A 72,089-nucleotide genomic window follows, 5' to 3' on the forward strand; every position below is an offset into this window, starting at 1 on the left:
CCAGGAACTGCACAGATGGGTCAGTGTTGAAGAACCTGCATCATAAGACAGCCTCCAAGACACAACAGCATCTTGCCCTTTACCAAATTTGTATTTCACAGAGAAAGCCATATTGATAGAATAAACAAACAAACAACACCCATAATCTCAGGAGAATACCTTTAAATATTTTGACATGCTGTCTGACATATGAATTGACCAATGTACCGTGCAACTTCAAACCATTTAGCATGAAGTTGCCACAAAAAAAAAAGGAAGATGGTCCGTGCAGAAATCCTCAGCATAGTTGCACCACAGCACCCAGTCACCACCAACATCTAATCTAACTCTAACATTTCATGGCACCAAGATTAAGACCAAAAATATGACCCTGACTGTCATGTTGTGTATTTATGTCCTTGTACTTTCAAAGATGGCCTCTCAGAAAATAAGACACATGCAGTTTTACCTCTACAAAAACGACACAGAAACGACCAACTCTGTATAAGCTAGGATAGATCAAAGTTATGGAGAATTATACATCTGATGGGGTCAAACATGACAAGGTAACAGCTACTTCTGAGATACAAGACACACTTGAGAGATTTAGGTGCCAAGTGGGAGGGGAAAAAACTAAAGCGATGCTGCTCTATCAAATTGCTGAAAAAGACTACTGAACGAAGCATATAATCTCTGACTCCTTGCGCCACCACAGGCTGTAATTATGCCTATAAAACATATTCTATATATAAACAACAATAGGCAGTTAAAGTGGGAGTTGTGTCAGGGTGCTCTGGTGATTCACTGCACAGAGGAGCACACACCATGCACTTGTAATATTGTAAGTTTAACTCTAGCAATTGAGAGCTTCACACCATGCTTGACTGGAAAAAAAAAAGAGACTGGCAGCACATAGTTAAAAACTCTTCCTTACAAGCAGGCTGGGGAATTTTAACTGTGCTTGGTATGCTGACACGCAACTCACCTGCATGCAGTCAGGACAGATTTTCTTGATTCCTGGCAGAGGAGTTAGCTTTAATAACTGTAACAAGTTGATGCTGCCTGGGGCGAGAAAACATTTAGCTTGAAGCTCAATTTACTTTAACCCCATGAAGCAACATCACTTGTGCAATGTTAACATGATTACTGTGACTAACCAGATAAAGGAAAGAGTTCATTTCAAAGCATTTGCATGACCAGAAGACAAATCATTATGAGACCTGTTTGACAGTGTTTACTTTCAGGGGAGATGCAAGACAGCCTGATAGCTGAGGGGTCTTGTACACCACAGGGAAAATTAGCTGTCTGTAGCACCCTTTTGTATGTACCTCATCACTGTTATAATTCTATAATATAATTCTATAATACTCTGTTGGACACCCTGATTATGTCAGATTTATGTCAGATTTAACTTGTAGTATCACTGTGTGGTATCAAAGTCCTCACTCTGATTGTTTGGTTTTTTTTTGCATTTTAGTGAATGAATGTAGGAGAAGTAAAGCAGTTAAACTAGCAGCTAACCTAACATATCAAACATAAACTCCAATTTGTCATTCTCACTTTTCCAAAACAAGCAACACTTTCACCACGACATGGTGAACAAACTCAAGACAAACACACAATCCTGACTCAAGCGAGGACCCTCTTCTTCACTTCACGTACTGGGCGACAGCTGGAAGTCGTCTTTACGGTGTGTTCAAGTGTGATTTATGTATTCAGACACTAACACCTTGCAGGGAGCCACTCATCGACGCTGGTTCGTCTGGTTAGTTTGATTTATAATAGATTTAACAATTAAATACGTCTCACTGTACAATCAACTGTATATGAAGCCGATGAGGTTTATTTATTAGAAAGAAGAAACCAAAGATTTATAAACAATTAAAGCATTAAAAATAATAAAAAATTGATTAATGTTTTTACTGAGGAATAATAAAGATACACTCAAAATTAATATAAACAGCTACTTGTAAAATCACACAACTTTGCCTAAGATTCTTTCTTCTATGCTCTATTAAAGGACTGTGGTTGCAATAGGAAGTTTAAGGAGGCATATTTGTGTCTAATAACATGAATGTTAGGTGTGATGGTGCTAAAAAGAGAAGCTACATTTATGTTCACAAGTTTACAAAATGATTTTAAAGTCAAAGAAACCAGCTGACAACACAAGCGGAGACAGAATGGTGATCTTAAGATATCGTTTGAGAATTAAAAACTCACGGTGTAAGCATCTAAGAAAAATTTTTTGTATCTGACGATGATAATGATGCAGAATTTGGGAACTAAATGCTCATGAGGACGATTTAGAATAAACCATGAGTACAAGACTATAAAGGCAAAGTTATTTTTTACTACGTACTTAAAACATTGATCCAAAGTTTGCCAAAAAGTTGACAAAGTTCTACTTTTAAAGCCAGGACAAAATGTTATGAAATAACCCAAGAAAGAATGTTGCAAGCTCCAGCAAGCAGCTTCATGAAGTGGGGAAGTAAGGAGTGTGTGTAAGTGTTTGCAAGTGTAGGCTAAAGGAGAAAAAGTTAACTTAAGTTGATTTGCCTCTCTCCAATGCAACGACACTCCAATACATTACAATACACCTTAAAACAAGCTTAAAATATCATTTCGATAGAGGGGGAAACCTCATCAGACCAGCCTTACAACTGATTACTATAGAAGAGAGGCCTGTTTGAAATGAGTCATGAGTTTAATTGAAAATATTCTTTGATATTGTTTCATTGAAATGCGCCCTTTTCTTACCACAAAACCTCCAGACATGTCCCACTCATAACCACCCCACTAAAATGGTCACTTCACAACGCAAATGTTATTACAGGAGGTGCCATTCCTACTGTGGCTATTTCAGCTATTTCACAAGCCTGGCAGTGGGAGAGGTCCTATTTAAAATCAAAAATTGCAACATCCAAAGATGGACTAAACAGAATAATATAATGAAAGAATCAACAACTCTTTATCTGAAAAGATTCTTTACACATGTAAGACAGATTAATAATTAAACTATTAAATATTCTGTATGCATTCAACAAACTGAGATTGGATTATAATCACAAACAAGAGATGTGTTGCAGCTGATAACTACAGAAAGGCATCTAGAGGAGGAGGAATGCAGTTTTATCATGTAGATTTACACTCAGCTGCCAGGTCATGATGTACAAATACCTGTTTTGATTCAGCTTAATGGTATTTTAAACAGCGTAGTTTGTGGCTCTCTTCAATGTGACTGTTCCAGCATGTGGTTATAAAAACTGTACATGCAAATTGAAGTATTGCTTGTCTGTCAGTGACTTATCATCCACCACAGTTTCCAGTCATCTTATAAATATGACATAGAGCTTTCTAGTAAATACACACCTAAACTACAGGAATAAAAGGGAAAACCATGAGCAGTAATATATGCAATAAAGTTTGGTTTAGTGGATACTGACTATATAAGTAGAGGAGAGGATGATATAGCCCTGTTTTACCAACATGGTTAACAGACAGTAAGCAAAAGCCACAGTAGCACAGCTCCTGATCTAAGCTGCTTCAGCAACACCACCAGAAAATGAGCCCAGGGCTTTAAAGAGACTGGAATGTGTTCTGTTTAGCTGCTTCCCAGTTTAAGTGAAAGAAACACAAGTCGGTGGTGTTTCTGTGGTTTGGGAGACAATGCTAGGCCGCCATATAAAGCCTGGAAATGGGAGGAAAAGGAAGAGGGCAGTGTGCCGCCCTTGCCTCACCTCCTGGGGGATACAGGGAACCAGGAGACTGGAACGGGGGTAGGATATGGAGGGTCAGTGTGGAGAATGTGAAGGAGATAGAGGTCGGGGTGAGACAGATAGAAGATAAATGAGCTAGGCTGAAGCTACTGGTAATTTCGACCCACCATGAAGTCGCAGCCGAAGTTGTCCTCTCCCCTCTCCTCGTCCCCTTCGCTCATGGCCTTCACCCTCTGGATAAACTTTCTCAGGATGCCGGCTTGCTCCATCCTTCAGTCCTCCTGCAGCGTTGCCTTTCCTTTAAAAATCCCACAAACTAGCAAGTGGATGACAATGTTTAAAAGAATAAAACAAAAGCGGGCACACAGGGAAGGGATAAGGGGGAATAAATAAAAATAAATAGGCTTCACGGGTCCTCCCAGAGAGTCATCGTCGGTCCACAGCACAACACATTTTTTTATTATCGCCCCATGTTGTTTCTGCCTTTCCTTCTTTCTTCTGGACTGTTTTCACAACGACAGCGATTAGTCCCAGAGAAAAGCAGCTACGGCCCGCTTTCCTGTCCTCCAAATAAGTTTACAACCGTGGCAAAATATAAACTGGAAACACTTGGTTGTACAAAAAAGTAAAAATAAAGAAAAAGGACCCAAAAAAAGGAGAGACCCCAGTCCGGTCAGTCTATTTACCCCTCCCTGTCTACCTCGATTGCCACATTCACACACTACTGCTGGTTATTCGCTACTGGGGAACATCCGGACTGGGCAAGCCAACTGGAAGTAGGTCCGCCTCTTCCAGGATATGCCTGTCGCTAATTGGCCAGTACGGAAACAATGTTAGAATTCTATTGGTTGAATTGGATGTATCTCCAGTAAAAGACACTGCTCTGATTGGATATAAGACGTGCCAGTTGTTCTCACGCTCATCGTCAGTAGCATTGTAACATAATAATAATAACAATGATGATAATAATAATAATAATAATAATAATAATAATAATAATAATAATAATGATGATAAGGATGATAATAATAATAATGATAACAATAGTAATAAGATAGATAGATAGATAGATAGATAGATAGATAGATAGATAGATAGATAGATAGATAGATAGATAGATAGATAGATAGATAGATAGATAGATAGATAGATAGATAGATAGATAGATAGATTAGAATTAGAATTAGAAAACGCTGAAGTGCTGGTAGATAAAGTAGCTAACAGCACTGATATTAATGTGTTCCACACATAATCTGGCTTAAGATATAGCGTAAAATAAACAGATGAATCATGTAATTTCCCACAAAAAAAAAAAAAAAAAATATATATATATATATATATTTTGTGAGAAATTACATGATTCATATATACATGATTCATATATATATATATATATATATATATATATATATATATATATATATATATATATATATATATATATATATATATATGAATCATGTAATTTCTCACAATATATATATATATATATATATATATATATATATATATATATATATATATATATATATATATATATATATATATATATATATAGTGGTCAGAATTTAGAAATTAGAAATTATTATAAAGGTCGTAGTTTCATAGCTGTTGCATATCAAACCAGGAGCAGGAGCACATTCCAATATATTACATAACTATATTTTAGGACAGCTTATATAAACATTTAGCTTATAAAAATGAGAACAGAGGAAACATATTAGTATTCTTGTTGAGGCTGTGGAGGGATGGAACCTCTATAGACACTTAAGCCTGATGAACTGTCCTCCAATAAACACACTCACAGAAAAGAGAATCCAGTCACTTTGTTTTCCTTTAGTTCTACCAGCAGCAGCAAACAAAATCCATCTATTCAGAAAGAGTAAGAACAAAAAAGAGAAGGGACGCTGTCTCCAAGCCAAAAAGCTTTTTACTCACACAAGCTGGTTGTTGTAGCTTTTTCTTTTAACTTATTTGCTTGTTATTCTAGTGCATATTCCATGTTTTCTTTGCTTTGTTTTCTCTCTCTCCCTCTTCTGCATGCCCAGAGACAGAATCTGCAGTCAAGTTGTTGAGTTTAGTTTTTCATCTCCTTCTAAGCCAGCCTCAGATTTGCTCTGGGACCTACAGTTTTTTGTTTATATTAGTCCAATTAATTTTCTATGCTTGATGTTTTTGAAATATGGTGGCTATTGGGTACAAAATTTCACAAAACACACACACATACAACTGAAAACAGAAAAAAACCTAAAGTCAGCTAAATTTCAGAGAAACATATCTATAACTGAAGGCAATGGTGAATTCAGTCGTTTTATAATCCCATGTTAAGCTGTTACAACACAGAAACCCTACATGACACTTTGATCAAGGAAACTGGCTGGATATTCCAGCAGACTGTGGGAAAATAAGTCAGTGAATCTGAACATTTGCATGGCATAAGATGATCCACAAACATTACCTTGTACTCAAAACACTCTAGGAATTAAATTAATAAGAGAAAATTTATGATGTATGTATAAAAAAAAGATGGGGACATAACACCAGAGTATGAGAAGCCACATTAGTGGCATCATTTATGCTTCTAGCCATAAGTCGTGTCTTGTTTTGTTTTTCACTTTTAGGTTATTTTGCCTGTTTAACATTTAAAAAAGAAATAAGAAAACACAGGAATGAAACAGACGTTACAATATTGAATAAATTGATACATTTATGATTCCAGTAACAGCATGAACATTTGTTGTAATAGCTCTGCAAAACAAAATTATTATGCTGGTTGTGCAAAAGCTTTTGTGTAAAATGACATGAAGTTGTGTTTGGTGTGTCTGTACAGAAAAGAGTTTTATGTTATTATCATTATCTTTTTTTTGTATGGGAGAAAAGCAACACATTTTGTTCCTAGAATAGATCACATTTAAATCCTTAGAAACTTTCTAATATGATTTTTGGCTTCTTTCTATGAAATATGAAAGAGTCTGTATTGCTTACCCAACATTATATATATATATATATATATATATATATATATATATATATATATATATATATATATATATATATATATATATATATATATATATGTATATATATATATATATATATATATATATATTTTTTTTTTTTTTTTTTTTAGAATAATAGATTTATAAGTTAAAGAGCTGAACTGGGGAACCAACATCCTATTGGTGCGGAAACTTCTTATTAAAGCGAGAAGACAAAACAACAAAATAAAACCCCAGAGGAAACAAGAGGTAAATAATCACAAATCGAACGGATCCAGGTTCAATCAGATCTTATAGGTTTGAGATACTTGGTCCATTTTGGCCAGATCTGGTTAAACTTTTCTTTTTCCTATTTGAGGGTAAAAGATATTAAAGTGAAATGATCAATTCTAATTGAGTTATTTGTGGTGAAAGCAGCTCATACACACACACAAACACTCAGCCATGAGCACTGCAGTCTTGTACTGCGCATCGGTGTGTAAATAATCTTGGAGGAAGGTATTTTAAGAAAGACCTCGTGGCTGTCACTCTGTCACATCCTCTTCTCAGGACTGGCTCTGGTTACTCTGTACTGTATCTGACCCTGACCTCTGACCTCCATGTGGAGAAAGGAGGGCCTTGGGTTCAAGATTTCACTACAGGGATCAATTACATATCATATTATTATTCTTCCTTCCCCCCATAACCAATTTCCTCTGCCTGTCCCTCTCTGTTCTAACCCTTCCACTTTCACCAGTTTGTACGTCCTGCTCTTTGCTCCTGCTCCTCATGCTTTGATTGTGTGTCTCTCTTTCCACTCCTAGCTCTTCTTTTTTAAAATTCTTTTTCCTTTTCGCTGACTGGAATGTGTACAGAAGCAGCTGAGTCCAGGAATGTTGCTGTAACAAGCCCATGCATAACCTGTAGGTAGGGAGGCTCCCTGCACACACTCCCTCTCTCTCTCTTTTTCTCTCTCATACACACACACACACACACACACACACACACGAGCTGTCTCTTTATGCTGTTTTACTCTCCTCCCTGCTGCTAAACCTGAAACACTCCTTCATGTTCTATCTTTCTCTCTTGTCGTAGAGGAAGAGCTTGAAGATGCATTTTTAAGATGTTTAAAAGCAGAGTAGAGTGAGACGATCTGGCCTACACACACACACACACACACACACACACACACACACACACACACACACACACACACACACACACACACACACACTACACACAACATGAGCCTGCCTGTTGCAGTAATGTAATGGGGTGAAAAACCCTGCCCTCAGGGGTAGAGGGATGACTCAGTAACATGTTACACAATCGCATCGCAGCTCACTGTGGTGGGTGCCTCAAAAATCAGACATACACTGCCAGTTACTGATGAAAAGAAAAACCCTGCATCAATGATATGCTGTCGTTAGTCTCATGGTATGTGATGGGAGCTCTCAAAGGATGACATAGTCACAGCCACAGGCATTTAGGTCTCAAAAGGGGGTATTATGTTGCTTTTTATGTTGGTTTTTCAGGGTGTTTTAAATAAAAACAATGTCTTTTTTTCCCCCCAAACTTAATGAAGCACCAATTGAGCAAAATGTGTCTGACACAACACAAAAATACCAAATAAGGGAATATTTAAACATTTAAATAAGGAAATATACATACCTAAGCTCACAAACTTAGTTTCCAAGTCTGTTTCATGTGAAATCAGTAAGGATGTCTGCAGATCCTTCTGAGAAAAGTTGAACAGTCAGTCTTCTTCAGGATGTTCTTTGGTGATTTGGTGCCATTCTCATAGGTAGACAGAGATAGTAGGACTCACTACAGATATTGCTGAAATATTGCTGACGTTTCCCAAGTAAAAGCAGTGTTTTGTAGTGACCTTCAGGAATCAAAGAGGAGCTGATTAGGCGTCTCAGAAAATTACATTTGGGCTAGAAATGCTCTGTAAGAAATGTTTTCTGTCTGGTAGCAGGACTGCTGCACTGATTGTTTTCCTCCAATAAGGTTTATTACTATCATTAATTTCTGGGCTGCTGGACTGAACTGCATTTTTAAATGCCACAGGTACTTTCATGTATTAGTTTTTTAAGCCATGGCTTTTACACAGTGCAAGTCAGAGGCAATCCTTTAGATGTCACAATTTGTTTTTTACTTTGAGGTATACGTTGAACTGAATGAGCTTATACAGTCAGGTGCATTCCTTTGAAACCTTGTCATCAGGTCATATAAGACAGGCTGTAGAAGCAACTCAGGTATGACCGACAGAAGAAACATAGAATAATAGAGCGGCGCTTCTCAGTTTGGTCCTATGATGGCTGCAGTCCTGCAGGTTTTCATTGTTTCCCAGTTCCAAAACTCAATAGAAATAGCAGCAGTCTATGACATTCTGAGCAATAACTCATTAGTTTGAGTCAGGTGTGTAAGAGCAGGGGTACACTGAAAACTTGCAGGCTTGCAGTCCTTGCAATAGAGACATGTAACCACCTGGAGTGAAAAATTAAGCCAATCCAGATGTGGCATAAAGCTGCACTTCACCTAAAGGCCAGCAAAAGGAGACACTTCAGGTTAAAAAAAATATGGCAAACTGAACAGAAGTCTATGCAAAAACATCCCATCTATCAAACAAATGTCATTTTAACTATTTTATAGTTTAAAAGCAAATCTTAATGAAAGGAGTTTGTTAATTTGATCATTTAGACACAAAAGATGAACTAAGTTATGAGATGCTCATCTACACCAGTCTTGAAGCTTTTCCTGGAGCATCTAAAGGTTAGTAGAGGCTCTCATTTGTCATTTACCAGTGATGCTCAGTCGTCAGCATGGGCAAGCACCATGCGGACAACCCCTTTTTGCAGTGCTCCTACAGCTAGAGCCCTCTCAGCATGGGACTGTGCTGTTCACTGGCTCACACAAATATGATTTTATGCTGTGATGGTCTCTAGCAGTTTGCTTTTGTCAGTAAAGCTGCAGTTGGTTTCGGCTTTTACTTTCACTACACACTCAAAAATAGAGGTACCAGCTTGTACCTAAAAAGGTACAAATGCTTGTCGCTGTGGGTGTACTCTTTTGAGAGACATTTCTGTGCCCTTCAGTTCTGGTCTATTTTTGTACCTTATCAAGTTCAACCTCACCTTATCAAGTTATGTTTTTTTATGTTTTCACAGGATTAGGCCTGGTCCATGCAATTTAGCAATATTATCTTATCTTTAATCTAGAAATAATCTTCAAAAACTCAAAATACTGACCAGCCGTACACTTAGTTTGCAGCATCTGACCTTCATTGTCTGGTCTAGCAAATGACTGTTGGGTAGTACTACTGTCATCACTCAACTCTGCTCTAGTTTGTAACATTACAGCCATTAACATTACAGTTTTCAATGCTGCAGGTACCCTTATGGTCGAAATGGTACAAATTTGTATTTTATGTCACTTTGAACCCTTTTTCGTACTCTGAAGGTGTGCTTCTGGTCTCTTAAAGACCAGTATTGTACTTTTGAGAGAACATTTCTTTAAAATGTACCTATAGGTACAGAAATGTCCTTATCTTGTACCTCTGTTTTTGAGAGTGTACTTTGTCATGAGGCCAGCAAAATCCACTCCCCCTCGACAGCTTTGGGACCGTTGCTTGGGGTGTGCTCAACTGTACTTCCACTTTCACACAAGGGACATGACACTTCAGCCTTAACAGAGGTAAATAAATGCAGGGCAGAGTTACCAGAGGTAGGGCAGGTAGGGCTGGGCAAAGCCCTGTAAAGACTGAATGAGGAATACAGATTAGGAAGGGCTTTTAACGCTGCGACCATGTGATGTTGCAATGCAGTTTTTTGCTTCCATCTCATCCACCCATCCTTGCTGGCACACCCCCACCATCTTGTTTATGCACAACTTCTCAATCACATCCCTCACGTCCTGCTTGGCGAGGTCCTACCTCTCCTTACCTTACTGGTTTTGTTGTAATGGGTTGTTTGGAAACAGTCCAGCCCTGCTTGGACACTGCCATGGATCTTATTACACTCAAAATAATTTGATGAATTAACATAAAAAATGTATGTGGAAACGATTACAACACCATCAAATGGCTTTTAGTATTACACAAGTATTACATATCAACTCCACACACATGGGTTAAGATGGCATCATGCTTCAGGGTAGATTAAACTTATTTACTAGGCTGGGTCTGATGCAGTTTAATCCGATTGCATCGCATGTGATTCTTCTAGTACTAAAGAGAATAGCCTGCTTTAAGAAAACAGCAGTTTAAAAAGTCCTTCTTAACAGAGGTAAATGAACTTCTATCATTTGTAGCTCCTGTTAAATGAGACAAAAATACAAATAGGGAGGTAACTGCTCCAGTAAATATATATCTTCAGTCACAGACTTTCATAGTTCGAAAACAAAGTCAAAGGGATAATCCTGTTTTTCTCTTGGAGGCAGAGATCAATGCATCGTTGTGGGTCGATGGAAATTTAAAAAAAAAAAAAAAAAAAAAATACAATGAAGAGTTTTATGTATTAGTAGTATGAATGAAGTAGTCTGCAACTCGAGTTGATTTGTTAGTGAGATGTGTGTATAAAGTGGACGTAGTGATATGGTAGGTGATGTGGCACTGCTCAGAACTCCAGTGTGTAATCCGTGCATGCAAGTGTGTTCGTGGATGCAGCGACACCCTCAGTGTTGCTATTCCCTCAACAGATTCCTGCCAGAATGTCTCCTGATGACACCAAGGCTTAAACAGACGTGAATGTCTCCATTACTTCAGAGGACATGACATTTACTACAAAACTACTATGACCAATACCTGATGACAAGTATTTATACTACTATTACCTACTCATTTACTTTCTTTTTGTCCCAAAAAGAGAGATTGTCCCCACAGTGTGACTGCACAGCCAGATTTATGTCCTCACAGCATGAGTACACACAAATACACGCATACTCTGGCCGGCAGCCAGGCACTGGTGGTTGGATGCTCTGTCAGATTTAGACATGTAATTACTGTTCTAACTTTTGCGAGCTGCGTATTTGTGTGTGTGAGAGTTTCTGTGTGAACTTGTTGATCTAAATATAATGCATGTGTATAACAGAATAGGTTTATGGCCATGACAGGAGCACATAGTGTCCCTGCTTGCCCATTGATACATTACTGTATAAGTATATATAGATAACTGTTTGTGGGGTCAGCCAGCTGGAGATGAATCCTAACTGCATGATCAGTGTGTAAATACGATGTTAAATAAGATGTCACTGATCAAATTAATCTTGAGAGAAACAATTAGATTGGGATCATCGACCAAAGTGGTCATATTAATAGTAGATTGTACACTGGCACCACCTAGTGGCCAACGTGGGAAAAAAAATCACTTGCAGGCTTCTCCATTTCCAAGATTGGAAAAACGAGTCTTAGTATTTCTGAGCCAACTGCAAATGTTTTACTTTGTGGGCTGAAATACATCCTGACATACAACTGCAATACTCTGGATCATCATGCATACAGGTGTTCTTGGGATTCCAGCAGCTTCAAATACTTGCATGCAGCTCATCAGGCTTTTTAACAGCTGGACAACAACCAGTTTTATCTGAATCACATTTTCAGGAAATACCCAGTTTAAACTCCTTTGCACCAGTTTTTATTTGGAGGAATACCTGTATTTTCACACAGATTGCATGGGAACTGTGACTTGCTTATGAAATAAGCTGCTTAAGTTGTTCTTTTGAACTGGAATCTGGACAGAAAGACCAGTTTCAATTTATCTGTCTGGCACCGACAAAAGAAAGAAGAAAAACTTAAAAAGCAAAAAGGACATCACATTCAGAAAACACAGAAGCTAATTTAGCTCAGAGCACCTGTCTTTTTTTTGAGTGTGAGTTTTCTGAGGGTGACAATAAAAACAGATCATTTGGATAATATTTATTCTTAGTGTTTTCCAATTAAAACTGTATCCTGTTAAGCTCAATGATCAAGATTTGACTGCAAAATACCGGCAAGATATTGGGATATTATAATGCAAGTCATTATCAGACATGGTTTCCTCTGTGTTAAGAAGAAAGGGAGCTTCCTACAGCGTTGAAATTCATCCTGCTGGTTTACCTTTAAACTCTTAAATCCACTTTAACCTTTTTGTCATAAATATTAAAATTTCTTACATAAGTCTGTAAAATTAGATTTACAGTACAAGAAAAATATAAACTTATGCTGTAACGCTAATACTGTGTAATTTGTAAACCAAAAGTTACTGTTTTCTTCATTTAGCAGTACTTTTATAAATGTGTGCAGTAAAGCATTTATGCTTGAATTTCGTGTGCAACAATGCAATTAATTTCACATAAATCAATGAAAATAATGCAATTAATAAGCATGATTAAATTTGACATTGTTGCTGAGTACTTATGAGGTTTTTTTTTTCATTTCATTACAATCCCCACATTGTTAGTTTGCACTTTGTGGCAGATAAAATACTGGAGTCACACACCTTGTTTGCAAATAAAATGTGATGCAGATATTAACATAAAGAAGACACACACATCCAGAGTTGCATGTTTTAAGCTGTTTTTAATGAATACGAAAAAACCTTGACGGGTTTGTGGCACAAATGTTTTTCAATAACACTTAAATACTAAAAACTTTGGAAAACATCCATATATAATTTAAATAAATAAAACTCTGGACAAGATGAACTCACACTGGATACAGGATGAAAATGAACCTACAGAATTTACCTTCCAACACGCAGGTTTCATGTATTGGCCATGAATTAAGACTAAAATAAAAACAAAAAGTGAGGCCGTGGTTACGGTAACTTGCCTCCATCTCTAGTTGCATGACTCACTTAAAGTTCAAGTAAAAAACGATAATCACTAGAAAATAACATGTTCTAGTGGAGGCGGACTGCATTTAGTGTGGCCTTCACTCAGTTTTGTCCCTCAAGCCCTGAGCATCGTGTGCCATGGCTCTGTTATTAATAATCACAAAACACTCTAGTTGAGGGACACACACACACAAACACACATTTCAACCTGAAGGAGGTCTTAGTGTCTGAAGAATGAAAAGTATTTGAAGTATATACACAGAGCTTGGATCAGCTCTGTTCTGTCGAAGGTAAACAAACAAACAGCAGTAGATATCACAGCGTTAATGTCCTTGTTTCATGTTCCTCTTGTAGATCCTTGTTCGTCTCTGGCTGCTGCGTCGTCTTGACGACGGGCGATTTCATGACTCTGAAGTAAGACAGAAACATTTTGGATATTAAAGCGACGAGCTGCAGTTTGTGCTTCACCCTAAAAAAACAAACAACCTTGGATGACCCGATGAGATGATGTGTAATCTTTAGAGATGTCCAATTTTATCAGTATACCAATATTATCGGCCGATATCGACATTAAAATGCAATATTGGAAGTTATCGATATCAGTTTTTACTTTTTTAATGACACAACTTTTACACAAAATACAGATATTATACACCAACCTCTTCAGCTACGTCTCCTTTAACTCAAAATGACAAAATATAAGACATCTCATGTATAGTTTTTCCAAAATTTTTTATTTTTTTTGGCACAACTCGCTCCAAAAATACCTGTATTATTGGTACCAAATTATTGGCATTTCCAATACCAGATTTATATTGGTATATATATATATATATATATATATATATATATATATATATATATATATGTATATATATATATTGAACAACTCTAGTCATGCTAAAACAATAGTAATCCTGCCGACCTTACCTGCGATTTCAGTTGCATCGTCAGGCAATGGATCGGAGTTCATTACGTACTTGTTCCCAAATATCCGCACCATCCGGTCAAAGAACTTGCACTCCTGCCTCTCTCCTCTAACAAAACATGACAGAGAAATTCAGAAATAATCAGAAAAACAATATGGCTAAAAGGTTAATCCAATCTACTTTGGGGTTTGAACATGTTGAACGCTCACTGTCGGCCTTCCAGAAAGTGCCTGAAGTTGGCCCTCAGCCTCTTTATCCTGGACTGACACTGTTCCGGCGTGCGCAGGTATCCCTGGCTGGTCATGACCTGGGACACCTGCGTGTAGATGCGTTTGTTCTTAGTGCTGCTCTTCAAATTGTCCTGGATGTTCTCGCTGCCCCAAATGTCTAGAAGGGCCTCGGTTTCTTCGTCGCCCCACGTCAGCTTAGAGCTGTCAGACACCCACTGGTTACCAGCGGCGAGCAGGACAGACGAGCCTGCGGGTCAGAAAAAAACCACGCAAAAAAAAAAAAAAAAACTAAGTTTTTGTTGAGTGAAAGTATCTGCAAACAGATGTTTTGTAATTAGTCTCCACCTTTCATCTGGTCCAGGTCCGGAGAACCGTCATCAACTTCCTCTGGGACCGGCGTGTCCTCAACTGAGTTCTCCACCTTCAGGTCCTTCCTGAAGATTTTGTCCATTTCGTTGAAGAATTTAAATTCCTCCCTGAAATTAGAAATAAAATTCATCTTCCGGGATAATATGTGGATAATTAGTGATGATCCTGTTGAGATGGAACAAAACCAACCAACATGCAGTGTGATCCAAACTATGACTTCCACCAAGGCGAAGGTTATGTTTACAGCGGTGTTGCTCCGTCTCTCATCAGCAACATTACTCAAAACTTTATGGACGCATTTTGATTAAATTTTCAGGTAAACTCCAAAATGCAATAAGGAACATGTGATTAGATTTTGGCAGTGATCTGAATTGCTGCCTGGATCCAGGAATATTTTATGATTCCTTACAGGCGCAGGAACATCAGCAAACTCTCATATCCTCCTGACTACCAGTAGTTCAATTTGTCCTCTATGAAGGACCTTTGTAAACCTAAATATTTTAATCTCCCTGAATGCTACTGAACTAACACCTTTTGGTCTTTAAAGAGGACATTTAGTGCTTTTAAATGGTACCTCATTTGTGGGGTTGGGGCTTTGTGAACTTTCTTTCTCTCTTCAAGAAAAATGGCCTCCATTGCAACAAGCATGTTTTATGGGAAGAGCATAATACTTGTCTTTGTGCTGATTTTTACTTGAAATTTTGTAGTTATATTTTCATTGAATATCTTATAAACACATTAAATCATTTCTTAGATAAATATAACTATATTTTACCACAATATTTAAAAGTTTAAGCAATGTGAACATTTGTAGTTACACATTTTTTTTCCCTGGTAGTCAGGAGGATATGCAGATCTTCTACGGGTAAAAACAAAAGGCTGCGTCGCACAGATTTGTCTTTTTCACTGAAATTCTTTTAAATATGCTGAACAGTTGTGTTGTGGTTGTCTGCTGTAAACATAATAAACTAGTGTTGTTATTCTTGTCTCTTTACATCACTGCTGACAAGCTCAGACAAGCCTGAGAATCGCTTTCCTGATGAGCTTAAAGGAAACTATTTAAAGAGGTTGTTTGATATTATTACGCAGCAAAACGTCAAGTGACACTTTCACTTCTTTACAACCTAAATAATGATATTAAACTGGTGTATAAAACTGGGAACAGAGTAGAAGAACTGAAATTCTCTGTTGTGGGAGCACTAACTTTTCATGGACGAAGCCATATTTAAGGCGCTTGATGCGGGTGTAGCACTGCTCTGTGGTCCGTATAAACCCATGGCTGCTCATCTTCTCGGAGATGTACTCAAACACATGGCGGTTCTTCAGGCAGCCCCTCAGGGTGAGCTGGACGTCATCTTCACCCCAGATTTCCAGCAGAGTGCGAGTCTCCAGCTCCGACCAGGGCGTCTTTCTGCTCATGTCGGCGAGGAGGTGGCTGGTCGAGGGTTGTTCGTCTACAACAGAAGACAAGAGCTTAACCGGTGGGAATCATTGTCGGACATTTCTACAGAATGCAGCACAAATAGATCTGAATGTGTTTAAACCTACACAAAAGAGGATCACTGTCCAGAAGTGGTTCGACGTTGGCATCAATCATGGTGCTGTCCACATCCGCTAACAGAGAATGGTCACCGAGCACCGGGGCGAGAAGGTTAAAGTATCGAAACACAGCTGGCCGGCCTCCATTTCTAGAAAAAAATGAACCTAAAGTCAGCTGGGAAACATCCCACTTTAATCCCATGGCGAGTAGTTTTATTTTATTCTTTTATTTACCTCCGGTTGTTGCAGTTTCGCCGATACGCCTTCTTCAGCCTTTTGATCCGAGTCTGGCACTGCTCCGCCGTCCTCAGGTAACCCATGGTGGCCATTTTCTCTGCTATCTCTGCATAAACGTGGCCGTTGCGGTGGCAGGTCTTCAGGCTGTGCTGCACGCTGTCGGCAGCCCACACGTCAATGAGAGCAACCGTCTCCTCCTCTGTCCACGGGGCGTTCACGCCGTCTGCAAGCCCTGCAGGCAGACGTAGCATATACAAAGATGTAAGACCTCTTGGTCGTCTGTAGTCGTGTGAAACATGTCGACTGTACCTTGATCCTGGTCTTCTTGTTCATCTTTTTCATCGTATTCATCAAGAGAAATGGCCTCCTGTCCCAGTATTTGCTCCAGCTGGTGGTAGAACTTATAATCCACTTTTCTCCCGCTTCTAGAAAGAGTGAAAAGATGAAGCACAGAAGGTGTTTAAAGTTCCCGTTGGATTAAAAAGGCAGAGAAGGTCGGAAGCAGAGAGACTCATCTCACTTCTTCCTGTCGTAACACTGCCGGAAGTTGATCCTCAGCGACTTGACTTTCCAGCGGCACTGCTCTGAGGTTTTGGAAAAGCCGAGGTCTTGCATTCTCTCCGAGATCTCAGCGTAAACGTGCCCGTTGTGCACGAAACCCCTCAGAGCCTTCTGAACGTCTTCTTCTCCCCAGATGTTGATGAGTGCCAGGGTCTCCTCGTCTGACCACGAGCTGGTCGCAGGTTTTTCTGCTGACGCGTTGGTTTCTTCGTCTTAGATTATAGACACAAAAGCTGTGTCAGAACTAGTTTTTGGTACAAATGATGAAACAATAGAGCAGAAAATAACTTGTTTCCTATTTTAGTTCATTAGCAAATGAACATGTGGATTACATACCATACCATGCAGCCCAGCAGGGTCTTTTTTAACATCGAGATGAGCTACTATAGTTCTGATGTGACTACTGTGACTAATATTAACTCATTAGTTCTCCTTAATACAGCAGTAATAACTGTTGTATTATAAGTGTTGGAAAGCCTGATCAGTCATCATTACAACAGCGTAAATATTGTAACAATTGTGTGTTTGTAGGATGAGTTCAACAGAACTAAACATTGATAGTTTCTAGGGGTGGGAAAATCGAATCGAAAAATCTAAAAATCTAAAATCGGGATTTTTTGTTTCACAATTTTAAAATAGATTCTTTAATTCAGTTTTTAAAAAAATTTCAAATAAAAATAATCCATTATAAAATATTTGTCATTTTTATTAGTTTTATTGATCTTTTTACTTGTCTTCTTTGGTATTATAGCAGCAGAATGATGATCTGGCTGCTGTGTTGTTTTTTCCTAATTGAAATCAAGAAAAATGACAAGCAAGAAAAAAAAAAAAAAAGGTTTCTTTTTTGTTTTTAATCGACAAAAATCAGCGATATTGAAGAATTGTGAGAATCGCAATTTAAATCGAATCGGCACCCAAAAAAAACGGAATCGAATCGAATCAGGACCAAAGTATATCGTCACAGCCCTAATAGTTTCCCCCCAAAAATGTGCCAAAACTCCCTGCTATATTCTCCTGTTATTCACTCGAGCAGCAGATTTGCATGTAATTGAAACACATTCTGAAGCGGTGATTTTTATCTCCAGAATTTGTAACCAAACTTCATCTGCCAGGATAACAACACTCTCCCCCACAAAACAGGATGATCACTGAGAACCTCCAGAATTTGGGAGTGAAGAGACGAAATGACCTTCCGTGAGCTTCTACGTTTGGGGTCAGCTTGGACATTCTGTATGCTCCAGTGTGAACAACCACATTGGTTGGCTTGAACAGCTGCTGGTAGTGGGAATAAGATGTTGTGTTCAGGCTGGTGAGCAGCATCAAGAGGAGGTACCAAGCTGTGGTGGCAACGTTTAGATCTTGTGCACACTAGAAAGTGTAAAAATGTCAAATATTTGTTTTTTTTTTTCCTCGTTACTACGGGAGAATGCAACGATCCAATCCGCCAAGCAACTAAAACAACAGTGGATGCCAACAGGAGAATAATGCAGGAGGGTTTTGGCACATCTTTTGGAGGCATTACCCACAAGCTAAGTTGTTATTCAATCCTTACAAGTTGTTTACTTTGTTGTAAAATATTCAGGGTTTCCAAAGACGTGTTTAACACCAGTTTAACCAGATAGACCACCAATTGGTGGGCTGTGACGGGATGCTTTCGTCTCGATTTGACTACGATTTTTGGGTGCCGATTCGATTTAAATTGCGATTCTCACGATTCTTCGATATTGCTGATATTTTGTAAAATAAAAACAAAAAAGTACAAAACTTTTTTTGCTCGTCATTTTTCCTAATTTCAGTTAGGAAAAACAACACAGTAGCCAGATCATCATTCTGCCGCTATCATGCCCAAGATTCATTCATTCATTTATTATCCTAACCGCTTAGTCCAATGAAGGGTCGCGGGGAAGCTGGAGCCTATCCCAGCAGGCTTTGGGTGAAAGGCAGGGTACACCCTGGACAGCTCGCCAGTCCATCGCAGGGCCACACAGAGACAAACAACCACTCACACTCACTCCTAGGGGCAATTTAGAGTAACCAGTTAACCTAACATTCATGTCTTTGGACGGTGGGAGGAAGCCAGAGAACCCAGATTTTTTTTATTTATTTGGGGAAAAAAAAGATTTTTTAACAACAACAAAAGAAAAAATTAAAATTGTGAAGCAAAAAAATCCCAATATTCAATTTTTTCGACTCGATTCCTCACCCCTATAATTATTAAAAGGGGAGAAAAAGGTTTCCTTCACTTCTGAGCACACTGTACATAGTTCCTATCCTCCACATACAATACTCTTTATTATCAGCATGTATTTGCTGCAAGACCAAAACATTCACATTAATCATTTATTTGCTGAGTGTTTATTTAGCTATAGACTTTTGTTTGGTGTGGTTTGTTGGACTGGATGATTGGATTGGTAAAGACCATACACAGATACGACTGCACAGCACCAAGTCCTCATGCTGGTCACTGCTTCTGCACCGAGATAGCCTCCAGTCATTGCCATAAGCATGGCTACAACCCAGAAGCTATGCTATGCTACTCATCACACAAATGCATTTTGGTTATAAATGCGCCGCCACTTAAAAAGGAAGTAAACAAACTTTCCATCGAGACGATTTATCGTCTCGAAGCTTTGTTTGAAAAAAGAAATATTCAACCAAACACACTAAGTTCTTTCATTTTTACTTCCAGAGCGCTGTGTTAATAATGAAAGGAGGAAAAGGAGACATTTTACCTCTTTCAGTTACTGACTCTCCGTTGGACTCTTCTGATATTTCTATGGAGTCTGATATCATCGTGGATGATGTTGACGGCTGTTTATCCAGAATTTGCTCCATCAGATCATAGAATTTAAAGTCCACTCGATCCGTCCCGGATGAGCTGGAAGTATTAAAATCATGTCTGTGAGCACGAAATGTTGGCAATGAAAGATTTAAAATGAACATTTTAGTTTCTTGTTACCTCATGTTTTCTTTACACTGGCGATAGTTCGCCTTCAGACGTTTGATCCTGGTGTGGCACTGCTCTGGGCTGCGGGAGTAGCCGTGGGCACTGAGTTTGTCTGATATTTCCGTGAAGATGTGACCGTTGTGCGGGTAGCGTCTGAGGCACTGCTGGACCTCAAAGCAGGTGAAATTTAAAATAAATGTGGCGATAGCTTACATGGAGATCATAGCTGTGAATCACACACGTATAACAGCAAGGAAGGCTGGATCCAGAGGAGTGAATTACGGCTTTAACTGTAAGAAGCCTAAAATAATGTGCTTTACCTGCTGGTCTCCCCAGATCTCCAGTAGGATGATGGTCTCTTTGTCAGACCACGGCACTTTCTTTCTGTCTTCTTGCACTCCCACTGCAGACTCTTGGGAGACAAACGGACAAGTGTAAATAAAAGCTGGAACAGATTTATAGCAGTGTAACTAATACGTGTATAAACAATGCATGACTGATCTAAAAAATGTCAGCATAAAAATATGTAATAAAATGATATTTAACTTGTTTCAACTCAAGGCTATGCAAAAAAAATAGAGCTGGTTCATTTATTTTTCTTTCTTAATGTTGTCTTGAAGTCAAAAAAAGTAATTAAGAGCTGTATAGAGGAGCAGCACTTTCCCAAATAACCAGTGAATATGGACCAGTCTCACTATACTACTAAGTGGTTATTGTTGTAATCTTAGTATCACACAATGAAACCTCTCTAATGACCAGCTACAACCTTAATAAACAAAAAAGGTATGGTGTGTGAATGTAAATGAGAACAGAATACTATTTGCAAATCTCTTAAACCCATATTTCTTTATTCTCAGTGTAAAATAAACAACATATCAGATGCTGAAACTGACATTTTAATGTAATTAGCTTATTATTTTTTTTATTTGATCGCAGCAATACGTCTTAAAAAAACACCAACAGGGGCAACAAAAGGCTGGAAAAGTAATCAGGTGCATTTTACAGCTAGTTGGTTTAAGTGGCAACAGGTCAGTAACATGAAGGCCTTGCATAGTTCAGCAAGACAATGCTAACAATGCTAATAGAAATGCTGTTGTATCCATCACAACAGCATTTCTATACAGGTGAAATGATACAGGGGCCTTCAGGCAGGCCTGTATTAAAACAGGATTGGCTCTTGACTAGAAACTGCTGCACTGGACCAGGAACGATGACAGAAATTTCTCTATGAACGCAAGTTTACCGTGTAATCCACAAAAAGAGCTTAAATCAGGATCACACAGAGAGGTAAAATATAAACACGATCTAGTTGTCTTTTCTGGACCAAAGTGGAAAACTGGTCAGATAAAATTGAAACCCGAAATTCCTGTTGGTCAGCGTGGACAAAGTGTCCCGTGGACTAAAGAGGAGAGGGATCATCCATGTTGCACCTCTGAAGGTAAATGGTTGCATTAAAGCTTTTGTTGTTGGCAACTACAACTCCTCAATGCTAAATCGTACATGAAGGTTTTAGATCAGCATCTGCTCCCACCCAGATGACTCCAGATTCAGGGAAGACCTTGGAGATTTCATCAAGACAATCCTGAACCACATATTGCTTCCATCATAACAGCAAAGCTTCACAGCAGAAAGGTCGAGGTACTGAACTGGCCTGCCTGCAGTCCAGACCTTCAACCAACAGGAACCATTTGGAGTATCATAAATAAATAATCCAGCTATGAAGGTCCAGTTGAGCAGCTGGAATCCTGCATCAGACCAGATGGGACAACAATGCTCTCCTGAAGCTCCAGCTACTGGTCTCCTCACTTCCCAGATCAATCAATCAACCAATCAATCAAATTCTATTCATAAAGCTCTATTATAATAAAGCATGTAATATTACATCTATTACAACTACAGTTGATAAAGTGCTGGACAAAGATGAAAACACATAATAAAAATAAATAAATTAGAAATAAAAACAAAATAAATATATAGTACACTAAAACAGAGCTGATTAAAATGAGGAACAGAACAAGCCCCTGCAAAGGCACGATCACTGTTCACCCCTGGATGGTGGGACCACCAGCAGGTGTTGCCGCGAGGAGTGCAAGGCTCTACTGGGCTGGTGGGGAGTCAACATGTTGCACAAATAAAGAGTTAATGAATAGAGGAAAAACCAAACAGCAGGATTTTGAAGTGAAATCTGAACTGGACTGGGAGCCGTGTCGTGAGCGCAGGACAGGAGTGATGTGGGAATATTTCCAGGTGACGTTTACAGACAGATGTTAGAGAAGAGGCGATGCTACAACAGGGGTTGAAAAGAGTGGAGTTTGCATGTTCTTCCCATGTATGCGTGGGTTTTTCCCCAGGTACTCTGGCTTCCCACCCACCCAGAAGACATGCATGTTAGGTTCATTTCTATGCTTAATTGATCACTTCTCACAACGCAGTTGCTTTGGTTGAACGTGTTAAAATGACTGAAAAATAAAACAAAAAAATCAAAACAACAAAAAATGGTGACTTGAGTTGACAGGAAAGAGAAGGAGGTAAAGATACTGGAACTGGAATATTTCACTGGGCAGTATTTAGGTGATAAATTGGCAGGTTGGTGACCTGAAAATGAAAAAATGAAAAGTATCCACCTAAAAAGGAGGTGATGTCTCCATTTTTGTTTGTACTTATGGCGGTTGTTGATCCTTAGCTGATAAGATACCTTTAGTCTGAGTGAGGACGTGATCGTGAATGACTGCAAAGACAGATTTGTAGGTAAGGAGCGCTTCTCACAGCAATTGTCCTTTAAGTGAACTCAAATTCTTCTACTCCACCCAGAGGTTTACCAGCAGTTGGGTATTTACCATTTGGAGCCAGCTAACCCTCTGGTTATCTGTTCAACTTCCAACTGGGAAGTCAAACATTTCAAACGTGACTTTTTAGATTTCTTGGCCACATCTCTCCGTTACCAAGTCAAAGAAAGAGCTTCAGCGCTCTGCTGCTTGTCTTTATGCTACCGCTGATATGAAGACAGTCTGCTGGACATCATAGGTAATAACACTGAACAAGAGTGAATCTTTTCTTTTTCCTCAACAGTCTGGAACGGGGGTGTCCAGTTCCAGTCCTCAAAGACCACAATCCTGTAAGTTTTCCATGAATTCCTGTTCAGACACACCCGATTCAAACTAATCGGTCATTGTGCAGAACTTGTCTGGATGTTGGATCCATTTAATGGAATCTGGGTGTGTTGGAACAGAGATACATAGAAAACCTGCAGAACAGCGGCTCTTGTGGACGACTTTGGGCATCCCTGGTCTGGAACGTCTTAGACTTATGTGCCTAAGATGTTTTATCCCATGATTTGACATAAGCAGGGCTGATATTAAATTTTATTTTTTTATTTTTAAATAAAAATATATTGAATTGAAAATTGAATTGCATTTCCCTGATTTACAGTTTTCAAAATTCATGGCTTATCTTTAGTCCCACATATTTAATTCAATTCAGTTTTCTTTGTATAGCACTTCACAGCCTTCAATCCATCCAATCCTCCATCCTGAGCATGCACGAGGCGACAGTGGAAGTTTAAAACAGAATATTAAAAACCAGTAGAGACACTTTACCAATGTCTGGGTGACCGAAGGAAGGGAAGCCCTGGTCCGGAGCCTCTTCTGATATTTCATCCAGCTCCAGCACTGGTTGGAAGTCCTTCACCAAAATCCTCCCCAGTTCGTTGTAAAACTTGCATCTAACTTGTTCTTGTCCTTTAAGGCTGAAATGTAAGCATTAAAAAAAAGAGAAGATGTATATAAAGTATTTAAAAATCTGAATTTTTCTTGTGTAATTTTCATTGTAAATCATACACACTTGTTTTGGTAGCACTGCCTAAAGTTTGTTTTTAATCTTTTCAGCCTTGTCTGGCACTGCTCGGGGGTTCGGGAGAAGCCCTGGGAGGCCATCTTGCTGGATATGGCGGAAAATATGTGTCCGGTTCTGTGCATTCCTCTCAGCTCCTGCTGCATCTTGTCGGCACCCCATATGGTGATCAGGGTCAAAGTCTCCAAGTCTGTCCAAGGCACACTTCTAGTCCCTTATAACAGAAATATGAAAATCTGTTTCTGACACAACCATGAAATATTTTCCAACACATAAACATGTTTTGTTTTTGTTTTTTCTGACAAAGAGTATTAATAGAAGTAGAGTTTTATCATTTTGACATGTTTCGGCTGTCACTTCACGTGAAAAAGGTAAAAACATTGAGTTTCTAAAAATACTTTTTAAAAAAAAATGGAAAACTTTATCTCTAAATAGTCAGAGTAGACATTATTAACTTAATCATACTATACAGTTCAAGAAGTATTGTGTTAGTTTTGCCATTTTATACTCGATATGCATTTTTCTCCTTTATCCTTAGTGTCTATAGTCCAACATTACTGCTTCTTTTTGTCATATTTTACAACCCCAACTCCAAAAAGTTGGGATGTTGTGTAAAATGTAGCAAAACAAAATACAATGATTTACTAAATCTGATGAACCCTTATTTTAACCCCAATAGAAGATAAACAACATAACATGTTTAAACTGAGATGTTTGACCATTTTATGAAAATTATTAGCTCGCTTTCAATCTGATGGTCGCAATGCATCTTTAAAAAGTAAGAAAAGGGGAAACAAAAGGCTGAAAAAGTAATTGGCATAAATCAAAAACTGGAAGAGGCTTTGATAATAATTAGTAAAACTGGCAACAGCTCAGTAACGTAACAGTATAAAATAGGCATTATAGTGAGGCAGAGCCTCTCAGATGTAAATTTTCATCCAAAAACTTCCTTAATATAGAATAAAAAAAGACTAAAGATTTCACCATATACAGCGTTTCATATTGTCAAAAAATTCTGAAAACCAGGAGGAATCTCTGTGTGCTGGGGACATGGGGGGAAGGTAAAACCTAGATGGTTTGGATCTTTGGACCCTCAGATGGTACTGTATTATAAAAAGATTCTCAAAGAGAAATCAGTGCATGGAATCACGCTTAGAAACCACAATTTTTCCTTATGTTCACAAATGGAAGTTAAAGCTCTATTAGGCAAAAGTGAAAGAAAATCTAGAAAAGCCACAGTGTTCTCAGGGCCAAAGCTGATGTAAAACGGTCAGAGACCAAGTAGAAAACTGTGCTGTGGTCAGATGGAGCAAAGTTTGAAATTCTTTTTGGAAAGCATGGATGTCCTGCAGACTAAAGAGGAGAAGGAGCATCCAGCTAGTCATTAGCAGACTGTCAAAGCCTGCATCACTGATGGTATGGGGCTGCATTAAAAGCCTGTGGCAACTTCCACATCTGTGAGGCTTCATCAATGCTGTAAAGTACATAAAGGTTTTATTTCAACCTTTATATATCCAGAAAACATCTATTTCAGAGAACTCCTTGCAAGTTTCAGCAAGACAACGCTAAACCACATCCTGCTTCCATCACAACAGCATGACTTCACAGGAGTAGAGGCTGGTGCTGAAACGGTCTGTCTGCAGGTCAGCCTTTTCACCAACAGAAAACATTTCAAGCCTCACAAAACCCAAAAAACATCTTGCAATAAAGGTCCCTGCTGAGGAGCTAGACAACTGTTGGAGAAAAATCAGACACTCAGTGAGAAGGTTAAATACCTTTTACACGCTGCATGGAGTTTACACAAGCCAGCAGACAAGTCTAACATTCAGCTTAGAATTACATATGTGGCTTATATGCATCCCTTTCCCCAACATCATCACACTGTGATCTCTTGGTGTAGGACCCCCAGAGTGAGGTTTACAATGACAAATTCTTGCAGGGGGGAGGGTTATAGTAGTTGTTTTCACTCCAGAGACACTTTGCAGCAGGAGATAAGAAACTTGTACCAACAGGCTTTTCTACTGAAGCCACTCTGAACACCTGGCATCTACAGACGCTCACAATATCATCATAACAAGATGTCCCCATCAAAAACTGCATCAGACCAGACGGGACAAGATTCATCTCCTTCAAGTCCAGCAACTGGTGTTAAAGCTGTTCAAGAAGAGGGGATGTTGCACAATGCTAAACATCACCCTGTTCCACCTTTTTAGAGACGTTCTGCTGCCATCAGATTCAAAATGAGCAAATAGTTTTAACACCTATGTCTGTTGTGAATAAAATATAAGTTTCTGAGCTTTGCAAATCATTGCAACATCCTTTATTTACATTTCATGCAGCATTTTCCCAATGTTTTGAGAAAAATGCTGCGCGATCTGGCCTCTCTTTTTAAATTTCATCAAGAGGAGATTTGAACCCTTTTATTCAAGTTAAGAGAACAAAAACAAAGCTAAAAAAAAAAACAAAAAAAACCCCGCATTAACAGTAAACTCACAGCAGCAGCGCTTTTTAAACTGATGACAAAATTGTGACAGCGTACCGATTTCCAGTGGGCCAGTTTGTCCGAGGAACTGCAAGTCATCATCCCCGTCTTGGGACTCGTCTTCATCGATGACTTCTTCGACGTCGTAGGTGAGCTCCGGAACAGCCGAGGAAGCCGAGGAGGCGAGGATCTGCTCCAGCTTGGAGTAAAATTTATGCTCCAGCCTGGAACTCCCTCTGGTAGCGGATCACAGAGACACACAGACCCATTTTTATGAAGGATTTCATGCTTTTTTCTTAGAGGTTGTGTTTAAGAGTTATGAGACAAATGCCAGTGAGTTTACGCTAAACTTTTAGATTTCATATTCACTTATTGCTCTGGCGGAAGCACTTCTTCAGTCGTTTGATCCTCGTCTGGCACTGCTCCACCGTTCTCATGTAGCCCCTCTCTGCCATCTTCTGCGCGATCTGAGTGAAGATGTGACGGTTTTTTAAGCAGCCCTTCAAAGCACGCTGCACAGAGTCCTTCCCCCAAATGTCAAGCAGATGCAGCGTCTCCTCATCCGACCAGGGAACCTTTGAGTCCATTACAAGCGGGAAGGAATGTTCCTGAGAGTCTGAAATTAGACGGGAAGAGTCAGCTGAAGCTGCGGTGAGACGGAAACAAAACAGGCGCTGACTGAGACGTGCATGAACGGCACAAACCTGTGTATTCTCCCCAAATGGAGATCAGAGGAGATTCGCCTGAATTGTCATCATCCACCGAGGAATCCCTGCAAACATTGAAAGAGACACATTTGCTCTGATTTGATCTGCAGTCCGAGTTCTTGAGGGATCAAAGTGTTATACTGAGGAAGATGCTACATAAAAAGCGAAGGAAATGTTAAGTTCATCCAAAGTTTGCTCTGAGAAAAGTAAATAAAAGATGCATGAAGAGAAAAGGGATGTTTCTATGTGTAATATATACATTTTCACACATCTTACAGGAAAGCCGACGCTTGCGAAGGCTGCTTTGCAGGGACTTCCACACCTCCGCTCAGTTTCCTCTTCCTCAGACTTTGAGCTGCCCTTTGGTTACTCTCACCGGCCTGTGAAGCCATGCCCATGGTCTCGCTGGACATCGTGAGGTCTATGGTGTCATCGCATGACCGTGTTGAGTTCTGCGCTGTCTGCTCCTGGGAAGTGTCCCCGCCGCCTCTCAGCGGCAGCGGCCAGCTCCCAGAATCCCTCATCTCCCTCAGTCTTTGGCTGATCGCATCCGAGCTCTTCCTGATGGGCTTCTCCAGGCTGCTGGTGTTGACAGAAGGGCCGAGGAGTGCCTTGTGTTCTGGAGGGGTTGGGTCTGTGAGGGTAGGTGAGCAGGAGGCCTGGTCCATGGCAGGTCTGGTCCCAGGAGGCAGTGAGAGGGAGGACAGGATGCAGTCATCCATCGGTAACAATCTTGGATCTGCAGATGAGGATGAAAAGCATGAGGAAGATAAAGTGGCAAAATGATGGAACTTCACATATCTGCCATCGCCGCGGGCGTCCAGTACCTTTCTCCTCGAAATGGCCGAGGCCTCTGTGGTGTTCAAGTACAGCCTTCATGTCCTCCGGCGGGAAAAGGGATTGTAAACAGTCATCGAGGAATGATGGAGCATCTCTGAGCAAAGTGGCCAGCTGACAGGAGAGATCATAACATGAAATAAATCTTGCTTGTTTCTGATCGCTACCAGTGTGGCTTCATGTGTTTTTACTCGTGGCTCAGAGCCAAGACAGGTAAAGAGGAATAATAAGTCACAGGTTATTTACCCCCCCATCCTGATTCAGCTGCAAACAGCTGCTCAGTTTGTTTGCTCAGAGCAGGTTTGTGAAGATAAAAACAGCTGAATAACAAATATATACACTGTACCCGACTCTTAGAGGCAAAAGCAAAGTCATGCGCTCGTATAAAAGTACACAGAAGTACCGCTAGATAAGAATACGCTGGGTAATGAAAACCAAACAAGTTTTCTATGTGATATTATAAGTTCACACCTTCTGGTCAATTCTAAGGTTTTTTTTAATCATCTTCTCCCTAATATGTTTCAGAATTAGCTCCTATGAACCCCATCAGATCACCAACATGCAGGATGCTCCTCTACTATGTCATCTAGTTCATATAAACTGAGCCAAAACTCAGATATTTTGAGAAAAACCTGAGATGAACAACTTTCAGCAGCACGTTTAGCAGAAATACCTTCAGTTAATCATTATGACTGTATCGGTCCCTCACCTCATTGGAGAGGGGATTTTTGTCCCTTTTCTCTAAAATGTTTGGTTTGGGGTTATTTGCTTCTGCTCCGGGTCCTGGAGCATGGCAGTCAGGTTGAGGGCTGGACTTTGACTGAACCACTGCATTATCTGGACTCTCTGTTTTTCAGCCACTGTGTTGTAGATTTACAGCTCTGTTTAGGTTCCCTGTGCAGAAGCATGACCCTGTTGAGCTGCAAAACACCTGTCTGTCTGAGAACGTCATGATCTGGGGACAGATCAGTTTTATTTTGCAATGAGGTGTAAAAAAAAAAAAAAAAAAAACAAAACGGTGGATTTCCTTCTTTCACGTAACTCGTGTTATTACCAGCATGCAACAGTCGATTTAAAGCTTGAGTTCAGTCACACAATACCTGTGTGAAGTCTGGAACAGGCAGCAGCTCATCCATTCTTGATATGAACTCCCACACCAGCATCTCGAGTGCTGCATCGTACTTAGGGCCGAAGTACACAGGGAAGATTTCCTGCAAGACAGAAGCAGGCAAGTTAACAGAGAAATGAGCCAACATGAGCATCATGTTGCATAATCAGTGCAAACTCATGCATAGCTTTGGATATGAGTGCTGCATGTGATTCCTGCAGGTTTTTAAGATGAACAGACACTGCCTGGCCAAAAAAAAGGGTCTTATTAGATAATCATTTGCCTGCATCAACCAGAGAGAAAAAAATCTATTAAGGTTGCAGAAATGACTACAGTTAGATTAGGAATATCTAATGCATCATGAACAACTGGAAGGATACTGGGAACTGTTTAATAGTGGAAGTAAAGGCCTTTACACATGAGCAATGTGAAGGGAACTGGGAGTAAACAGCTGTGTAGCCAGAAGAAATCCACTAATCAGTGATACTAACTGGAGATAAAGGCTTCAGTTTGCTAGGGAGCATAAAGACGGGACTCTGGAGCCTTAGAAGAAGGTCATGCGGTCTGATAGTCCTGATTGACCCTGTCCCGGACTGATGCAACCATCTTGCCTAGTGGGAACAGGCTATGATCCGGGGCTGCTGCAGTTGGTCAGGTCGACGTTCAGCAACATTAGGAAACCAAAGGAGGAGGTCAGCTGACTACACCGAATGATCAGGTTATGCATCAATGCGCTTCTTCTTCCCTGATGACACAGGTATATTTAAAGATGACAGTACAAGGAATGACTGGGCTGAAAAAAAAAGAGTCGTTCAGGGAGCAGAAGACACCATTTTCAGGCATAGATTGGCCACCAGAGTCCAGATCTGAACCCCATTGAGAAACATTAGGATGTGCTGGAGAAGGTTTTGCACTGTGATCGGACTCTCCCATTCCAACACCAATACTAAAAAAAAAAAAAAAGCAACACCGGGTGGAAATAAGTCCTGCGACACTGCAGAAAATTATTGAAACACAGCAAAAGCTGCCATAATCAAAGCTAAATACGCTCCGGTGTGAGAAGTTTGGTTCTGATCAAAACACTGAAATGACGCCAGAAGGGGCTCCACATCTGTCTTGGAGTGACCTACATGGGTCAGGAAGTCTGGCAGGATGTGCTCCATTATTACCCTGCCACAGCCAGACACTCTGGTCTGGGAACTTTATGAGAAATCCACGAGATTTTTTTTTCTTTTTACACATGTGGATATTCAGCATGCTTCCAGAGTCCACAGCCAACGAACACGCTGGGAAGACTTACAGTGAGAGATTTGTAGAGACGGTCAGGAGTTAAACACACTCTTTATTACATGTTTTCTTGTTGTGCCCCTGAACAACTCAACATGCTGTTCTTCTAGGATTTTCCCAGAGTTCTTCCCTCCAGTTCTCACTCCCAGGTCTGCCTGAATTTCTAGGTGCCAAGAACACAAAATCCCCTGAGAGCAAAACAGACACGTCTGATGGACTTGGCTCTTTTTAAACAAAATAACAGATTTCTGATTACAGAGATTTCAACATCAGTGAAAGCTATAGTTGGTAATCTTGCTCAGAAACATTTTATTTTACTCTGGGTGAAGTGGTTCCACGTCCTGATAGTAGTCTGTACATTTTGGAATCATGAACAATATGAAATGTAGTTAGACCCCGAAGTTTACTGTAAATCTGTAAAAACTCTGATCAATCCAAACGTTCGGGCCGAATTGAAGTTGTTCATTTCTTTTATTTCGTAAGCTTCTCCTTCCGGTTCCCCTCCTCCCCCACCCACAGTGCATACCTGATAGCCACACCCTGCATAGAAATAGTGTGTTAGGATGAAAATACAAAGCAGTGAAGAAGAAACTCTGAAGGTAACATGGCTGAAAACTGCAGGAACGATTTCCCCGACCCGGCTCGGTTTATTTGCCTCCTCCCGCTAAACAGCAGAGAATATATATTTATATGTATGTATATATATGTATATATCTATATATATATATGTATATATATATATATATATGTATATATGTAGTCCCTTGTCTGAAAAAACAATAAAGGTCATTCTGTAAAATACTGTATTTCTAGAAATATCTTATTTCAGGCCATGAAGATCCTGTTTTGAAGAGATCCTGTAAACAGGAGAGGCCTGTTGAATTGTAAACAAGGAAGTCTGGATCTATAATTACCTGGAAGGAAATCAGGATTGTTAACAAATGGAGCGAGATTCTCTCTTCCTGCTGATCTCACTGCTTGATTTAGGTCATTTCAAATCTCCTCCAAAACAACAATAAAAACTAGATAAATAAATATTATCGATCAAAAATAACATTTAAAGAGAGAAAGTTCTTTATTAAGTAAATATGCAGAATGACGTCTCTGACTCGATTTCAGCAAAAACAAAAGAAATAAAATACAAGAGACGACTAATGTTTCACGTTATTCATACTTCACTTTGATGACTGTTTACTAGCATATTTCTAATCATTACTTTTCATTTTAATAAAACAGACAATCTCATCATACTTTCTCCACAAGTTTTTGGCCTTCTTTCCCGTCTTAAACTCATCTTCTCCTCATCTTTATTCTCTAATTTAAAAAACCTCTGGATGCGGTTTAGTGGCAGATTATTTTGCACTTTACACATTATCAGTGTATTTACTGACTTCAACTTCTGATATGATTTAAAAACAGAGCTTGATAAATATTCTGTTGGTTGATAATAATCTCATCTGTAGACTACAGCGTTTTCCTGCAGCATGTTAATCTGGATTAGTAGATGTTTTATATGTTTTGCCAAACCACACAGTGGATACTATAACTATCAGGCAGCTGTATAGCATGAATATTGAGCTTTTAAATCTGATATATAGCTTTAATTTTAGGTAATATCGCAATGGTTTTGGGTCATTTTTCCTTTTACATAATTTATGTGAAACTTCCAAGACAATTTATCGTCATTCACAAGAATCTGGTTTCAGACTATTTTTTATTTGTCTTTTACTAAATATTATCCATCTGTTTTCTTAACCGCTTAGTCCAGTTCGGGGTCGGGGGAAGCTGTAGCCTGTCCTGGGCGGGAGGCAAGGTACACCCTAGACAGGTTGCCAGTCCACTGAATATTACAAATTATGAATAGTCATAATTTACTGCTCGTTTATTTTTTTTGTCAAAGCATTTCCTCTCAATCCAGAGGTAATTCAGACAGTGAGGCTTCAATAAGCAGCCAGATGGACGATGCAAACAGTTCCACCTTGTAAAATGTCACTAAACGGATATTTTCTGAGATTAGGTAGGTCCCGCCCTCTCATAAAGACTGACATCTTTATGAGAGGTTTTTGTTTACTCCTAACAAATGAGTTAAACCAGCCTCCTATTTTCCTAATCAGTTTCCAAGCAAATAAAATTGGGATCATTCTGGCAGGATACAGCAGGCGAGGAGGAGCATGCATCTCAATAAGAGAGTTCTGCCCATCCAGGACGCAGGAAGAGGACTCCAGTCAGCTCAATCGTGTTAAATGTAGTCAAATATGGCGGTGAAATGACTTTAAATGGTTGGTGGAAGTCAGGGTGATGTATACGCCCAGGTCCACAAATCCCGATGGACACTATTTATAAGAAAGCAGAGCAGGAGAGCTGTGCGATAAGAGGACCTTAGAGGTACAGTTTCCTATAGCTCCACTTCAATATAAGCTTATCAAGTCGAGAGCCATCACTTAAATGCAGCTTGGTAGATGATGCCAGGATGCAGGAGAGTCTGGCTTCTTTTTCCCAGTAGATTTCCTTCATGTGTGAATGGAAATTTGGCTTACTGTTGAAATTATTGCAATCCCATCCAGACTTTTATACATGAGACGCCTGATGGCAACAAAGATCAATGAACTCCACTTCTATGTTATGTTTATTACATGTTTAAGACGTGTCTTTTTTTTATGACAGGTGGGGTTTCAGGTCTGAAATAGCAAATAAAAAGGTCATTTAAGGTCATAAAGTCATTTGAATGTTCAGCATGAACACTCAGACATGCTGAGGAATTAAATCAATAGCAGATTAGTGTGTCGAGAAGGAATTTCGACACGATTAAACCAAAAGCGGCCTCGTCAGTGGGAGCTGAATTCTGCGTCTACCATCTGCAAGCCTCAGCAGAAACCAAGATTTGTCAGGCAAAGCTGTGTTTCTTCCAGTTTGTTGAGCCTACGTTCTCTGCAGTTTCACATTCCTGATCTTAGCTGACAGCAGAGCAAACCCAACGTGGTCCTCTGCCGGCGTAGCCGATGCACGTCAAGCTCCAAAGAGCTGATGCTTTCAAGAGCTTTTTTCTGCACACCACTGTGGTAAAGAGCCGTTTCCAGAGTAACCACAGACTTTCTGTCAGCTCAAAGCAGTCTGGTCAGCGTCTCAGAAAACATAAGCGAAAGCAGAAAAAAAAAGAAGCACATCCTACCTGGAAAAAATATTTTCTTTCAGAAGGATCCTCCAGTAATGAATGCACCAGCTCCACAAAGTTCACTTCAGACTCTTCCACCTGGTTGATAGTTATCTGATAGAAAAACATAAAAAGAAAACTATGTCAAGTATGCGAGGAAATGGCTTTAACAGGTCCAACTATTCCAACTCAACTCATAAATAACTGAGCGCGCCACAGAGAAACATTTGTGTGTTTTCCAGCCATGGTTTGACTCACGTGGTGATCTTTGGCAGTGCTGACCGGCGCTTTAATTCTGTCCAGATGTGGCTGAATAGTTTGTAAGTCCACCGGGTTCTCCCCTCGACACATCTCCAGAACCAGCTAGTTGCAAATGAAAATCAAACGTGTCACATTTAAGGCTTTTAGCGCTCAATGTTTGGCTGTTGTGATTCTGCTCAAATACATTTAGCGAATTGAACATGATCACATTTTTTTTTTTTTTTTTTTTTTTAATAGAAAACACGACTGAGGCGACACGTGGAATTTCCTTTTTACAATCCACTGGAAAAGCCGTGCTTCTGCACAACCAAACTAAAATGCTACTGACCCTGGCTCGGAGTCCCAGGATGAGCTGAGCTCTCTGGCTGTAGCTCATCAGCTCGGGAACCAGCTCTGTCACCATGGTAACAAACTCTTCCAGCATCCCATAGTGATCCACAAGTCCCTGCTGCACAACTTGCCACACTGCAGCCGACAGAAGCTGCAAGGGTGGGGCCAGAAGCCGCAGATAACGGACTGGAAGATCATTATCTGAAGCAGAAGAGAGGAAAATGAAGAAGTGAGCACAGAAATCACGTCACATGTTACTGTTGATGTTTCCCAGCGTGTCACAGGCGACAGCATTTCTACGACTTCCTGTGAAGTGATAAAGCAACGTAAGCTTAAAATAAATCAAAACATGTTTGTTGCACTTTTGAAAAAGGTGATTAAATTCAACAAAAGGCCTTGTAGGCTTGCATCGGGCTCTAGTTTCCTTGAGCTCAATGGGAACGGACATCCAGGGATACACCAACAGAAGCATCAACCCAGAGGACACAAGAGATCTACAACCAAAGTCCTGATGTATGACAACCCACAAGAATGGGCTTGAGTTGTTCAAGGAATATGGATGCCTGCATAAAAACAGGCTGCTGGTACTAACAACGTGGTGGCAAATCTGGTTTATCTGCTGACATTAAAGCTTCAAGACAAAGCTTGACATTAAGTTACAAACACTATGCCAACTTCATGCAACACTGCTCATAGCTGATGGAAAAAAAACACTCATTTTATTGGTTGTTGCATAAAAAACACATTACAGCTGCAAGGTCTCGCTCCCTTTTTATTATTATTATAGCTGAGTTGTAACTGGCACAGCTTATGTTGTCTTTATGATGCCTGTGTGGACCAGATCTGGAATAGTTATTTGCAAATCGCCTGACAACAGAGATGCAAGTGTCTTATCTATTTTTAATCTTTGCAAGGTTTTACCAGCTGTGCCAAAACAAACCCCCCTTGTTTGCAAACTAACATAACATTTACCCACAAAAAGCATCCAGAGTCAACAACCTCCACCAGTTCTTCAGTGATGCACATGAACACAGTATGCATAAGTCAACTTGTTGTGAAGTACTGCGTATAATAATGACATGACAGGGCTGCTATCAGGTGCAGAGACAGCAACATCCATCAAACTCACTACATGTGTTATGGCTGACCTCTTTACATGATGCAAAAAGCAGCTGGATTACTGCCAGTTTAATGAATAGTGAAATTACATGACACAGATATTTAGCCGAACCTCTGAATGACCGCAGGAGTGATGGAAAACAAGCTTCACTTCCTTACAGGATCAGTAGGAATCAAGTTATGGAGCCGCTGCAGGAATATTGATAGAGAACAAAAGCAGGGTTCCGCTATCCTGTTACGGTCGCGGCAGCGTGCAGACCAGACATACAGGTCGGGTTTTATAAAACACTCATACCGTGATTGTTTTGATTTTTTATTTTATTTTAACAGGGTACACGCACCTCGGTTGCTTCCACTTTCAGTTCCGCGTTTTGTTTCCATTTAGCAGATAGCTGGAAAAATACGGCCAGATGTCGCCCTCGGCTTGTAGCTACCAGGAAGGGAAAAATATGTTTTTTTTAAAAACGGACCTTATCTATAAATTATCCTAATTTCTGATTAGTAGAACAAACATCTGCGACTGCAAACCCACTAAATAGGAGGGTAATGTTGCTGGATGCATGGAAAAGCTCTCCGTTTTTCTTCTCGCATCGGTTGGAGAGGCAGAACAAAGGTTTCTGGTCTCATCCGCCTCAGTCCAGATCACGGCAAGCCCTCTTTCCTGGTTGGTTGACGAAGACCGGATCGACCAGGCAATTCTGACTCTCCGGCACTAGAGGGCGCCAAGCAGCGGCCAGGTCGGATCAGATGCATCTGTTTTTCACCAGAGTAAGGGGGAAGACATGTAATGAAAGAAGAAGAATAAATATGCTTTTAAAACCTATCAAAATAGTTGAGCATTTATAATGTAAAAAGTCCTCATTTTACAAAAGTACTGCTGAAACGGTAAAAGATTATCATTAAAAACTATTAGGCCAATTACTATTTTAATTGCATTAATAAATATGAACTATTTAAAGCTATTTGCCTTAAAAAAAAAAAAACATTCACTTTAATATATTTTTTATTCACGCTTAAAAAAAAAAAAAAATAAAATAAAAAAAATTATATATATATATATATATATATATATATATATATATATATATATATATATATATATATATATATATATATAAATCAGCTTTTCGCTTATTGTATGACCCAAAAGTCTCCCTCTTGATTCTCAGAAATCTATGCTTCTGTCAGTGATATCTGTCCATCAAGCCACTCCTCCTGTTTTTAATTCCCCTTGACACAGTTTTTTTTTTTTTTAATCCACCCCTGTCAATAGAGGATGAGTGACTGCAAACATTACACTTGATGACTCGTCATACCACAGCTTTATTTTATTGAGACACACATTAGACTAATATGTTATCTGAGTTTAAATAGTTGCTGTGATTGCATCCAAAAGAGTGCCTTACAAGACTGAAATGTTTCATGCATGAAAATTAACTACTTCTTGGGTTCATAACAGGATTTACATGAAGAGGTAAAGATCTCCAGGTATATTTATGGAGGTGGTTTAAATGATGAATCAACTGTGAGATCAATCAGAAAAAAAACTTTTTAATGTGACCTTTCTTCCTTTCTCGTAATCATTAAATACATATGAATGTGTACTTTGTTAAATGAATAATCCTGTGTTGGATGTACAAAATGCTCATTTGAGATGTTTTTGGTGGTTTTCTTGTTAAAAACAAGAAGTATTTTCCAACTTTATTTTAGAGTTCTGTCAGCTGGAGGAATTTGTCTTTGTTTTTCAGAAGTTTTCAATATCTTCATAATCTTTAAGATTGCCAATTGATACTCTGTGTCTTCTCAGCATCACAATTAAGTTCAAGTCTGTAAAAGCAACAATTCTTTGGCCTTCGTCTGCTGCAAAAAATAGTAACTCTGAAAATACCGCTGTTTGTTGCAATCATGTCATATGAATGCTGATGACAAATGCACATTCACAAATTGAAGCGCTCCCAGAAGAAGAAAGGCATAATTTGAGTTATAAAATAATAAAAGCATATTTTTGTGTTTGCAGATATTTTTTGCATGTTGTTTTTTTCTTCCAACTTCAACTTTGATGCAGATCATAAAGACCTGTGGACGTCAACATCAACAGGAGACTCACATTACACCCAAAAGTAAAAGCCAGATCATATTTAGCATACTCTTCCAAGTAAATTATGTTGTTTCAACCACTTTTTCACAAATACAACCACAGTTTACACAGACTCCCAATGACAACACATTCATTTATCCTTCCATTGAAGCAAAATCATGGTTTTTGTTCTTTCCACTGATGAAAACTACAATAATTTTCACCATTTCATTCACAGAAATATATATATATATTTGTTTCTTAATTCACTTTCTCATCAGACACTATCATCTCAACGTTTGCATTTAAACAAACTTAAGTCTGGTTTATGGATCACATTGATCAAGAAAATCACTGTACCATATAAAAATGAATGTACTCATAGTTGACCCAAACTTTGTGGAGCAGGAGTTTCAACAGCTACCACTCACTTATTGTGTCCTTGTCTTGTTTGCAATAAAAAACAACAACAAAAAAACATCCAGTGACACCAGTCACCAATTTACTGTAAGGATTCATTCCCTAGACAAGTCATACCTGTGCAGCTCCTGTAGCTCTCGTGCTTTCTTGGTGCATACATGCAAAACCTTATTGGTGTGAATTCTGTCCAAACTCTATCTAAACAGAGACAAGTAGAGACAGAGAGAAAGAGAGCGCACGTATCCTTTCTCACGCTGTGACAAATCCTCCCACTGCTGCTCAGGGCTGAAAAAACACACAAGGACATTCACAAGAGAAAAACCACAAGTATGTCACACATCACGGGAGGTTCTCTGAAGAATCCAAAATAAAAATACACGCCAGAGTTCACAAGAACATCAGCATACTGTTTGAGCTTTGAAAAAGCAGCAAGCGAGCAAGAACACTGTCACTGCTCTATGTTAACGTCTGAACTAGTTATTTTTTCTGCATCTTTAAGTAAAATAAAACTTTTTTTTAGATGCTTTTTTTTAGAAGTTTAGTTTTTATTCACATTTTAAATTTTGTCAGTGTTTCAAAACAGAACATACATTAAACATGAAGAATGCATGCTTTTTTAGATGTATTTTATGCATATAAGTACTCTTAATTTTCTTTATAAGCTCAATCGAGCTACAATAAATCCAATTATGTCAGAAAGCGAGGCAAGCTGAAAAGTAGAATTATTCATTTTGGATGATGAGATAAATCAACAATGTAGACCGCTGCAATTAAAAATAAACTCCATGTTCTCAGGAGAAATCTTTGCCATTGTGCCGTTGTTTTTAATTTTTTAATTAAAAATTTCAGCATAAAGTTTAATTAGTAGTTTATACAATCTGTAGATTGCTGTGATATGAGAGGAGATTTCTGCATTTTTACTGATTGAATATGTGTTTTGCATGTTTTGAAATATTCATGAAAATAATTTTATGTACTAAACATGTGGATCATTCAGCCAGACAGCATTTACTGCTTTCACCATTCAGGTTCTGTCTCCCTTCTGGACTCTCAGAACCGTGCTTTCTGATCAACCATCCACGTTCACATCAGATCCAAAGTGGGAGGACATACATCATAAATAAGGAAGATTTGGTGGTTTTCCCCCCTAAGTGTCTTTGTCAGAAGTACGGTGGTGAACTGGTGTGAATAATCTCATCCATGCCTGAAATGAGGCTCGCCTGGTGGGCAGAGGCCGCATCGGGTCCGCTGAAAAAGCAGCAGCCATAACTTTCCTCCTGGACTTCTGATTTTTAAAATTCCAGCTGTGGGGCTGAAAATATCCCAGATAAGAAGGCAAGTGTTTATGTGCTGCTCCATTCACGTAGCAAGTCTAGTTGCTTTTTCTCATGGGGATATGCCAAAATTCAGATTTGTTCTGTTTGTTTGTTGCTCATGTCTGCCAAAGCGTGAAGCCCAAGTCATCATAGGATAGAAGCAGACTGGAAATAAATGGAGCTTTACCCTCCTGAAATTATTTTATTTGATCTTACAGGGAAGTAAAATCAGCATTTTTCACTGTCGTCTATCAGCTGTTTGCTGGAAATGACTTCACATTCTGGTATAAAGATCTACAGAAGCATGTATGTTCAGGATTATAGTTTATTACACATATAATTCCTTCAGTGTGCTCAGTAGATCAACAAACAACTGGTCTGAAAGTCAGAAACTGGATGGGGGAGTTATTCTGGGAGGCTTGGCAAGCCAAATGTAAACTCATGAATTTACATAAGAGCAGGAAGGTCATGATGTGTTGAAACCCCCCACAGTCCACGGCCTGATGGTCGTCAAGCTGGTAATTCTAGTGTTAATCTGATTCAGACATGCTGCAACAGGAAACATCCAAAACCTGCAGGACCGACTTCTGGTTTAAATTCATTGCACAGCTATCATGTGCAGGCTGGAACATAAAGTTGTAAAGTTTCTTCGGCCCAGGAAGTGGCAGGGCAACGACTGCCCCATGAATATGCATCATGAATGTCAAAATTTCATTGAAACTAGTCAGAAAAACTCCATTTTAAGGTTGGAAAAGTATGCAATATTGCTTTGAAGACAAGGAAATTGAAGTTCCAGCCTATGTACTGTCGTAACAACATACAAATAAAAAAGTATGAAATCTAAAACAACTTAACACCTCATTGATTTGTCAAAATATCATCTGTATATGTAATAGAATCCAAAAGGGAAATTTGACCTATTTACAGTCTAATGTTCACTTTATAAAGTTGTCTTAATTTCTGTTTCCAGTTATTCACAATAGCTTTAAGTATAACTTAGCATCTATTTGGATGTACACATAGCTTAAATTCTCCAAAAGTACTATTTATACTTGCATAAAAGTCCAAATGGACACAGAGTTTGTTGCTCTCATGTGTTCTGGGTGCACTTTTACAAAGACACTGTAATGTGCAATAAATGAATGCAGGGAAGTTTCCTGGACTTTGGGTGAAATCATTAGTTTTGCTCACTGAGATGGAAACTGTGTAAGGACATATTTGTAATGGTAAAAGAGAAGCTGGGGGTAAAAGGTGGCACAGGACATGGAAATGTTGGTCTCTCTGCAATTTATTCCCTCTTGAGCTGGCAATTGGTTTTGGTAAAACCCCAGCATTTAGGATATGCTTTGATCAAATAGGTTACAGGTGAGAGAGAAGTGTAAAAGTCAGAGGTGGTGTCTTTGTGAAAAATAATGATGCTTCAGAAAAGCATCCTTTTCTGTTAACTGCAGTTCAAAGCTAAAGTTTTTACATTGAAGTGCAAAACTTAAACCCCACTGATGGCAAGAGAAATACATGAGGTGCTTATTTTTGTTGCTGCTTTCATCTCCTGCCACATCCTCCCCTGCCTCCATCATCCCTGCACCACCTTACTCTATTACAGCTGATGTGGCAGGCTGCACAAAGCAGAAACATGGACCAGTGACAGACATGGTTCCTGAGCTTCTGAACTACAAACAGAAAGACATAATGATGATTCTATTGTAGGATCAATCATGGCTGCCCATCAATCTGGAAAGAGATAGAAGTTTAATCATTCATTTTCTTAACTGCTTGGTCCAAATAAGGGTTGCAGGGAAGCTGGAATCTGTCCCAGCAATCATCGGGAGAGAGGCAGGTTACATCCTGGACAGGCCGCCAGTCTATCACAGGGTCGACGCAGAGAGACAAACAACCAGTCACGCTGTCGATCTCTCCAATGTAGAATAATTAGCTAACCTAACATACATGTCTCTGGTTGGTAGGAGGAAGCTGGAGAACCTGGAGAGAACCCACGCACACACAGGAAGAACATGCAAACTCCACACAGAAAGGCCACCATTCAAACCTCCCCCCAGCAGAGGCCCAAACCAGTAACCTTCTTCCTGTGAGGCCACAGTACTAACCACTACGCTACTGGTCAGCCAGAGTTGCAACTTAGATTTTATTGAAGTTTGATTTTTCTTCAATTAGATTAACAAGTTAAAATATTGAAGACAGTTCCCGCACTTCTCAGGACTGGATGTTGTTGTGTTTGATCTTTATGGATTAGGAATTATATTTGTACTAACAGTACTTAATATGTACTGATGGGTTCTCTGTTAGTACTACATGAATTCCAGCCTACATACATGAACACTGATATATGTCCCCTCATGTACAAGTCTCATGACTGCTTCTAGATGTAAACTCAGGAATGTCTTTTTCTGTGTATCTACATAAGTAGTCTGATAAAGACGGTCAGTGGGATTTCCACAATTGGCCTGAAGAGTCTGAACAGAGTCAGATCTGTTTTAGATTGCAAACTTTTTTAAATACTCTTTTTATTATTTATCGAGCTGGTGTCTGGAGATCTTTTTTCTTTTTTCTTTTTTTTTAACCTCTAGACCACCATCAGGCTTACCTGCCGAAAGTAATAAACATTAATGTCTCAGCAGTTTCAGACCACGCAATGATCAGAGAAAATCCTCAATTCCCACTTTCATCTCCAGCTCTAAAGGCCTCTTTTAGCAGTGGTAATGGTAAAGTTCAGGACAGTACAATTAGAAAAGTACAGTGGGTCAACAAAATTATGACACAAAGGGAAATCTAAAGCGCAGATGTTTTGTCTTCTTAAGGCAAGAGGCAAAATCATGCATTCCCCCCCAGTCCTCTGGACCTTTTTAAGCAGACTGACGGGATCTTCTTATCAGATGTTAGTTTTTCACAACTACTTTTGCATTTTGATTTTAATATTGATATTTCTTTAAAATATTCTAAATAATACCTGTGATACATTCATTCATTCATTTTCCGAACCGCTTATTCCAATTCAGGGTTGTGGGGAAGCTGGAGCCTATCCCAGCTGGCTTTGGGTGACAGGCAGGGTACACCCTGGACAGCTTGCCAGTCCATCGCAGGGCCACACAACCACACTCACTCCTAGGGGCAATTTAGAGTGACCAATTAACCTAACATACATGTCTTTGGATGGTGGGAGGAAGCCGGAGTACCTGGAGAGAACCCACGCATACACGGGGAGAACATGCAAACTCCACACAGAAAGGGCACTGACCAAACCAGCCAAGGATCGAACCAGCGACCTTCTTGCTGTGAGGCCACAGTGCTAACCACTGCGCCACTGTGCAGCCACCTGTGATACATTAATTAAATATTAAAACTACATTAATATTAAAACTGAGACTTTTTTCTTACATGTTCCCAAAACAAACTTACTGGCATAATTTCTAATGGAGTCTAATGTGGTTCGTCAGTCAAGAATAATGCTGTCATTACAGTCAAGATGAAACAGTATAAACGTATGTTTCCAGCTCATACCTGAACCTTTTTGATAATCTCAAATATTTCAAGGAGATGGACACTTGCACAAAGAGGTAAGCAGCTTGTCAGATATCTGATTGCTGTTTTCCACTTCAATGGTCTTAAGCTTAACTGACTTGCTTTTGATAGCAGACGCTGTTCTGTCCTTCATTTTTCACTAGAATCTTGACTGAAGCAGATTAATTTTCTTAGCAGCGCTACATATTCACTGCGGTGACAGGTTCAATAGATGGTTTTATCAATGACAGAGATGCATGACCCATCAGTCAGTTTGAGTCTGTCTTATGTCAGTCTGGACAACATTACTGGTGTCCAGACTATTTTTTTGTGAGCAATTTGATCAGCAACAGCTGTTTTAAATATTTTATGACTAAAAAGCATCCAAAGTAGTTTGTTACAGAGGACCAGAAACAGTGAGTAAAGGCACAACGTGAAGGGAAAAATAGGCTTTTAAAGCTAAATATTAATAAATGAATACATTTTATTTTACTTTTCCTTTCATAGCAAGACCAAGATGGAGAATTAAAATCTACATTTGTGGAGCTGGTTTAAACATTGTTGAGCAATGTATCAATATCCATTAATCATGAAAGCTTGTTTTTCTGATTCATCTCTAAGCTATTTTTGGACCAGCTCCACAAAGTTCAAGGTTAGCTTTACTGTTACCAGTGGGGCAACTGGTTCTGCAGCAAGCAGGAAATAACCAACGACAACACCAAAAGTCAAGACTAAAAATGAAATTCAACCTTATTTAAAAGCCCATCAGCCCTAACCCTAACCCTTGGCCCACAAAAGAAAAGATAAGCACAGATTTAAAATAAAAAAAACATATGTAAAACATTCTTAAAAATGTACCATCAACGTCAAAGTTTTGGAGTTTGCGATAAAAGAAAAATCTCTGATGTGCTTTTGTTGCCCACTGCATCCACCACTTGTGGCACTAATCAGTCAGGGTGCCTCAGTACCTACATCGATAAACCACTTCTGCGTTCTGGTTTTTCATGGTTACAGCAGAAATGACAACAGGGTTTTTCCAAAATATAATAATCTCCTTTGTTTCAGTAACATTCATGTCAAGTAAAGAAGAATAAGGTCATGCACCACAGACCACTGGTCAAAACTGTCCTGATCAACTAAATGATCACAGTCATCAGCAGATTTTACAATGTGATGCCCTTTGTACTGATTGACAAGCATTTGTATACAAAGCAAACAAAAGTGGTGATAAGACACAACCATGGGGGTGTTTAAGGATGTTTTAAAACTACTAGCAGGTCTGTTTTTTTTTTATAAACTGATCTTTTTTTTTTATTTGTTCTGCAGTATGCTACAGTGAGATGTCTGTGGTTTGGTTTCTTGTCTAAAGCAGGCTTCTCTGTTTGGCGTGGATCCCATTTTGATGTAGCACTGCAGGTCCTGTGGGAATTATTGTGCCAACTGGAAAAGTTAATCACCAACCTTTTCAGAAGTATTTTGCAAATTTTTTTCAAATGAAGCCCTGTGATGGACTGGCGATCGCACCAGTGCACCCTGCTCTTGACCAGTGGTTGCTGGGATAAGCTCCAGCTTCACTGCAACCCTTAACTGGATGAATGGGTGGATGTTTTCAAATGAACTATATATTCATTTGATTGAGTTTTATTGTTGTACAATCACAGAAGACTAAATATGTTCTTTATAAATGGCATCACATTGAGGGAAGCTGTGTTTAGGAATGATTCAGCAGACTGAATTCACAGAAATTCAGACGACTCAGGACTGGATTAGATATGAGTTAAAGAGCTTAAACAGGTGTTTAGATCAGCAAGAGAAAGCTCAGACATCTGGATTGTTCTGATTTTTCTGTGGATCTGAAGAAGACTGATGAGGATCTTTGGTTGTTTGTACTTGTGGATAAATTCAGCTGAGTCATGACGTATCAGTGGTTTATTCAGGAATAGCCAATGGAGGGCCACAGATACAGGAGAGCATGTGTTAAGTGATTAAAGATTAGCTCAGTCTATTGAATCAAACCAGCAATTTCTAAGGCTGATGTTTAATCTGTTATTGAATAAGGCCATCTAAAAGAGACCAGTTTTGTCAAGACATACAAGTACATCCAACCCAAAACCAGGTGTTGGTCCAAAAAACCAGAAAAGCTCAAATTCAAAGAGATTAATCATGACAAGGCAGGAAATGTCAGGCATGTAAATTAAAAAAAAAAAAAAAAAGCCAGGTTAGAACCTTTATGTATTCACTTATCATGACTGGTTGATATTTTGATATGGTATCCCATAGCGATGGGGATTTGTATGAATGTGGATGTACATGTATATGCCAGTCACAAATGCATGTTTTATTATGATCATTATGATGATGATGATGATTATTATGATAATTATATATTTTAGTTTGGATGTTTGTTTTAAAATTCTGATTACATCCTGTTTTATCTATATGTTTTCATTTTAAATCTTAAGTTGAACTTCGTCCAGAGACATTGGATATAAATTGGCCTTGGCTTAAATCTGGGGTGTTCACATGTTGTATGTTTTCATGTAATCAATAAATCTCAATAAGGCTTTATTTATAAAGCACCTTTCATACAATAATAAATGTAGAGCAAAGTGCTTTCCATTAAAAACAAAAAAACAATATTATTAATGGATCCCCCGAAATCAAGAGCCCGTAAAACCCACACATACATAACATAGCAAAGACATAAAATTGTCTCAAGAGGTGCTGTTCTAATCCCAATAACTCTATCTAGAAGCTAAAACACTGAAAAAAAAGATATTTAGACTAAAAAATTTGTTCATAGACTAAAACCATCAAAACATCATGTAATGCTCATTAATGTTCGCTGTTCCTTCCGCAAAACACAAACTATTCATCCCAGGTTCAAAAGCGGGGATGACCAAAGGCCGCTCATAGGCCTTTATTCTACAGGTTTTCAACATACTTCTGTTTCAGCACTCCTGACTCATATTAAATTGATCCAACAGCCTATGAAGTTCTGCAATATGACTCATTGATTTGAGTCAGGTGTGTCTGAAGAGGGATGCATAGAAAACCTGCAGGATTGTGGCCCTCAAGGACTGGAGCTTGACACAGATGTGTATACTCCACACAGTAATGAAATATTTATAGCCATAATTACTAAAGATGTATTACTAAAGATGTGCACGGAGAGAATATTTTATGTTACGTGAGAAAGAAACATCCATCTTTTTTAAGAGTCTGTTCATGGCGTGGCTCGCTTTCGGAAAGGTTGCTGCTGTGTTGGTCTTGTTCTTTAGAGATTTGTAGAACTTCCTACTGGACAGCAAGTCAAACAGATGGTTCCCTGGGTGAGTACAGACACCATGATGCAACAACTGTGTACTATTTTAAAAACAGCTGAGTTTGGAGGTCACTAAGTTTAACTAAAACATACAATTGTGCTCATTTTTATTCATACCCTTTTATTAAAGAAGGGAAAAAAAAACAGCTGCCTGTAAAATACGCTGAAATTGACTAAAGTAAGAATAAATAAAAATATTTTATCATGACATTATTTTCTAATTCTAGTTCAATAGAAAAATTTTTTTAAAAAGCAAACAAATAAGATAATTCATTACACATTACATCACTCATGAACTAATATTTTGTTGAACAATCCTTTAATGTTTCCGCTCCAGTCAGGTGTTTTCTGTTCCTCTCAGTCAGACTTCTGCACCTGTTGACAGGTATTTTGTCCCACTGTTCAACAGAAAAGTGCTCTAATTTGTCCAGAACCAATTTGTTTGTTTGTTTGCTTTTTCTTTCTTCAACTCAATTCAATGAAAGTCTTATATTACTAAATTATATTTTTGCAAATTTTTAGTTATTGTTCTTTTTTTAAGTCTCCAGTTATTTGAGTAACTGTTGTAAATTCAGCCTTTTCTTTCATGAAAGGGGATGAATACATATGAGCACAACTGTAGCAAAGCTGTAAGCAGAGACTTTACCTCCGTATGGAGTTCAGGTAAAATCTATTTGCTTCCCTGCTGCTATGTCTGAGAACTCTTTGTCACTGACACTTTTCCATGTCAGACACAATTCTGCCCACAGCAGCGTGTAAACAAACCTGTCTGGATGTGCAGATCAACTGGATCATACGAACGGGAAACAAAACAGGATTTGGAAGTTGGCACTGAAGTGTGGAAGTATGCTGCGCTGGAGAGGACGTCTGTGAAGAAGATGGAGTGACTGACACCACTCACAAAACTCAGCTGCTGAATTGTGGGCTGCCAACATGTTCTTCATGTTCTGAGAAAGCTGGTGTGTCAGGTTGTGGTGATGGGCATCTCCTTCACTGAGCAAGATCATCGGATGTCAAACTTCGTGATTTTAAGATTCTGTTCTTACTATTTGAAGTCCAGTGGGAATTTACATCACATGGGTTGCAGTTTGTGAGGTTGTATAAATATAGTCTGATTTAAGCTGGTTTTTGTGTTGAGATTAAGACAAGATCTGTTTTGTCTAAGAGAGGCAAAAGTCCTCATCGTCAGACTAAGCGGTCCTGTGTTCGCTCAGCTGCAACGATCATTAAATCCACATGTCAGATGTTAATTTAAAAATAGGTCCCCAGTTTTTTTTTAAAGGATGTTTGGGCTCTAGTGGCCTTTATTCTGCAGTGGATTGACAGGAAAAGGGTCAAAGAAGAACAGAAAGGGGAATGGCATCCTAAAGAGCTCCAGGCTGAGAATCAAACTTAGGCTGGCTGACATGAGGAGTACAAGCCTCTGTACACGGGTTGGATGCTTAAGCAGCTAAACTACAAACCATCCCAAAGACTGCAATTTGGGAAGTTTTTATTCCAGTCACATCAAAATCTGGAAAATAATTACAGCTGCAGACATGTTATTAATTACACAACACTGTATCCAATATATGCTGACTGTTGTGTAATTCAAGGCCACTGATGTGTATTTCAGACCTGAAGTTAGGTGTCATAGGTCTTCAGACTCTGTGTGTGTGTGTGTGTAGGGTTCTCTTTCAGATTCCTACGTCACAGCTGTCATTCATCAACCCATCACACAGCAGTATATCCCTCAGAGTCCATCCAGCAGTCAACGCCAGATCGTACTACGAACTAGTGGTATCTGGTCTCTAGAATTCTTAAGGTTATGTAAATGCTTATCTCACGTCTAATGATTCTTTGTCCTCCTAGAAGTATCCAGTCTGATCCCATCACCATCCTCAATCTCTTGGAACCCATTCAGCAACCAGTCTTGAGCCACACCCGGATCCACCTGAACTCCCAAACATCCATTCACCTGCCAGCCAGCCTGCAACTCCATCAGCTCCCTGAATCACCACCTGCTCGCAATAAAGTTGGTGCTCAGCCCAACATTCCCCGTCTGCTCTTTGGGTCCGAAACCCTGCACATGTGACATTAGGAGACTGTAGCAGTGTGTGAGTGGTGTCTGAGGCTGTCAGAGAAACTTTGTTGTGTAGATGCTGAGTGGTCCCTGAGCCAGTCTAGTTATTTTACAGCATATTGTTGTGATTTTGTTTTAAAAAATGACAAAAGATATTGGACAGTGACCCAAAGCAGAACGTTATCACAGAATCAATCAAATATTTGTAAAACCTGATGAACCTGGAGTCAGGAGTTTACTGAGAGAAGAGGTGGAGATGACTTTCCTGTGTAGTTTGAAGGTGAGTTTGTGATCAATTATTGCCTGTAGATACTTGAATGACTCAACACTTTCAATTGGCTGGTTATTGACTGACAGAGGGATGATGGTGGAGGCTTAGGAGGGATTACGAAAATCCTCAACCAGTTCTTTGGTTCTGGATTTGCTGTGGTCACGACAGTTCTGCTAGCACAACATGAAAAAAGGTCTATTTTAAGTTGTACTGTTTCTGTCCTGGTGAGTTGGCAGTGTCTATACCTGATCAAAATCAAATCACTGCAAGCTGTTGCTGTTCTATTAATCCACCACCAGAGGTAGACACACACCTCCTTATTTTGATGCGACAAACGCATTGACAAAGTGGGTTGTTGGAAATTCAGTCAGTTTAACTCTCCTTAATGGCATTCCTTGCTGAAAACAGAGCTCAATATTTCATAGCAGACTCTCATAAATTTCAATGAGCTTCTAATTAGGAGGAGCCCAGAGTTATTGTCTCTCAGGCATTTTTATCAGGCGAGGAACGTGATAACAGATTGACAGAAATCCGTTGACATGTTGCTCTAAATCCTCTAATCATGAAAAAGAATGTAAACTTTCAGCTTTTAACTGTTATTGTTTTGACTTTATTGAATAAGACTAAAATAAGAGTTTAAAGGGGAATAAAAATGGGGGGAGTACACAAATAAGCAACATTTCTTCTACCTGACAGTTTTCTTATTTTGCCCTTACATATGTTGGTATCATCACAATTCATGTAATATCATCACAATTTTTATTTAAAAAGAGGGTTTGTTTTTTTTTTTTTTTAAAAAATGGGTATATTCACATGTTGAACTCTTATTCATGGACTTTCTTTGAACAGTTGGAATTATTGAATTATTATTCAATAATTCCGACTTGATGAAAAATTCTTTATTAAACACTTGTAGTTTGTTTTTGTACTACTACTACTACTACTTGTACTACTAGTACTATTACTACTACTACTACTACTAATAAAATAATAATAAAAAAAATACTAAGATTTCACAAACACATTGGTCCAGAGGGCAGAAGTGTGGCTTTTAAGCATCAGGTCAATGAAAACTCACTCCTAATAGTGTGATGTCCAGAGTGCAGATTTTTTCTTTCATGCTGTCATGTCCAATCTGAATAATATGGCATGCTCTCGTATTTTCACCTATCAGTTAACTTTGAAGACTGCTCATACAGATTTAACTCCATAAATCCCAACATGGCATGTTTGATACAACTTCTTAGACATACGGCATCACTGTATGGTAAAAACTGCTCCAGTCCTGTTGATCACAATCTGATACTTATCTTCTGTCCCATTAAAGATGCCTGAAAGCAAAATATTACACTGTAATGATTTTGACAATTTATTTTTTTCAGTTACATTTTGATAAATGGTCAAATTAAGATCTCATGTTAAAAAATTGACTTTTCTTAACATTTTTCTGAGGTTTGGTTCAAGGGTTAAAGCACGCTACCAGACGACACCCTACAGAAAATTTCTGCTCTTAAAATCACACATTCAGAAGCTGTTTAATGGCAAAGGGACATCATGTGCATTTTTAGAGCCACCGTTGCGCAGCAGCATCCTGAGGCTGAGAAGCTACGCTTTACAGCTTCTGCTTGATTTTGCAGCTGAATTTAGCTTTACACAGATATTTGTTTTTCATATGCTAGAAATGTGATTCAAACACGCTGGTCATTTTAAATGTGCACCACGGCTCATTCAACAAAAAAATGAAAGTAGACATCGAAGGAAGAGAGAAAAATAAAGAGTAAATGGGAGACAGCAAGACAAAGCTGTCTTACTAACTGTAGATAGCTCACATTGCATGAAGAATACAAGATAGATGCTGAATTAGTTATTAGTTCTTTAAAACCATGTATGTGCACAGAAAAGTCTTGGTTGAACAAATAATAATGCATTCTCTGTATTCCTTTTGTGTCCTTGTGAGCGCTTCAAGTTCATTCATACTGTTAGCTAAAATGTTAAACTTTGCAGGAAGAATGTCACCTCACTATTAATATATAAGCATTTTGAATGGAAACAGTTTAAAAATCTTTATGTTGTTTAAAAGACATTTTCAGAACTCATCTTAGCATCAGATCAGCTAGCTGTGCTTGACTTACACAGACTGAAAATACACTCCACAACCCTGTCTCTGTTAAATGCTTTGTATAATAATGGACAACCAGAGGCCTTATGTTCATGATAAGGCTTTTTGTTTGGAAATAAGATGTAATTTTACAGTGAATGTCTGTATGCTTTAAGATAACTGGCTGCTAGCTGCCGCCATGTAATGTCCAATGACGTGGATATAATGCTTAAATCATAAACGGGTTGTTTGATGATTGCTATCTGAAATAAGATTTTCATCATCTCAGGAATTGCTGGACGACTGTGCAGGAGTGCATTTGCTCGACTGAATTGTGTCTAATACTGCAGGGAAATGTAGAACACTAACGTGCACTAAAGCGAACAGCGTAATGACGGTAGCCACTTGTGTGTGTTCGTGTGTGTGGTTCAGTTGGAGCAGCAAAGCAAAGGTCTCTGAGATCCTCATTCGAGAAGCCTTATGGATATTAGGCAGTATTTAATGATGGAAGATAATTTAATGAGATAACCCTTAAGGACAGTGGCTGGAAGTTGTGTGGGGACTTCCAGAGGTAGTTTGTATGTGTGTGAATACATGAGCTTTGACTTGGCAGCAGACACTAGACAGGTGGATGCTCAGCCAGCCAAAGTCCCATTACTTTTTCAGGGTGAAGCAAATGTGTGTGTCTCTGCATGTAGTGTGTGTGTATGCATTTATGCATGTGGTAATTACTTTCTCTCTCTGCATGTGCATGTTTGTGTGTGTGGAGATGGGTGATTAGAGATGGGTGGCGGGTGGAGGGCCTGTCAGAAGTTATCTTCCCATCTCATCTCATCATAGGCCGTCTGGCGGATTCCCTCGATGGCTGAACAGCCCGATGCTGCGGTTCGGCTGTCAATCGGGCTATGCAGAAATCGATGCCAATCTCCTTCAGTTTCTATTTTTACCTGAGGTTCAGCAGCCGGGCCTTTGATAAGGATGCAGCATTCTTTTTTCTTTTGGCTCTCCTCATTGCCTCGGATGAGCAAACCCCCCCCCCCCCCCCCCCCCCCCCCCCCCCCCCCCCCCGTTTCCATCCAACCTCTTTCTCCTCTCCTGCTGATGAGGTTTGATAAGAAGCGGACAAGATGGAGCTTAAAGCACAGACCTTCCTGACAGCCAGAAAGGCTTTCATGGTGGACAAAATGACAACTTTAGGCACTGCTGCAAGTGCTGGTGGTCATACACATTCAGATATGACAGCCAAAGATACGACTGCATTCCAATTGCCACTTTTAGTTACTACTGTGGATACCACTAACCTACTACAGCTGTTAAAACTGGCATGTCAGCCCTCACTGCAGGCCTTTTATTCATATGACACAGCTTGACATACGTCATGTTTGAAGATATTTCACAAATTAAGTGAGAATATTGGAAAAGATGATATTTAACAACTACTTCATTCACTGGATTTAAGGATTATTAGAAAGCGCCTTTGTCTGACACGCTTCTTTTGTTTTATTGTTTTAAAGGTTTTAGAGTTTGCATCATAGGTAATGATGTTATAACTCTGTCTTGTCCAACTCTACCAGAGGTGGGTGTTTGCTGGCAGCCAAGAACATGGATTTTCTCATGCCAGACAAAAGAAAATTTATATTTGAGGAGGAAAAAAAATCTGATTTTTGATCTGATAAAAATGTGTTAAATTCGTGTTAAATCCAAGATTTCAAGCTTGCAGAGGAAGCTACAGTTTGGTTTTACTTTCCAGATCCCACAAAACATCACCTTACTTTTTTTTTTTTTTTGTTTAACCTCTTTGGTGTCTTTTTCATCAGTTAATAGTAAGCTGGAAAGTTAAACAGAAACCTTTCAAACATCCCCAGTTTAATGCATTAGACAGCTGGAAATCCAACATAGCGTCACACTGCGCTACTTTGCAGTGTCAGTTAACACAACTTTATACAACACCATCATGATTGTTTATCTGTTGAGCTGGAGTGAAGCAGTTTGTTGTAACTCAGGAAAAAGCAGGTAGAAATTCCAATAAATAATTTTTTTTTTATCACCCCCGAAAGGTTAGAGTGGAAAGATGGTTTTATTGTTGATCTTTTCACTGCTCCCAGTATAAAAAGACACAAATGCTCCTTATACCAAAAGTAGACCATTCAACAAATGGATTTTCAACAACACAGCTGCACCTGCTGCAACAAGCCAGTTTAAATCCTTTCCCAGTGCCAGTAGGAGTGTGTTAATCATCAGTACTCTAAGGTCTATAATGTACTCAGAGAACCCGAGTTAGGAAACTTTACCTTCTCCTCTGGGGGGAAAAACTCGTCAGCCACAACATGCAAAGACAGCATTAAACCTGCAGCCTGAAGTGGATCACAATGTATGTTGTAGCCATTTTTCTTTATTGTAATTTAATCTTCAGTTATCATAGCTTTGTGATATTTTATGTTTAAATGTTGAAGTTCTGTGCTGCAGGAAAATGACTGGTGATGTGCAGGTTGCTAAATTTTGATTGGCTGTTAGACTCGGTCCATAATAAACAATAAGAAAAGAAGATCAGAAGCCACTGGATCTTGGAGCAACACAGTCTTTTGACCTACACTGCTTTTAATTTTGTTTGTGGAAAGGTCTGGATTCAAGTTTCTTTGTGTAATTTTTGGTTTTGTTTTTTATCATTAAAACGACCAAAAGAAGAACTGGTTTCTGGACTTTTGCTTCCTGAAGAGCGTGTGTTGAGTACAAAAGAACCCTGAGGTCCAAAGCTAATGGGTCAGCCCTGCTGCACCCACAATGTGTCACAGTCCCAAATTGTTAAGATACTCATGCCAAATTATTTATTTATTATTTATATATTTTTACTGGAACACTATGGTTATTCCACAAAACAGGACAGACAGAGGACAGTCAACAAGTTGAATAATGTGTGTTTCCATAAGGCAGGTTCCTGGCTGAGCTTCAGAAAAGAAGGTTTATACCGGGGTCGGTGAGAACTGTAATGCCAGCTGTCATATCACTCTGTTAACGGCGTCCCCATAGCGACACGTTAATCAACTGGTTCAGATCAACTGGTTTGGTGAATGAAAGAAACATGCCGTAGCTTGACAATGGTTGTTTAGCATAAAAATTAAATTGAGGCCATCATAAAGCAGTTCCTATACTTTAGCATATTTAGCAAAAAATGTAAAAAAGAAAAAAAATCATTTGTTATAAAAAAAAAATTACTGTGTGGGACCATGGTGTAAGAACAAGTAAGAATTAAACAACTTGGATCTGTGCATTATATGGTTTTGATGCACTTCGCGGAGGAACACCATGTTGCTGCGCATCGTGCATTAAAACTGTGTAATGCACGGCTCGTTGTTGTTTAATCCTTACTTGTTCTTTTGCGTACAATGAAAGAACAGTGAAGCGGATGACCTTTGTCCTCAGTCCTGTTTGCAACCTGGTAACATTAGCTCTAAGTTAAGACACTATAGAGCTCATATATTTTTATTAATTTTAACATTTTCAGGTTACTTTAATACAGTTCAGCAATATTAACTCTCTGCGTCACATTAATTAAAAATACAAATTACTCATCTTGTATTTTTTTTTCTTAAGCTGTGTTTATTAAGAGATAAAAACAACTAACTCATCTTTAGTCATTTTTTTCACTCTGTGATTCAAAGTGTTATTCTAACTGCATAAATGCAATTTTTTTACATTTTTAGATTTATTTTAACTTAATTGTGCTTTTCGTGCTTTTTTCTCAAACAGCCAATTTTTCAATCAGTCATCTACATCAAGACATTTATGGTTTTAATGCTGCTAAAGGAAAATAAAAAATACTTAAGAATATATGTGCTTTGTGTTTTTACATAGCTTGGCTCTCCCCTAGCCCAAAGACTTGATAGTGATTTGTTGTTGCTCCATGCACATCCTAAATTAAACGGTTTATAAATTAATTTCTCCCTTTAGGAACTTGATTTGAGATGAATCATCATCATCCTGTGAGCTTCTGTGTCGACAGTAGTTGTATCCCGACAAGAGCGATGCTGTGGTGGGAATCAGAAAAGTATCCCAGATTGTTTTACACTGCAGTAATTATTTAGGAGTGAAACATGTTTTGTGATGTGATTCACTGGACTTCTTTTGTGTACTTTTTCTTTTGCACACCACCTTCTTTTGACCCAAGCTTACCGCGTTGAACTCCTTCTTCCCATAATTAGATAAACAGCTACAAAAAAGTTGAGTGGAAGTTGTGCAAGATATTTGAACAGCTTATGTCTGACTTTGAAGCAGGCACAGCAGAAGCAATGAGTAGGCAGGGCATCTTGCTGGTTAGACAGTCTTATGTAACTTAGAGGTCACCGTTTGCCCCCCATCACACTGACTGAACAGCTGTGTGCCTCAGCATTGTATCCTTGGGCAAAGTAAGTAACTGTTCTCAACTCATACGATATCAAACCACTAATAGGAGGTGTAGTAATTAGTGTGAATAGATCTCAGAGCATCTCTCATTATCTCTACTCACTATGTTTTGTTAAGAATCTGGTAACATTTCTTCCAATGTTTGGGTATTTTGCTCCAAAGTTGTTGGAATATCTCGATCCAAACATGTTCCCTCTAATTAGATGTTTTCTGTTTTCCTTTTTTATTTTTTTTTTGTGGATGCAAGATTAATCAGCCGCAGGGTATTTAATGTTGTTTGGGCAGCTGAGAGGTAATGCAGCCAAGCCATTAACATATCATTAAAGAGTCCTAAACGCTGTAATTGCAGCCAGAACGCTGACGCTACACTCTCATTAAGTGGACTCTAACAGGAGTCGTGTTGTGATTGGTTTCAGTGAGATGTTGGGAAAAAATCTGTGGAACTCAGCATGATGCTCTTACAATGAGATGTCCACAGGTCATGCTGTGAGAAAATTGTTTTCTGAATGGCCAAATGGACTTAAGAGAGCCACCAAACTTTTGTTAACTTCGAGGATACAAAGGAAGGGAGTCCAGCTTCTTCTGGCTTGACAGGTTTTTAGCCACGCTTGCTGCTAGACTGACCACATTAGTGGACTGTTTTTGTCTTGTAACAGGCCCCTGATATATTCCCATTACAGACTTGCAATCGATTAACTGACACAACATGATAAGACAGCTATAAAACCATTAAACACTTTACGTTATGGCCATGTGCCTGAGATCTGGCAGATCTACCTTATCATGCCAAAAGAGATGTGATAAGTCAGGATGTGGGTCTAAGACATAAGGGATCTTTGTGTATTGGGCTTGTTTTCTACAGATGCTATCAGATACTTGAGGAGTTCTGTGGACTGGTGAACATCCCAGACACTTTGTCATATTGTTTAAGTCTTTCATTAGGAGTGTTTAGAGGTCCAATAAACACCCTGCTGCAACTGAGTGCCAGACTATATGTGGCCACATTCCTATTTAGGCACTATTTTCAGAGCATTTCACCGTAAAAAGATGAGTAGTGTTGCTTACATTACCTATCAGGAGAAATGATTTTAGGACTGATTCATGCCTTCATGTATTTTTCTTCAGAATCAACAGAAAGTTGACATGAATTAATATGAACAAAGCAGCTCCAGGAAAATTAGCTAAATAGCTGAAATTCTGCGGCTTTGCCTGAATAATACGAAAACCCAGTTACAAACAAGTTATTGCTTTAGGTAGTTTTCATCAAACTCTTCTCTCCACAGGCTTTTGGAAGAGTTTGATTTACCTGCTGGAGTTTAGCTGTGAGGACTGATAGATTGCAGAGTGCCACACTCTGAAGTCCCCGTTCACTGGAGGAGAAAAATACAGTTTCCTGTTATCTTACTGTCTCTTCTCCAAAAAGGCTCCACAGAATCCCCAGCAGTCTGATGCCGGGATATCAAAATGATCATCATGCAAACAGAAAATCTTGGATGAATTGACCAAATATGCTCACCAGCCGCACATTAAAGGTGTACTTTGCTGCTACTGAGTTGGACTTCCTTTTGTCTTGAGAATTTTGTCTATTTTGGAAGCATTCCTTTGAGATTTTCATCCATATCAACGTGATATCATCACAAAGTTGGTGCAGATTTGTCAGCTGCAGATCCGTGGTGAAAACCTCCTGCTCTACAGGATTGACATCAGGTGAGTGTGGAGGCCAGTGGAGTACAGTGGACTCACCGTCATGTTGAAGCAAACCAGTTGGAGCTTTGTGACATGTTGCATTATCCTGCCAGATGGAGATGATCAGGATCAATACTCACATAGGCTGTAGTGTCTAAACAATAACCTGTTTGGCACTAAGGGGTCCAAATTGTGACTAGAAACTATCCTTCATATCATAACTGTCGCCTCGTGCATGCTCAGGATGTGGGATCGGAGTGAAGTCAAGATTTAATGCAGTATGTTGGTTTTCCATGACTAGGCTATTTATTATGCATTGGCTATAAGTGATGTGACTATAAAGTGCCCTGATATGACATTGTTGTGAATTTGTGCTATACATATAAAGTTGAACTGAACTGGAATTGAATAAGACCCCTAGAAACAGCCTGATGCACTGATACAAGCCAAGAAAGATCCATGCTTTCATGATGTTTATGCCTGATTTTGATCCTACTATTTGAGTGTTGCAACGGAAAACAGGACCGATGAGAACACACAACATTTTCCCATCTTTTCTTGTCTCACTTTGGTGAGACACAAATTGTTGCCTCATTTTCCTGTTTTCAGCTGACTAAAGTGGCACCTGCTGTGGTCTCCTGCTGCTGGAAGACCAATCTAATTCAAGGTTTGACATGTTGTGTGTTCGGAGGTGGTATTCTACATACCTTGGTTGCAGCCAGTGGTTACTTGAGATATTGTTGCCTTTCCAACACCTCCTGACGTGACCTCTGAAGTCAACAACACATTTTTGTCTGGACAACTGCTGTTCACTGGGTGATTTCTTTTTTCCTGACCATTGTCTGTAAACCTTAGTGATGGTTGTGAGCGAAATTCCAAGTCGTTTTGACCTTGCTAAACACAGTGAGTTGCTGCCATGTAACTGGCTGATTATTCCTTTGTGATGACAAGTAATGGAACAGCTGGTTCTATGCAAATAGCAACGAGTTTAAAACTCTCTATACCAATTATCAGAATCTGTAACTTACTCTTTCTTTGGATGATGCCAAACGCACATCAGCCTCAGGCTCAGGTTTTTAGATCTGGGTTCATCTCATCGTGGCTTTATTTCAGTATTTTTCTAGCAAACAAACTGAAAAGGACCTAGAAATCCAGCAGTGAGGAGGGAATTGTTCCCCGTCCAGCTGGTGGGACTTGGCTGTGCTCTGTCTCTGAACATAGTAATACACATGTGTGCAGGCTCTCAGATCATTCTGTTGGTCAGATAAATTGGTGTTAGAAAGGTTAGAAAATCTCCTCAGGATGAACTGGAATAAAACCAGTCTTGAATGTTAAATTTGTCCAACATATTTTTTTTTTTAAGAGCTAAAGATATTCCTCACATCTGTTCACTTTTTGTTAATTATCAGCTTCTGCATTTAAAAATAAAGGTTGGACGTGATGTGTTTGTGTTCAGATTCTTGCTGCAGTTTAACGTTCCTCCAGACGACACAATAAAAATGTACCTGAGGAATTGCACGAGATTTTCAGCAGAGACATAAACATCCAGATGGTTTTACTCTTCAAAATCTGCTTTTTTTTTGTTTTTAGCATAGCTGGTTACTTTGAACAAATTGTGTTTATCTCAATCCCACAAGAATCAACACCCCTGTACATTTCAGGCTGCTAAAAATCATCTAGTCAAAGCAGGTAGAGAAGGGATATCATTTTTATTTCAGTTAGATTTGGATTCATTCATCCATTTTATTCCTGAAATTAAACCTTAAAACAATAATGTCATATATGATCCATTTCCATTTATCTGTGCACTCCTAAAACCTGTCCTGTAATGTTGGAACATCCATATCTATACTCTGCAGGACTCATCTGTGTAAATATTTGACGGTCTTTGCGGCTTAATTACACATTCCCTTTTGTGCTCGTTCCCCAAATTTAAGGGATTATTTAATTACCGCCTGCGTGCCGACAAACAAGTGGCTCTCTTTGCCTTTCACTAATTGGAATGAGGAGAACTGCCAGCACTCAGAGGAAAAGCTTATCATGGAAAAGTCTTGAAAAGAAGGGTGTGTGGTCTGCCTTGGGCAGCTTGTGGATTTCCTCTGATTTCATCAGAAAAAAGATGGCTGACGCGATTCCCCCAGACAACAGGCAGCTGGTGTGTGTGGGCGAGCTTTGCTGCCCCTGAAATCAGAAAGAAAGTGAAAGAATCTCACAGTGGCTCTGCATGTCATCCCCGGCATTAGAGTTAAAACTCAACAATCTTTCAGCTCACCTGCTGTGAATCAGCGGTGTGGAGCAACACAGCACAGCAAGCATGACATCTTTATTTTTTTTCATGCAATTATGCTGCCATATTTGGCAGCTTTGTGACTTAAATAACAAAATGAATCATTACATTGAAAGGTAGATTGAATTTCCTCTGTTTCAGCATCTACATACAAACTACCACGCAGCTAAATGTGCTGCTTCAAATATTCCTCGCTTTCTTTGCCTATTATTTACATTTTTTATGCAAACTTTGCCTCTATTGTTAACTTTGCTCCAACTTTTTTTGCTTTTCTTCCATCAAATCCAGAGAGATTAGAGTTAAACTGCCTCACAAGAAAAGAGCCCTCACTTGAGGTCTGACGTATGCTTATCTGCAGATTTGAGGGGGTGCATATGTGCTAGTTTGAAAATTTAAAAAAAAAAAAACTTTTTAAATTTCTTTTTTTTAAAAAAGATAAGTTTGACAGACAAATGAAACAAGAGATATGCAGCAGGTTAAAGTGGCGTGATTCATAATTTATTGAGCAGCAGTCAAATTACAACTGGGAACAAATGAAGCACAGAAGACAAAAGAGCATTATTTATTATGGGAGAATCAAAGTGTAGCCTGAGGGAGGTGTAGATAAAGTAGAACAACACTCATACATTAAATCTACTGTACACAAACACGCTACATTACTGCGGCTGTCAGAGAAAAATCCCATCGTGCCAGTGTTGACGGTTTTCATGTTTTTACCTGAACTTGCGGATACATCTGACCTTGTGTAGCTTGATCGTAACTCACAGAGCCACAAACCCCATCATTTGAAAAAAAAAAAAAGCTCATCTGTCAGAATGAAAATGAGGACGTGCCGTCTTATTTCACCCATCATTTTGACATCTTGGGAGTGTGAGTTTTACAGCACACTTAGATTATAACCAAGGAGCACACCCTCAGGCAAGATAGAAGACTGTGGCAATCTATTTAGTTGTAACCTTTGTGTCTCTGATGTTTTAAATAATGCAGGAACTTTCCCACAGATGCCATCGTGGCTGATTTCCACCTTTTGGCATCCCATGGACCCCTACAGGTTTAAAATCGAATCCTTCCTCAGGTTCTTTTAATGTGTCTTCTCTGCGGGTCTATCCTCTCAGACCCCCTCATGACTCAATAGAGAAGGAGAGAAAAAAAAAAAAAAGGCTACATAGGCGTGAGAACCTGAGAAATAAATTAAACCGATATTGCAAGCAAAGGAAACTTCCCAACCCTCCCACTGAATATTAGATTACAACAACCTACACCTTTAAATAAATCATTAAACTTCAGCAGACCTCATCTATTTCAATTTCATTTTGAATTATTATCCATCTCATACTGGTCGGGAAATAATGTCCCATGATTGCAAACATGTGTCAGATTCTTGTAATATCCAGGGATAAATAATTCAGTGTTTGGTTTCAGCCTTTTTAAGCTTTGTTCAGATTCTCTTCAGGGGAGAAGAAACGGCAGCTTATTTCACAGCAAATACAAACAGAGAGGTGACATTTAAACCCAAACCCCACTGCACCCAAACGGACCTACCAGCAGGGTAATTTGAATTTCTTGCTTAATTAGTTGACACTGAGTTCAGCTCTGGCGGAAAGTTGCCGCTGACGTAAATGCCATCATTAAGGTGGCCAAAATGTGGGCGTAATTTAGGTGTAATATGAAGTTTAAACTCAGCAGACTTAAAGTTTGCAGGCTTAAAGATTTAAAAGGATGAAGATGCTCAAAAAGGAAAATAGGATTGAATGATCCAAAGGAAAATGTCTTTAAATAACTAAAAACAGAATAAAATAAATTAAAAAGGACGTTGGTTTAAGGTTCTTTGACGAGGAATACGACCGGCTTTCAAAGGCAGCAACTTGTCCTTGAAGCCAAAAGCAAATCAGCTTCAGAAGATTTAACTAAAATGTCTCAGCTAATCAGTTTGATGTTCTCTTGATGCTTATTTTGTTCAAAACTCTACATCTATAAGTAACAAATACGTGTGCAAACTAAAGCTAAAGTCAAAGGTTTTCACATCAGTATACTGAAGGATTTGGACTCGAGCTGCATTTCAAGCAAAAGCTCCCACTACTTTTATAGCTGGGTGATTTTTTTCCCCCCTGATCTTAAGCCCCACAAAAGTATTCAAAGTAGTGAACTGATGCGTGAAAAAAAATCCATCTTTTTTGCTGTAGCAGTATGTAAGAAGCAGGTCAAAGCTGGAGAGCTCATACAGCGGCAGGGAGGCCCGAGTCCGGTCCGCGAGATCTTTCATCCTGCAACTTTTAGAAGCATCTCTTCTGAATCAAATAGCTGGGTTCCTCTTCTGCATGTCATCCAGCTCTGCAGAGGCCAGATGACATGCAGATTCAGCCGTGATCCGACAACGGTTGCATCTAAGACAAGCAGGATGGTAGATCTCAAGAACCGAACCTGGGCACCCCTGCTGTAGAGAAAATGTGGTTCAGTCACAGAAATCACAATGAGAACCATTCCTACAGAGTTCTGCTGAGGTGCGAACTGAATAAGGTGCCTTGGATACTTGACCAATTCATCATACAACAATAGTTTTAGTAAACATGGCGGTAAGTTTAACATACTGATGTGTAATAAATGCTGTAATGTTGTGTAAATTGGTACAAGCATCAACACAACTGCAGTTCATTTCCCTTTTAGGTCATAACTTTACTTACTGCCTTTAAATAAATGTTAAAAATTCCTTCTGTTTTTAAATAATCACATGAATTTTTATGTGCTAAAACATCTTTTTAATGTCCAAAATATGTGAGATGATTTCTGTAAACTGCCTTTAAAAGGGAAAAGTTATGGAAAAGAAAAACACATTTCTGTGTGTAAGAAGATACGTTTCCACCCGATGAAAAGCCAGAAACAAGACTCTTAAAAGACGTTTGGTGTTTTTTACTGATTCTGAAAGTTGGGCTTTTAAGTTTCCCAACGATGTTGTACACATGAAAATATTGATGATGATGTGATTTGAACGCTGACACATAAAACGAATTTTGTGAGTTACTTTTGCAGTGAATTTCCTCTAAAGAACTCAATTTCAACAAAGTTTATGGTTGTAAAACCCCTCCTGCTCTGTTATTTAAAGCATGGAGCTTTTTTTAAAAATGATTTCCAGGTTTGGTGTTTCGTGACTGGTTGCTGGTTTTCTAGTAGCTGCTTGTTCACATATTTGTGAAGTCACAACCATCTCCAAAACTAAAGAAATAAACCTTTAATTGTGTCCAAATAACCTTTATTTGTCTGACATTTTACAGCATGAAATAGAAACTCTAACCTTGGGTGCTCTTAATTATTTTCCCCAGTAGTGACACATTTTCTGATAAGTCTATTTCCCATAAGGCAGTGAAGGCAACACTGTGGTGGAATCTGTCACAATCAATGATAAAATTCTGACCTTTAGCCTCTAAAAACCTAAAGACAACACACAGAAACAGACCAACAATGAAATTCAAGGTGTCATGTGGCCAATATGAGGAGAAAGAATTATGATTAGACATCTCACTGGTGTCTAACCAGTCGGCAGGCTGTTATGTTTTATGTTGTTTTATTAAAAGGACCAGTTCAACACATGCTCTGAAAATAGGGATCAATACCAGCTGCTTCTGGTAAAAAACTGCCAGTCAAGTATTTTTCTATCTCTTTGAGGTCTGGTAGCTTGAGCTAAGTCTCGCTGTAGTAACCATCAGGAATTATTGATGCAACCAATCAGAAAACATGCAGATGTGAGTAGAGGTATAACTTTAGTCTTTAGTATTTTGGCCAAAGCAAGCCCATAGAAAGTATTGAATAAATCATGCAAAAAGAGGCAGAAAACGACTGATTTTAAATGAATAAATACAAGTGTGCGACATTAACCTAAAGGTTTATGTGCACAGTTTACATTCACCTCACCTCACGCTGCTGTGACACGGAAACTTGTAATATACTCTGTTAACAAACAATGTCAGTGACCTACCTGAGCAAGTTGTTTCATTTTTATAGTGGTATCATCTCTTCCTGGTCTCTATTTTGAGAACTTTCCAGCTCCAGTTTTTTTTTTTTTACAATGACCCGAGGGTGGAGAAAGAAAGGAAAGAGTTTGAAATTCAGGACACATTCAGCAGCATGCAGGTGAGAAAAGTAGGTCTGTTCACCTCAGAAGATTTGATAATATTGATTTCGCAGCTCAAACCTATAATGTGAATTCTACTCTATTATTTTGAGACCGATTCTTCACTTCAGGATATCAAATTAATTGGATCATTTTACAGTTTTCCCATCAGAACTCTGGTCTAGATGATGACCCCTCTCTTCAGTCATCACCTACTATATTTATCCTGTGTGTACATTTCGGATAATGGGCAGGACATTTATGTGAACATGGCAGCTGTCATATCCACAGGAAGCTCTCTGCATGTGTTGGCCAGCATGTTGAGCTCTCACCGCGTGTTTAGTGGCTTCTACTCCTACATGAACCCATCTACCATCACGTAGGAATAAAAAGCCATAAGACACAACAGCAATCTCACAGGAGGAAGGGAAAAGTGGGGAAGGAGAAAAGAACAATACCAACAGAGGAGTCCACGCAGCCATGAAAGGAGGGGGGGGGGGCGGTTTTCTCAGCTGGATGGAAAGGAAGAGTAGAAAGTGTTCCCCAGGAAGGAGGAAGGACAGTTGAGGAGAAAGTCGAGTTTAGGGAGGTAGGATACAAGGAAAGGAGAAAGAAAAGGAGACATTCATGAGGCAGAGGCAAGCCACAAGTATTCAGAAACCATGCTCCGTTTGTTTTTGTGTGTGTGTGTGTGTTAAATGTGCAGCAGATGATTTTGTACTGCTGGTTTACTGGATCCTCTGTGTGTAAGTTATATTTGATATGCTGGAAGCAACCTGCTCTGATGAACCTAACCAAACTCCATCTGCTCTGTAACCCAGCACACACACTTCACACTTCCTGCAGGCACTAATTCGTGTTTTAATGTGTGCTTTAAGCGAAGGCTACTCTTTCCTCACATGATTCAGATAAATATCTACTTCTTAAAACCAGACATGCTCATATTAACACCCACTCCACAGTCGGCGTTCACGACACTTCTTGCGCGAGAAAGCCAGTCATGCTTGCGTGCCAAAGGGGTTACAGTACAAGTGTGTGCATGCACAAGTCAGGCACGTCCAGATAAATATGCATGACTCCACCGCGGTAGGTTTCCTGCTTTGTATGCTAATGATCTCATCCAAGTTTAATAATGCAACATAGGTGAACCGAGGATGGGGAGGTAGAGGAGGGCTGACGCACCAACGGACGACCTCGTGAGATGAAGCATTGGCTATGAGGTAACAGATTTAATCTTACTAATCAGACTGCAGAATAGGCCTTTCTGTGGAGACAATATAGGCTGTGGTTGATTATTAAGCCCGTGATGTATGTGATGAGACGTACATTTAATTATTCTGTTTTAATTAGAAGGAGGAATTGAAAGGATTTCTATGAAATCTAATATGTCTGGTTGAGTTTTAGCGGAACAAAGAAGACAGGGACAGACTAAAGTAAAACAATGTAATCCAATTGATGTTACTTCATATTCCCACTTTAACTCCTTTCAGGAAATGTGCAAAACAAGAGAAGAAAATGTGCATAGTTTGATCTAATCTAAAAAAAACAAAAACAAAAAAAAAACCCTGCTGCGTGAAGCTTTGTGCACAAAAGAACAAATGAGGAAATAACTGCTTGTTGACCATGAAGTGGGTATTAATCAGGAGGCAGCTATAAAGATTGCAATCTGTTTAATCAATTCAGTAATTATTATCTAAAGGTTCATTCTGTTTTCTACTAATTTAAAGTTATCTTTGTCATGTGATAGACTTGTGACCTGTCCAGTGGGGACGATGTCTCTCACCTAATGCCTGCTGATATAGTTGCCATGGATGGATGGATATGTGGTCAGTTCAGTAGTCAATTAATTGATTGATTATTTCTTGATTAGATATTAAACAAACCTTAATCATTGGTGCCTTCATCTGTTCTTTTCTTTTCTTCCTGGCAACTAATCAAAACGTCTCATCCCTTATTGTAAACCGTTGTCATTATGGTTTATTATTTAGTTATCTGAGCTGCACACGATGAAAAGTAAATATGCTTTAAAGGTAGAGTATGTAAGATTTTATAGAATAAATTAACTAAAAAAAATAACTACAATCATAATTAGATAGTTTTTTTTTTTTTTTTTTTAAAACATTTAGGTTCCAGTCTGTCCATATTTGATGTGTTATTAAATTACAAGTTTGATTAATGACAAAGACCCTTCTTAAATGTTTGCCTACCAGTAAAAACAATGTGCTTTTTGTCATTTGTCATTAATTAAACTTGTAATTTAATAACACATCAAATATAGACAGACTGGAACCACATGTTCAAAAAACTTTCTATTTATTATTGTAGTTATTTTATTAGTTCATTTATTTTGAAAATATTGAAAATCTTACATACTCCACCTTTAAGATTGAAGAAAAATGCTAAATATTTCTGTTAGCTTAAGAAATAAAGGAAATTATGATGAGTGAAGTCTCAAGCTAGTGCCTGGTTTCATTATTTCTTTCGTCTGCCTTCTGTGTTTGGTGAAACACTTGTGATGAACGTTATGGCTGCAGCGTCGGTTGTCGCAGGTCTCCACTTCGACTCCCGAACAGTCCTGAAACACAAAAAAACAGAGAAAATTGAGTTGAGATGTGCGATATGCTTACACAAAGTCTCAACTTGAAGAGAGAGAGCGTTATTACTGCACTTGCAGCTGGTTATTTAATGAGACAATCTTACAACTTCATTATTGAATTAAGGATCATTATGAGTTGCTTGAATAACAATGTCCACCCTGGAAGAAAATTTTCTGCGTGTGCAGTTTGGGCTGCCAGTCTTTAAAAGAAAAAAAAGAAAAAAAAGCTGCCGGTCTTTAAAAAGTGCTTCTTCCTGAGAAACTGTGTTCTTAAAGAGCTCACACTGTGATTTTTACCAACACACTCACACTTCCAGCTTCAAAACCCGACATTAACCACCAACCAATTATGTCAAGCTGCAACTACTTGTTGATGACTTGTGCAGTTTACTGTGCCTAATGAAAAGTTAATAGCGAGCACACTCAGACATTTCTGCACCTGCTACCACCTCCACTGAGGTGAAAATTGTTGATGACACAACAGAAAAACGTATAAGGCTAAAATTCCCCACATTTAACACATGTAAGGATAATTCGCATTTGGAAAATGAGACTAACCGTCCTCATGAGCAAAAATAAAGTTTATGTTTTAATCTATCATCTAAAACGCTCAGAGAATTGTTTGGGATAACAGTCCACACAATGAGCTGTGACATCTTCATTGAAAAATGATTGATTGGACTGCCAGGGAGAGGGCTGTTTGAGAGACAGATCACTCAAACAGTCAAGCTGTAAAAGCCCAATAATATGATGAATGGTCTATTTACCCAACAGATGAGGAGAGACTTGCATAAAGATTAAACGAGCAGGTTTTGGACGTGTCCTGCTTGCAGAATAGATAGAAATTTGAATAATATGACCGTGTTTTCTGTCAGGTAGCAAGTTGGAAATGAATTTAAGTGCGAGGGATTTTTTTTTGCAAAGAATGCAGCTCGGCTCATTCATCACCTCAGGTTGTCTTACAGCAAGAGGAGAGAAAGAAAATGGGTTTATAGATTATGATGCAGACACTTCACACCTGTGTGGATTTCCATCTGAACAAAAGCTCTGTAAAATCACAGATAAAACTTTTTTTTTTTTCTCTTTTGCAGAAACAATGTTTAAGCAACGTGCAACAAAATCACTATTGGCTTCATCTAATTCTCCTTCGCATCAAGGCCCTTATGGCGGCAAACCCATGCATCATAAATGGACCATTTAACTCTTAGAAACTCCACCAAGTGTATCTAAAGTCATGCAACTAATCACTTAACTAAACAGTGTCTCTGAGGATTGAGCGCAAGTGTTCATAGAGTGACCCAATTCTTTACACACAGCATCAATAATTGATGTGCAATAGATGTAGCCGCCTCAGATCTGATAAGGGCTTGGCTCTGATGGATATCCAGATAGGCTTTCGTGGGGGGGAACAGATGTAGAGTCGTGCATCAGAGAAGGATGGGGTTGCCTGTGATCGTTTCCACCCTGCAGCGAACAAAATAGCCCTCATATATCCCTGTAATCTGCATTAGTGCCGGAGCACAAGCCAGGAGACAGCACAGAGGGGGATAAGTAATGGGGCTACTGCTGATTTGGCAGGCCTATATTACACCTCAAAAACTGAGGCATGCCCAACTGGCGAGAATATGAAATGAGCATGTCACAAATGAGCATCACTCCTCCCCACGATTGCCGTATTTATCAGATTATGTTACACCCCAAAGCCTGCTTTAACTGCAGCAAGTGACTGGTTTTATCTGCTTTCACCAGTAGTTCTCCAACTATATGTCAGCCAAGCTTGAGTGACACTGACTGTAATTTAATAAACCATGCCATGTGTGGCATGCAGAGCATTCACACACATACCTTACTTTTGTATGAATCTGACATAAACTGAGCATCTCAGCTTCATTATAAATAAACTTTTTGAGATGCTTCCAGGAAACATGGCGCATGGGAAAAAAGGGGAAAAAAAGTCCATGAAATTCTGTTCAGAATATGGAAAAAACAAAGAGCTTGATGCTGACCTGGAGTATTTCAGCCCACTCAACCCAGAAGGACTAAATAAGTGAAGACCAAAGGCAGCATCACTACTAAGGTAATGTTTGCAGAAGTCAGCCAAGATCTCCCTGGAATAACAGCACTTGAAGCAGAGATGCTGAAGGGACAGCTACTGCATCCAGGAAACATTCAGAGCAATGAACAATGTTCTTACACCGCAACATGTCTCTTTGAATGACCTGTGACCACTTTATATCAAATGAAGAAGCCAGTTTAATGTCAGATCAGGATACTTGTATTACTCTGGGATGTCTGCTAGTTTAAAGTGAACACATAAACAATTTATGGTGTATTATATCAGGACAAATAGAACATGAAACATAGTCAAAGTAGTAGTTATATGGAATCACTAAAATCTTTATTAATATATATAAATATGAACATGATAAAGTTTTAAATACGATTAAAACGACCAGCACCAGCTTTGTTTTACTGTAGCAGACTGTTGATAGGTGTGACTGCAAGAGGTATAGGTGTATGCTAACACACACATGCTTATAAAATGCTGAAATAAGTCCTTATTGTTGGACAAGGGCAACCACAACATCACTTGATTTATAAGACATGAAATGATGCCAACAAGGAAGAGAACATGCCCCACAGTAAGACATGGAGGAGGTCCCATCATGCTGTATTGCTCCTTTGTTGCCTCTGGCTTGGGTGCACTGAATTGATCAAACTAATTATGAAATCAGAGGGTTACCGACCCATTTTAGAGCCAAATTTGTCACCCAGTGTCAGAAAACAAGGTTTCAGCAGGACACTGACCCACGGTGAACATCCAACTGTGTTGCAGAATGGAAGAAAAAGAAGAAAGAGTCAGTTTTAACGTAAAATAAATCCCAATCGAAACCCTGGAGAGGGCTGACATCTGCCATTACACACAAACACCCTCACAAACTTGGCTGGACAAAATATTACAGAAAAGGTTTTACAAAAGATTCTTTCTTGTACACATTGTAAGCAAATGATGTTTTGTTTTGATTAATTATCATGCACATGAACTACCAAGTAAAGCTAAGCAATCAAATTAATTTAGACCTATTTAACAGTTTGCTTCAAAAACAACTGAATAAAGAGACTCGCTGTTGAATCTTTTGGCACCAGTGTTTAAATGTGGTTGCAGAACGTCTGTGTTTGTTATCATTTTACTATCGAAAAAGGTTTCTTGGAGACCTGGTTCCTTTATTTCTGAGGATGTTTTAAATTCAGATCTTCCAATTCAGGGGAAGAAATAATCCTGACCAGGACTTGTGTTTTTTACGACATTATTTCTGTGGACTGGCGAGATGAACTTGCTTTCTGTGCCGCCCAGAACTCAGTTGGCTGTGGGCTGAGCAATGACACGATGTAGCTTTGGCATCATCTGTTTGTATTACAACAACAAGGAAAAAAAAAGACTCAAGCCACAAGCAGTTTTCTATCTGGCCAGAGTTTAAACACGCACCCAGAGCCAGAAGAAGAAATGAACGTGTCTGTTCAGCGTGGGTGCCTTCTAAAAAAAAAAAAAAAAAAGAAAGAAAAAGAAAAATCCAAAATAGCAAATTAAAGTCAACACCCAGCGGGAGAAGCCAGCCTGCTTTCCATGTCTAACTTTTTTCCTGCTTCTTCTGTCAGCCCTTACAGAAGAGATGTAAGCCATTTTCAAATGAATATTTCTGATTATGTGAGTAAATTTTGCAAGACAAATCCTGGCTGTAATCTCAACAGCAGAAATCATTTCATCATGGTTAAATCCTAAGAAATGAGTGCACAAAACGGGAACATGTCCCCCAACACAGCGCCTGGTATTAAGCCCTTGTAATGGCTTGTAACAGGATATGCTTACTTGCTATCTGAAATTAAAGCATAGATATAACATCCCTTGAGGCCAATCAAGTGCATATTCTGCTGGGATGCTAATGTACTATGAACTGTGCGTTTGTGTGCTCAGTGTGTGTGCTTCTTTGTTGTTTCTCTGTGCATGAATTTAGTTTAATTTCCTCTCATAATTCATGGTTTCCTGCATTAATAAACTGTGGTGTGCTCCTGTTTCTATTTACAATTATAATATCAAATAAACAAAGCACACAGCTCAAGGAAAAGAGTGTCTGCAGTTGGCTAATGTTGTTATTTTTGTTCTGTTTTGAACGGGAATTCGATTATCAGGAGCAGACAGATTGCACGCTGCAACATATTAAATGGTGCAAAAATCTTCGGCTTCTTCATCAGATGAAAACAAACCATTTAATCAACACCAGTGGGTGGAAACAACATATGGTGGGATTAAATTTGAATGCTGGAGAGATGTGCAGCAGCCCCGTCTATACTCCAAGCGTAGACTCTGTTAAGCCTTTACGGGATACAGTATGTCTTCAGACTGCTGTTGGATGGCTTTTCATTATCTGGGCAACAAAGCGGCGAAGTGGGAATTATGAAAAAGGCAAAAAAAAAGCTGGAAATGAATCCAAACAATAGATTCAGAAGTGCCACCTCAGATAATAAGCTCATGAAGATCAATAGTTGTGAGATAGTGTCCATTTAATTGTTTTTTTGTTTTTTTTGTTATTCCTTTGATGCTTCGGTCACAAGGACTGTAATTTCCTAACCTGCTGCTGCAACAAGCAAGCTTCAATGGGCTTTACATACAACGCACAGCATCCACAGGTCCCCACGTCGTTAAGAAAGCAGGGCTTTCATTAGGATATTGTTGAAGTGTGCATGTGTGAAATTCCCTCGTTAGTGACCTTTATGCTCCAGCTAATAGTTCGAAGTCTCTGCTGCAGCTGTTTTTTTTTTCCACTGCAGGGGTATCAGAAGATTGCTTTTTCCATTTCACGTGTCTGTCGATAAAAAGTGCTTGTGATAGCATTTTGTAAGCGAATAGGAGATTAGCTCCAGACTCCCTGCATCGTCTCCTGACCCGAGAAGTTGAAAGGTGTTGTTAACACTAGTTTTCTGTTTATATATACAGTATATATATAGATTCCAGTACTCTGTCAGCTATCCTTCCATGAGAATCAAGTGAATGAGATCCAATGAGATAAAGGAAGGGTGAATGAAGTCTTGAAGCAATGCTAAAAAAATTTCCCGGCTATGAAGGCAGATAAGTAATTGAATGGGTTTTCTTTGGCGCTCAAGTCAGAAAGTAATCATTAATAATATTGTTGGCCATCTGTGCGAAATCCCACCGAGATTTATATTTGTTATTTTAAATGTAACAGGTCTCCAGTGGTCCTGTGAATAAGTGCATGTGAAACATCTTCCAAATTCATCACTAACCTGGACATGTGGTGAATTAAATCAGGGGTGTTATTTAGCACCTTTTTTTAAAAATGGAGGCCGTGGTATGAACAGCGATGAACCTCTGTAGCTGTAGCCTTAGCACACGATCCCTGACTGCATGACAGCACACGCCGGAAGTTTTAGTCATATGATGTCCATGTTGGTGCAAACTGAACGATTATTCCTTGTGTAACAGCATTTAGAAAAGGCGCTTTTTTTTTTTTTTTTTTTTTTACCTCTTTTTCTATTAATTATTTATTGTTGCATACATAGTTTGTCCACTTTTAATATACTGTATAATAAGACATATTTGAGCTATTTTTGATACTATGGCTTATCAGTGTTACAACCACAAGACTAGTGCATCTGATATATAACTTGACGCGTCATGTTTACACAGTTTGTATGGATGTAAACTACAGTGTGGGAATTTTTTTTTAGTGCAAAGTAGGGATTCACCTTACAGCAGATGTTTGTCAAGGCTTATAAAATTCCATTGACTGCTTTAGTTGAACAGATACATCCAAAATGTCAAATCTACTATTGATGAGAGTCTTGTTACCAGGCTGTCTGCAAAATGTGAAGAGAAAATTGTGTGAAATAAAGTTAAACTCAGCTAATTTCTCCCTCTTTTTTCTATATCCTCTCAGGATTCCACACAATACTACACAGTATGTTTATAGAGAGCGACAAAATAAAGAAATAACCAATGATTTAAAAACTGACAGTCCCCTTTGAAGCACACAACCAATCTCCCTTATCTGCTCTGTCGTGCTCTTTTTCTATGTTTTCATTACTCACTGAAGGATTTCTCTCTCCCGTTGACTCAAAAGTGAGACCATTTTCATGAAGGCAATAAAACGCTCATCAGCAAAGGCCTGAAATGATTTTTTAATATGACGACATTTTAATGAGGACTGAAGGAGATGGCTGGTTTGGCTGATGGCAGCACCTCTTTATCAATGAGTGGCAGAAAAGAACTAATAATGGCTCTAAAAAAAGCCTTTGACTTTCTCTGCGTCTCTTTTCATGTCTTTTTCTCTTCCAAACTCACAACAAATTACAAACACAAAAACACAACACACATTATATCCTCTTTTCGCACAAGTTAAATGAAATTTATCTCAAATTCGAGATATAAAACTACTGTTTGCTTCTATGGAGACTGCTACGGTTGTGCAAAAGCACACTTGA

General features: G+C 39.0%; 2 protein-coding genes across 2 annotated transcripts in view; both read right to left on the reverse strand.

Moving 5' to 3' along the window:
- Positions 1-4,382, reverse strand: part of LOC306773276 (tyrosine-protein phosphatase non-receptor type 12-like) — a 45,379-nt gene extending 40,997 nt beyond the window's left edge. The window contains exon 1 of the mRNA XM_079263047.1: positions 3,863-4,382. Within this exon, the coding sequence (XP_079119173.1) occupies positions 3,863-3,964 (102 nt within the window). The 5' untranslated portion in view covers positions 3,965-4,382. The remainder of the gene's footprint in view (positions 1-3,862) is intronic.
- Positions 4,383-13,471: 9,089 nt separating this feature from the next.
- On the reverse strand, positions 13,472-35,885 carry LOC306773336 (uncharacterized protein). Its single transcript, XM_079263125.1, has 24 exons — positions 35,773-35,885; positions 34,311-34,513; positions 33,980-34,084; positions 33,740-33,835; positions 29,276-29,386; positions 28,166-28,289; positions 27,615-28,077; positions 27,336-27,403; positions 27,001-27,247; positions 26,689-26,867; positions 24,141-24,363; positions 23,897-24,045; positions 20,621-20,712; positions 20,313-20,470; positions 20,086-20,231; positions 17,313-17,565; positions 17,102-17,217; positions 16,790-17,024; positions 16,565-16,704; positions 16,221-16,470; positions 14,993-15,123; positions 14,627-14,894; positions 14,419-14,525; positions 13,472-13,897 (listed from the first exon to the last, which is right to left on the reverse strand). The coding sequence occupies exons 1-24, from the start codon at positions 35,810-35,812 to the stop codon at positions 13,890-13,892; spliced, it is 3,912 nt and encodes a 1,303-aa protein (XP_079119251.1). The 5' UTR covers positions 35,813-35,885; the 3' UTR covers positions 13,472-13,889.
- Positions 35,886-72,089: the final 36,204 nt, after the last annotated feature.

The sequence above is a fragment of the Telmatherina bonti genome, assembly GCF_933228915.1.
Source record: "Telmatherina bonti genome assembly, chromosome: 23".
Classification (NCBI taxonomy): Eukaryota; Metazoa; Chordata; class Actinopteri; order Atheriniformes; family Telmatherinidae; genus Telmatherina; species Telmatherina bonti.

Bases quoted from the DNA above. Each gene is read 5' to 3' on its own strand.
- LOC306773336 (XM_079263125.1), bottom strand. From the start codon at position 35,812: ATGGAAACAAAACGCGGAACTGAAAGTGGAAGCAACCGAG. The intron at 28,290-29,275 runs GTATTGTGTGAC...CTCTCCTGTCAG, and splicing joins CTGTTCCAGACTTCACACAG to CTGGCCACTTTGCTCAGAGA. The intron at 27,404-27,614 runs GTAAGATGTGTG...CAATGTTTGCAG, and splicing joins TCGCAAGCGTCGGCTTTCCT to GGATTCCTCGGTGGATGATG.